The 72,089-nt window shown below is 40.2% G+C and overlaps 2 protein-coding genes across 2 annotated transcripts; both read left to right on the top strand.

The window, feature by feature from the left end:
* The first annotated feature begins 30,339 nt into the window (after positions 1 to 30,339).
* LOC141336205 (sialic acid-binding Ig-like lectin 14) lies at positions 30,340 to 31,689 on the top strand. Its single transcript, XM_073841755.1, has 5 exons — positions 30,340 to 30,394; positions 30,483 to 30,824; positions 30,923 to 31,171; positions 31,282 to 31,530; positions 31,610 to 31,689. The coding sequence occupies exons 1-5, from the start codon at positions 30,340 to 30,342 to the stop codon at positions 31,687 to 31,689; spliced, it is 975 nt and encodes a 324-aa protein (XP_073697856.1).
* A 3,900-nt stretch (positions 31,690 to 35,589) lies between these two features.
* Positions 35,590 to 47,284, top strand: LOC141336794 (B-cell receptor CD22-like). The gene is made up of 6 exons (XM_073842521.1): positions 35,590 to 35,644; positions 35,733 to 36,086; positions 36,176 to 36,424; positions 36,514 to 36,768; positions 46,886 to 47,134; positions 47,211 to 47,284. Exons 1-6 carry the CDS (start codon positions 35,590 to 35,592, stop codon positions 47,282 to 47,284), a joined length of 1,236 nt encoding a protein of 411 aa, XP_073698622.1.
* The last annotated feature ends 24,805 nt before the right edge of the window (positions 47,285 to 72,089 follow it).

Here is a 72,089-nt window from a genome sequence, read left to right as displayed (position 1 = left end):
ACATCTTGTGCTGTGGCTCAGGACTAGCAAACATCTTGTGCTGTGGTTCTGGGCTAGCAGACATCTTGTGCTGAGGCTCGGGGCTAGCAGACATCTTGTGCTGTGGCTCAGAGTTAGCAGACATCTTGTGCTGAGGCTTTAAGCTGGCAGACATCTTGTGCTGTAGCTCCTCTAAAACACCCATAGTGAACGGAGAGCCAAACAACTGCAGTGCTAAATAAATGTATTGCTGGAGGGTCCAGCCAGGCTGGTGTAGTGGCATCAGGGAACCAAATGGCTCGGAAAGTCCACCACGAAAAAATATTATTAAACAGGCCTCATCCATTGAAGTAGCCTTTGCCAGTGTAATAAAATCCAAAATGTACTCCTCAATGGGACGCTCACCTTGACGGAGACGGATAATCTGGGTGGCTGGGTTCATGGTGAACTGCTGGTGGATAAAGCCGCTGGATCCGGGTGTGGCGAAGTATTCTGTCACAAACGGGACGACCAAGAGTGAGGATCCAAATGCAAGGCTTTATTATGATGATCGTAGACAGGCAGACAGGGTCGAAAACACCAGCAAACATGAACAGCAAAGATAATCCAATAGCGTAATCCAATAAACAAGCGTGGGTCAAAATCCAGGTGGGCAGTCCAAAGGAAACAATGAAATGAAAACAAGAAACTAGAAAACTATGACTAAGACTGGGAAAACAAAAACAGAACTATGGCTAGGGAAAACAACAAGGAGACTGGGAAAACCTGGGAGCAAGGAATAACGCTTGGTAAAGTCCGCAAATGCAAATCAATACTTCGCGATGTGTGTGTGTGATGAGCTGGCTTTTATGTCTGATAAACAGGAAGCTACCATAGAGGCAGCAGAGGGAGCAGCAACAGTCAGTGGGGGTAAGGGCTCCCTCTGCTGGCCTGGCGTAACACCCTTCTACAATTATGTTTCTTACAGGTCCTGTAGAAAGTAGTGAATAGTTAATGTGTGAAATTAATAAACAAGGTTTCCACTCTGATGTTTTAATATTGTATATGTTCTATCATTTTGTTAAAAAGTCTGTGTGATTGATTTTTATTTTTCTTCCTTTTCAAATAAAACTTCAAATAATAAAGTGTGGACATTCATCATTCTATCTTGAATCAACAAAGAAACCAAAACTACACAACCATCTTTTATCTTGGCTGGCGTAGCTGTTATAACTCAGTTACAGCAGCCACACAATATATAACAGTAAAAAGTTGAGTGTCCAGAGCCCCACTAAAGCACTGACCACTGTAATGCTGACCTAAACATTGATATTCTCCTTCAATGTTTGTTAACATCAGGTGTCTTCAACAAATCTGTTTTGGGGGCCTGAAAAGACAAGCTTTTGAACGTGATGCCTATATGAAAAATTAATTTGTGAAAAAAGATTGCATCATGTGCATGTGTATTGTTTTTGCAGAGTATTTCTTGATTGCCAACTACTTGTCTGGCATGCATAACTATTCATTAGCATAGTGTTTTTTTTTGTTGTTGTTGTTGTTGTTGTTGTTATTTTTGGTTTCCAATGAAACCAATATTTTTGTTTAAATTTTACTTATTTTTTTTTTTTTCATTTTGAATGACTAAATTGTAAACATATCATTTGACTAATTCTAAATAATTCATATGTTTTGAATTTAATTTGTTGACACAATTTTATCATGTAAATATATAGCGTATCACTTTTTACTATTTATTTCTTTATCTATTTATTCTTTTTTTTTTTTTTTTGTTATTATTACTAATAGAATATCACCACCCGCCTCTACCCACCACTTCCCTTAGCTTAACTTGTCTGTCTGTGGTCATAGTGACGACATATAATCTTACACAATATACGATTCAAATTCATCAGAAAATGTTTCCATGAAGAGATGGTGGACACTATAAATACCCAGTTTTATTTTTATTCTATTTATGCCTAAACATCTCTTCAATCCTTATTTGTTCAAAAGGAAGTGGAACTGTAAAATGCCCTAGCAGGCTAAATGCCCGAAAATCTGTGATTCGCTGATCAATCAGTGTAGTGGCTTGTGTGGGCAGCACCCAAGAAAGAGGAAGAAATATTTCTGTCTCCTTGGGCATTTTAAAACAATGTTAGTCATGTGAAATCAGTTTATAACCTTCTGGATAGCAGATTCATCTGAACACGGTAAGAGATAATGTGTGGATATTATTATGTGAAAATATGGTTAATATTTCAAATTCAGACACTTTATTCCCTGGGGGCAATTCACAAAGTCACACTGACTAACATAAACAATATACAAAAGGAATATCACAATGTACATATTAAATATAATCTGCTTTAGGCAAAAAATAAATAAATAAATAAATAAATAAAAATAAAATAATAATAATATGTGATTACAGTCAAATGAATACTGTTACAACCCGCTGACTTGTTTAATAGGACACATTCTTATTGAAAACAAATTTATTTAAATGTTTTTAAAGATTATGTTTTTTTTTTTTCTCACAATGCGTGTGTTATATTGTTTTCGTAGCGATGTCAGTCAGAATGGCTCCTCCTCTTGCTTTGCTGATTCTGCTCATGAGTCACGGTGAGTTATTGCAAAATTAACAAACCGTACATAGTTGCTTAATAAATAAACACCTTCTTTGTTACTTTCTTTAGCTGGGGGTTTGCAAGTCATTGGACTCCATAATGAGTTCTTATTGACAAATTATTTTTATTTATTATTTATATATTTTTTTGCAATCATTAAAAGTATAGTATCATGTAAACCAGTGGTTTTCAACTCCAGTCCTGGGGGTCCACTGTTCTGCACATTTTTCTGAATCTGACCCACAGCAGAAAGGCTTATTGAAAATGAAAATTCATTCTCTGCCACTAGGTGGCGATTTTGGAACAGCAGAAATAAAGAGGTTTCCCCGTTAACAGCTGTAAACTAAGCAAAGCTCATGAATGGTACTTTGTCAGGCATTTTAGGAAAGATGTGATGAAACTTTTCTGATGACATTTGCTTCCCTATAGAGATACACTCTTATGAAAAACACTAAACGCCATGATTTGACTTTTGAAATTTTGAAATTAAATCAATACTTACATGAATCCAATTCTTGTCTGTCTACTAATTCAAAGGCTTTACCGCTAACCCGCCAGGCACAACCTTGACACATTTTGGTAGACCGACTGGAAAACATGATAGGAATTTTGCGAACCCTGTTTTATCTGGTCAATGTTTCTAACTCCAAAGTTTGGATAAAACTGCTATCTGAACTCTTTTGTCCCTTCAGCTAGAATACTTTTGTAGTGTAAAGGATATGACTTTGTGATTGGTACTGATGTGGTTATTTTGGTTTGCGTCTTCATGTGCATTGCTAAAAACAAAAAAGGGACAATAAAATATTACCAATCAATCAATCAATCAATCAATCAATCAATCAATCAATCAATCAGTAAGTGTTTTAGACAATATGGTGCATGAGGAGATGTTGTTAATGAAAAAAAAATCTATATTGGGTGAAATATATTTTTGTTTTTTTAGGAGTTTATGGCCACTGTGGTTGGAATGGTTACGGCCCTTCATACATGTGTTGGTCAACAGGGTCAATGTGCTGTTACACTTGTCCATACCCACACTATCACTATACATCGTCTGATGACCAGCCCAGCAGATGTAAGTACTATACAGTATGTATGTTTTATAGTTTGTGAACCTTTTTATTCAAAGGCTGTAGTGATATAAACTGCACTGGTAAAAATATGCGGGCTCTCCTTGTCATTAATTTCTATGACTCTTTCAGTTTAAATTATTTACTTACTCTGGGCTAGAAGATCTTGATCTCATGAAGTTTACCTTTGACGCTTACAAATTATTAAATATAATTTTTTAAATATTTATCCTGTAGATCCTCCATTGAAGCCAGTAATCTACATCAGTCCATTTGGTGAAATTGTGGAGGCAGATTCAGTGACTCTGAACTGCATCAGTGATTCATACCCACCTGCGGATATCAGCTGGTTTAAAGGAGGAATGTTTATAGGATCTGGAGAAATCTACAGCATCACAAAGATCAGCTCTGATCACAGTGGAGAATACACGTGCAAGTCCAGATATGAATATATAGAGAAGTACTCTGCTGCTGTGACTTTAAATATCCTGTGTGAGTTAATGATGGTTGAGTAAATGTGACATTAAATCCTCCAAACATTGTCTTTGATGTCAAATATATTGTGATGCTGAATGACACATTTTTTTTTTAATTTTTTTTTTATTGTTTGTTTGTTTGTTTGTTTGTTTTCTGTGTGTGTTAGATTCTCCGAAGAGTGTCTCAGTTTCTATCAGTCCATCTGGTGAAATAGTGGAGGGAGATTCAGTGACTCTGATCTGCAGCAGTGATTCAAACCCACCTGCAGAAATCAGCTGGTTTAAAGAAGGAACATATTTGAAACTTGGACAAATCTACAGCATCTCAAAGATCAGCTCTGATCACAGTGGAGATTACTGGTGCAAGTCCAGAAATAAACATGGAGAGAAATACTCTGATGCTGTGACTCTGAATATCATGTGTGAGTTAATGATCATGTGCATTGTTTAGATTTTTCTAATATTTAATGTGAATTTCAATGTTTGCTTATTTGTTTTTTTTTTTAGACCCACCCAGGAGCGTCTCAGTGTCCATCAGTCCATCTGCTGAAATAGTGGAGGGAGATTCAGTGACTCTGAGCTGCAGCAGTGATTCAAACCCACCTGCAGAAATCAGCTGGTTTAAAGGAGGAACGTTTATAGGATCTGGAAGAATCTACAGCATCTCAAAGATCAGCTCTGATCACAGTGGAGAATACAAGTGCAAGTCCAGAAATCAACATGGAGAGAAAGTATCTAATGTTGTGACTGTGAACGTCTTGTGTGAGTTAATGATCATCTGCACATTGTGTACAATTTTCTAATAAATATTTTGAATTTTGAATTTTTTTGTTTTATTTTTTGAAGACCCACCCAGGAGCATCTCAGTGTCCATCAGTCCATCTGGTGAAATAGTGGAGGGAGATTCAGTGACTCTGAGCTGCAGCTGTGATTCAAACCCACCTGCAGAAATCAGCTGGTTTAAAGGAAGAATGTTTGTAGGATCTGGAAGAATCTACAGAATCTCAAAGATCAGATCTGGTGACAAAAGAGAATACCAGTGCAAGTCCATCAATGAACATGGAGAGAAATACTCTGATGCTGTGGCTCTGAACATCTTGTGTGGGTTAACGATCATCTGCACATTGTTAATTATTTTATTATATTTATTATGAATTTTAATGTTTAATGTTTAATGTTTTAATGTTTGCTTGTTTTTTAGACCCACCGAGGAGCATCTCGGTGTCCATCAGTCCATCTGGTGAAATAGTGGAGGGAGATTCAGTGACTCTGATCTGCAGCAGTGATTCAAACCCACCTGCAGAATTCAACTGGTTTAAAGGAAGAAAATTTGTAGGATCTAAAGGAATCTACAGCATCTCAAAGATCAGCTCTGATCACAGTGGAGAATACAAGTGCAGAGCCATAAATAAACATGGAGAGAAAGACTCTGATGCAGTGATGCTGGATGTGATGTGTAAGAGAACACTGGTACAGGAACTGACAGTAGATCCAATGGGTTTCATCACTGTTAATAATACATTTGATTCTTTCTATTTTAGACCCTCCAAGAAACGTAGTGGTGTCCATTAATGGATCTGGTGAAATAGTGGAGGGAGATTCAGTGACTCTGATCTGCAGCAGTGATTCAAACCCAACTGCAGAAATCAGCTGGTTTAAAGGAGGAACATTTGTAGGATCTGGAAGAATCTACAGCATCTCAAAGATCAGCTCTGATCACAGTGGAGAATACAAGTGCAGAGCCATAAATAAACATGGAAAGAAAGACTCTGATGCAGTGATGCTGGATGTGATGTGTAAGAGAACACTGGTACAGGAACTGACAGTAGATCCAATGGGTTTCATCACTGTTAATAATACATTTGATTCTTTCTATTTTAGATCCTCCAAGAAACGTAGTGGTGTCCATAACTGGATCTGCTGAAATAGTGGAAGGTGATTCAGTGACTCTGATCTGCAGCAGTGATTCAAACCCACCTGCTCTGAACTTCAGCTGGTTTAAGGAGGATGAATCCTCAGCTGTTGGATCTGGACAGAGTTTCAGTGCACTACAGAGTGGACGCTTCTACTGTGAGGCTCACAATCAACATGGATCTCAGAGATCAGACGCTGTTACTGTCACAGGTGAAGCTTTTATTAACACATTCCTGTATCTTCACATTATTTTTTGGTTTTTAGAGAGTTAATTATGATGATTTTTCTCTTTCAGTTCATCATGGTGCTGACAGCAATGTGGTTGTGATCATAGCAGCATCTGGAGGAGTATTCATCGCCATCATCGTTGTCATCATCATTATACTATTTAAAAAGTAAATTAAATAGTAAAGAGAATATAAATATAATTTTCTTTCAAATTAATGTAAAAAGGACAGTTGATTATTAATTGCTTATGTTTCCGTTTTTGACAGTCTGAGAAAAATGAACAGAAGCTCTGCTAAACACGAGTATGAGGTAAGATGATACATAAAATATAATTAAAGAAAATTAGTTAAGTAATAAAAAAACAGCTTTTACCTACATGCAGAGATGTTTGAGTGTCTGTATCTTATCTTGTTTTCCTGTAGAACGATGTTCCCACTGTAGTAGGCTCTTATACAGCTCTTGATCCCAGGTCCAGATCTTTAGAGCCATACAACATACTCACAGTAAGTGAAATCTCCAAAACTGCAATACATTGGCAAAAGAGTTTGAGCGTTCAGAAGTCAAGTAATACATATGTTTTTCACATAGACTGTCCTTCCCAGACCCGCTGTTCTTCAGTCAGGTTCTTCTAAATAAGAGTCTGACAGTAAGTTCTCAGTATGATCATTAAAGAGAAATTTTCACTCAGTTACTAGATGAGCAGGGTGTTTTTTACCAACAGTTATTGAATTCATTTCTGTTTTAAATGTGTCTTATTTCTGTTGTAGCCACGTATTGAGATGCCATGGTAGGATGAAGCACAAGTTAAACTTGACTCTACTTCTGTGGTGTTGCTGGACACCCACATCACAACTCCTGCTGAAAATGAAGGATTATATGTTTGAATGCCATCATAGAGTTTCCTTTCTGCAGTGAAGTGTTATTTCCCATTGCTTTTGTATGAATTATGTACATGTGCAACCTTAGTGTGTGATGAATGAGCTGTCTATTTGATCTAAATTAGTATTTTTTTTTTTGCTTTGAGTTGTTGCAAGATTATTTTATCTGTGTATTAAAGGGTCGATGTGACTGTAATTTCCCTTTATAATGTAACTTTAAGAGCAGGTGAATAATAATAATAATAATAATTAAAAAAAAACTGTAAACAGTCTGCAAAGTTGTTTATCAAAAAGTGAAATTACAGTGTTTACAGTTTAGCAGCTTTACCTGTTGGCAGAATGTTTTTTTTTTTTTTTTTTTTTTTTTTCATATATGCATGATGTTTTTATGCCATTATTTTAAGACCAGACTGGAGTGCTGTTGTTTTATGTAAAGGTGCATGCTAGGATTGCTAGGTTGTCACAACAAAACCTGCCCAATTGCTGTTCAAAACTAGCCCAATCGCATTTTGAGGGAGGTCTTTCATTAAAAATCACATTCTGGGGTCTAAAATACACCGGTAAATTTGCATGCAGGGGCTACATATGATGTTATTGGGGTCTTTTCAACCTGCAACATCAAAAACAACCACAGATTGGGCAACACAGATGGTAGCGTTCACTAACTAGTAATCCTCTTTGTGCCAATCACAACAGGCTTGGCTAGCTGACCAATCAGAGCAGAGTAGGAGTATGGAAGGGAGGGGTTTACAGACATTACGCTCACAAAAGAATTGGTCCCACTTTACATTAGGTGGCCTTAACTACTATGTACTTACATTTAAATTAATCATTTGGTACAATGTACTTATTGTGTACATACATGTTTTTACATTGTACTTATCTTTAAAAAAAAAACCTAAGTGTAATTACATTTGTAATTAATTTCTGTAATTATGACTGTTGACCAATCCCTTAGACCCTAACCCACCATTAAACCTACTCATACCACCAAACCTGTCCCTAACCTTACCCTTATCCCACCTTAATACAGGCAAAAGTGTTTTGCAATGCAATGTGATCACATTAAGTACTTATTTTTTGATGTAAGTACATAATAGTTAAGGTCACCTAATATAAAGTGTGACCAAAGAATTGAATTAACTGTTTAGAAAGCATGGACAAATGAGTCTATGTATGAATGTATATTCTGAGAAAATTACAATGTTTACTGACCTTAGATGCATTAAAAACTGTTTTAGGAGACTCAACACAATATTAGGACATAAAAAAAAAACATATGACCTGCTCCTTAAAATGCTCAAATGCTCGAACCATATTCAACATTAATTTTTGAACCTGTGCTTTACAGTGCTTTTCAAACTGGCCAAGCCATGTGATTTCAGCAAGTGATGTTTTGTTATTTCACACAATGTCACTTTTTTATTCAAAATTATGATATTGATGCTAAAAGTAGATGATCACACAGGGAACTCCTAAGCTGAAAATATGTTTGTAAGCTTTATATTGTAATGACTAAACACATGCAGACAAACTTTGCACAGACGTATGGTGCCATTGCGTAGTTCAGCCTAAGAGTGGCACTCTAATGTTGACAGGCTTTAAGTACACAAGACACAGAAACAGAATGTTTTTTTTTTTTTTTTTTTTTTTTAGAATTGCCTAAATGTAGTATTTGTGGACTTAAAGGAATATTTGTGGGGTGTTGCAGAGCTGGGGAGGCTCAGGCACCCTCCTGCTTACAACATTAGCTGACACTTTAGCAGCATTAGCTGAGAAACCATTTTGATTATTTCGATCAGTAACATATGTTGAGACAGTGTCGGTGGGCTTTGATTCATTGTGAGGTTGGGATTCTGGATGTGGTCATCTCCTGTCCCACTCACTTTTACTGCCCACCACTCACTTTCAGGTCTAGTATTGTCAATAAACTAAAGGCAAATAGTAAATCTCTCAGGGACATTTAAAAATAACTTCTCTGTCTGTGGTTAAAATGACAACATCAAGTCTTACTCAATGTATGTTTCAAAATTATTGTAATGTTTCCAGAAGCAGAGGCCAGAATACAAATTGTTGGACCCTGCTAACAAACTTTTATTTTTATTTATTTATTTATTTTGTATTTTATACAAATAAAATATCATGCAACTTCAGTTAAAAGTAAAAAAAAAAAAAAAATGCAACTTAAAAAAAGTTAAAAGTAAAAAATAGCTTTTAGCTGTTGTGACACAGGAGCGTACATTGGTTACAAGCTGATACCCACCCACTCGCTTGACCGGTGCAAATGCTAGCAGAAGGGCCATCTTAAAGGGGTCATCGGATGCCCATTTTCCAGAAGTTCAAATGATTCTTTAGGGTCTTAATGAAAAGTCTATAATATACTTTGGTTAAAAATTCTCAATAGTAGTGTAAAAACACAGCCTTTTACCTTGTCAAAATCAGCTCTGCAAAAACTCAGCTCATTTTAAGACATGGCCCCTTTAAATGCCAACGAGCTCTGCTCGCCCCGCCCCTCTCTGGGATTAAGAGACATATGTGACCCTGGACCACAAAACCAGTCATAAGGTTAAATTTTACAAAACTGAGATGTATACATCATATGAAAGCTCAATAAATAAGCTTTCTATTGATGTATGGTTTGTTAGGATAGGACAATATTTGGTCGAGATACATCTATTTGAAAATCTGAAATCTGAGGATGCAAAAAAATCTAAATGCTGAGAAAATCACCTTTAAAGTTGTCCAAATTAAGTTCTTAACAATGCATATTACTAATCAAAAATTACATTTTGATATATTTACAGTAGGAATTTTACAAAAAATCTTCATGGAACATGATCTTTACTTAATTTCCTAATGATTTTTGGCATAAAATAAAAAACGATAATTTTGACCCATACAATGTATTTTTGGCTATTGCTACAAATATACCCCAGCGACTTAAGACTGGTTTTGTGGTCCAGGGTCACATATAATGTTTATGTTAGCCGCATTTAGCCGTGTTTAGCGGCGAAACTTGCCAACAAGCACATTATTAAGAAAGGCCATTCACAAAGATGCATAAAAAAATCTTTATATTCACTTCTGCTGTGGGTGAAGCTGCATCAGGAATGATTCGCAGGAACACAAAGGCATATGCAGACCGGGGGTCCGTTCTTCGTACCTCGCTAACTAAGTTAGCTGGATTTGATTGTTGACGATTTCGCGTGATCTTGGATCATTCGGTTCTTCGACGCTCATCCGGGACTTGCTGTCATAGCAACAGATCCGTAAGCGTAAACCTGCTCTGGAGCAGGCTGTAAACAGGATTAGATCGCGGCTACTCAGTTATGTCAGCTTTATTTATACGAAAGCAACAGCGATATTTGCCCAATTAATTTGTACTATTATATTACAAGTCAAAGATGACCGCACATATATGTGATGCAGGGTAATAAAAAAAAAATGCAGTCTGTCGTTTGAAAAGTGCATATGTCACTTAAACATAGTTTGTGTAGTTTGTTAAACACTGTTTTTCCATAAATAAATATTATCAGTGTAACTAAAGATAATGCAGTATTTGATTCTCTTATTGATTTCATACAGACACATATAGGTCATTTTCTAAAAAAGGGAAATGAACTATTAATCATTCTATTTCATTTGATTATTTCACATTTAATTTATATTTTAGAGTAGTAATAGTAAATTACTTTGTGGAATCAAGATGAGAGACCACGGCTATAAAAGCGAAGGTGGATTTACCTAGAAGCTTTTGTTTCTTTAGCTCAGTATACTCTATTTTTTGCTGGAGACTTCTCTTATAGAGCAAATGGATGTCACCCTGTTTCATTTGTAGAGACAACATTTAATGGTCAATACATGTCATAAAGGAAGTAAAATTAATTACAAGACTGTCCACCTCTGTATCAGGCCTCTCTGCCTGAAAGTCACACTGCAGTCAGAAATAGAAGTACACAAGCAGATACAAATTCAGGCCAAATTATGCATGCACTTACAGGTACTTCCTCCAAACCACAGTCATCTGACAGGGTTGCTTCACTGTCCTGTGCAATGGAAACAAAATGGTGTTACAAAGGGATGTGATACTGCCCCCACACAGACTTTTTTTTTTAAATTATTTATACCAATAGTCAGTATTGAACTTCAGAGTAAGCAAATTATATATATATATATATATATATATAATAATAATAATCCCAATTTACTGTGCATACTTCAATCACACTGTGCTGTCAGTATCTGAGGAGAAGGACTTTTATTCTGGAACAGGAAGCTCAGAAACCCTTATTCTGAAAGGGGAAGTTGTTCCTCAAAGGTTCTCATGTGCAGTAGAAACAAAGAACATGTAGAGTGAGCTGGGAGCATATGCTGAGAGGTGTCTGAAGCTGGAAAAAGACTGAAAAACAGGGGAATTGTAAAGTACTGACCATCTCCAGGGAAGCTACTGGTGGGAAACAGTTTTATGTTTGAATGCTAGTTCACAGTTTGTTGCTAAAGTTGTAAATGCTAGCTTGCTAACCCTAGCTAATTGTTTTGACTAGCTTGTGGATGTAGCAGCATGTAAATGGTAATTCAGGATTCCTTTAGCATTGTTGTTTATGACTTTTGTTAAAGGGTAACTATGTTTGTGTGTATAGATAACCAAAGTAATCCATGTTTTGTCTTTTGCATTGTAAAGGTTTTCAACCTGACTTTCAACTTACCTATATGACTGTCTGGCATCTGAATGGATTATTTACAAAGTAAACAAAGGAAAAAAGGAAATCAAGGAAGTTGTTGTCTGAGTTGATCCATCCTAACCTGCAGTTGGTCGAGCCTTTTTCAAGTTTGGGTAGACTTAAGCAAAAAACCCCAGAAAACTTGACAGTTGAAAACCAACGCTGTGCCAGCTGAAAAATCAATTGTTTGTCAGTGGATGACCAACATACAGCAAGTTTAGCATTTGGACAAGAAGATTAAAGGCTTAAGTAAGTCCAAGTAGGAAAGTTGCTGCTGTTGTGACCATTGAAGAGACACCTGTGGCTTTAGAAAATTATTCAGAAAGTGAATTAAGCTGACAGACCAAGATGTCAGTTGAAGCTCTTGGCAAATCACTGGATCAGCTGAAGAAAGAGCGAACAGTAGCCAAAAGCTGTTTCACAAAGCAGGCGAATTACCTCAGCAGGAGAGCAGGTACTTTAATTGAGTCAGAGCTCAGAGAAGAATTCTCCAGGCTCTCTGCTGATGCACGGAAAGTCATTGAAGCCAATGATGAATACAGAGCTGGGCTTGAGGCGGAGCTCGGAGCCGAAGGTGGTGGAGAGCTTGATGAAGAGCAAGATACAAACCTCAAAAAGGTCACAGATGACTGTGAACAGAGATATGATGAGGTTAAATCCATTGTTCAGACCAACCTCTGGACTAGATATGGGCGAGACATATTGGAAGCTGCTTTTGAGGAAGCAGAAAGAGCCTGTAGATATGCATATTCAATATCTGTGGAGAGCATTAACTGTGAAGTCTATGAAGTCCACCTCACTATGGTGGAAAAGTGCATTAAGGAGTCTTCTAAAGCACTATCAGCCTGGCAGGTATGGATCTCTTCATCAGAGGAAGGTGAGTTTCGAAAGCGAACCAAGGATTTAAGGGGAACTTTTATCGACCTTGAGATAAAGAAGGCTGAGTTTGCCAGAGCACGGAGGGTTGCTGGAGAAACACATGCTACGGATGTGAAACCATCAGTAACAGGACAAGTAGCATCAATTGTGAAGCTCAAGCCAACTCAACTGCCTACATTTAGTGGATGCAGAAGAGAATTTCATCGCTGGAGGACAGATTGGCAAAGTCTTCAAAAGCAGGGTGAGCCAACAGGTTCATCAGAAGTTAAAAAGATTCAGCTTCTTGATAGTGTGGCTGAGAAAATTGTTAAAGACCTTAGACTCTCATCTTACAAGACTGCAGATGACATCTTCAGAGTGCTGGAAAACAGGTATGGAAATAAGTACACAATTGCTCTTGAGATTGTTGAAGAATTGGAGCAAGTACCACCTGTTAAAGGAAACCAGCCGAGAAAAGTAGTAGACTTAATTCAGATAATAGAGAAAGCTCTCACTGACCTCACAGATCTTGGGAACACTGGTGCCATCAAAAACCCTCTAGTTGTAAAATCCATTGAGAGCAAGCTACCAGAATTTGTGAAGAGAGATTGGCTTACCTTCATGGTGGATCCCAATAATGTTGTTGACCAGGATAACCACTTTGACATGCTCCTCACCTTCCTGAAAAAACAGGAGATGATCTTCGAGAGATTAGACCACCTACAAATGATGGACAAGTCAGAGAAGACAGATAAAGCAGAAAGGAAATTTAACAAAAGATATGCATCAACAAAAGCCACCAAAAAGGAGGATGTGGATGAAGGGTGCATTGTCTGTGGGGATGAGAGACACAAGGACAAGATTTTCTTCTGCAGGAAATTTAAAGGCTTGAAGCTGTCAGAAAAAGAGGCTGTTGTGAAAAGGGCTGGTGTATGCAGGAAGTGCTTAGGATGCCACAAGGATGATGATGGCTGTAAAAGCACCTATTTGTGCAGAAATAACGACTGCAAAAAGGATGCTTTAGGTCACCATTTCTTTCTCTGTCCAAGAGGAGTTAGCAAGAGGCGTGACTCTGATAAACCACAGAGTGACGTGAGAAGTAAAAGGGGTCTAACTGAGGAACAGGAACAGCTCTTAAGTGAACTTTCCCCAGAGTTGGCAGAAAGGTGCAGGAAGGCTTTTACTAACAATTCATCCAAAGTCAAATGTTTTGCTGAGTCTCGGATTAGTCTCTTGAATGAGACTGGGTTGAGAGAACTTCCAGTCATAATGATGTTGCTGGAAGTGACAGCAAATGCAGGACAGAAGATAGGAGCCCTGTTGGACCTGGCATCGGACACCAATTACATCACTCATAAAGCCGCTCATAGATTGAACCTCAGGAGCGAGAATATTACACTCATTGTGCATGGAGTGGGTGGAATGTCCACCAAAGTAGCCACAAAGAGATATCTCCTCAGAGTCCGAGTCAAAACCTCCACTGGAACTGAAAGGGCACATGAGCTCATCTGTTACGGCCTAAAGGATATTGCAGAAGTCCATCAAGTAGTTAGACCTGAACAGTTGAAGAGGTTCTTCCCGGGAGTTGATATTGAGGAGCTGAGGAGACCTAAGGAGATTGAGCTGCTCATAAGTCACAGAGAAGGGAGACTTGCCCCGCAAAGAGTGAAAGTTGTAGGGGATCTTGTCTTGTGGGAAAGCCCCCTAGGAAAGATGGTAGGTGGAGCACACCCTGACCTATTTGAGCAAGTTAATGTGGCTGCACACAAATCAAAGACTCACTTTGCTCGTTCCATGAGGACTGCTGCCGTCAAGTATGAGGAAACAGTGACTGGGCTCCCCTTCAGGAAGAAAGCGGTTCACCTTCAGGACACCATGGCAGAGGCCAAACACACAGCTGCGACTCATAGAGACTTCCTGGAGTGGTGGAGATGGGACAGCATCGGTGCGGCCTGTGACCCAAAGTGTGGTGGATGTCGCTGCGGGAACTGTCAACCTGGAGGCAAGGAGTTGACCCTAGCAGAGGAAAGGGAGCTTGAAATCATAAAAGATGGCCTTATATATGTTATGGAGGATGAACATAGCAAGTCCCCACACTGGGATACAAGGTACCCCTGGGTAATGGATCCATCTTGCCTTCCCAACAACAGAAGTGGTGTTGAGGCCACTTTTTTAAGAACAGAGAAGCGGCTTATGAAGGAACCCGAGTGGCTCACTGCTTACACGGATCAAGTTCACGAGATGGTTGAGAGGAAAGCTGCAAAGAAACTAACAAAGAAAGTGATTGATGGCTGGAAAGGACCAGTTTGGTATGTTAGCCATTTAATAGCGCCGAACCCACACTCTGTCTCTACTCCAGTGCGTCTTGTCTGGAACAGTAGTCAACAGTTTAAGGGAGTGAGTATGAATGATCTCCTGTTAAAAGGACCAGATGTTTTGAACTCCATCAGAGTCGTCCTGCTAAGATTTAGAAGAGGAGTGCATGCTGCCTTAGGAGACATCAAAAAAATGTATAACTCTGTGTGGTTGAAGGAGCGTGAGATGCATTTGCACAGATTCCTCTGGAGGGACAGGCAGGACGAGGAAATAGAGGAGTATGTTATCACAAGAGTGAACATAGGTGACAAACCTGCTGGATGCATAGCTCAGCTGGCTATGAGAGAAACTGCAAGACTCCCCAAGTTCTCTAATCTAGAAGAGGCCCGAAGAGTACTGGAAGAGAACAGCTATGTGGATGATATACTGACATCACATAATGACGTATACAGGCTGGGTGAAATTACTAAAGAAGTTGAGGAAATACTGAAGGCAGGTGGGTTTTTCCTGAAGCCGTGGATCCAGTCTGGGCAAAGTGGGAGGAGGGATGGTGAAATATCAGCCCACATGGTGAATACTGCATCTGTGGAGGACAAATCATTTGTGCTGCCAAATCAGATGAGAGAAGAGGACAACAAAGCCTTAGGCATTGGGTATCTGGTAGAGGAAGACAAACTCTACATGATGACCTCAATTAACTTCTCAAGGAGGAGAGGGAAGATGAGGACAGGCCAAGACCTTTTAATGGAGGAGGTGAGAGCAAAGACACCTGACCCCTTAACAAGGCGGGAGCTACTGAGTCAGGTAGCTGGGCTCTATGATCCCATTGGACTGGTCAGCCCAATGAAACAAAAGGGTGCTATCCTTGTCAGGAAGACTTTTCAGGAATCAGGGGGTGGATATATGGTTCAGAGCACCTGGGACAAACCACTATCTGAGGGTCTCAGAGACGAGGCCATCAAGTTGTTTCAAGAGTATGCACAGTTAGGACGAATCAAGTTCCATAGGAGCCTTACACCACAAGGTTGGAGAGGTAATCCATGGGCCATCACTTTCTCTGATGGGAGTGACAAGTCCTACGGAGCTGTTTTGTACCTAAGGTGGGAAACAGACCAAGGTATAGAAGTCCGACTAGTGGAGTCTAAGGCCAAACTGACACCACTGGACCAAAAAGGGGATGCTATTAAAGCTGAGCTTTGTGGTGCAGTCTTTGCTGCAAGGCTCAGGAAGTATATGGAGAAGTATGGCCAGATGAAGATAAACCGTTGGTTCCATTTAATTGACAGCCAAACAGTACTGGGAGCCATTCAACGAGACAGCTATGGCTACCAAACATTTTTCGCCAATAGAATAGGGGAGATCCAAAAGGCTGGGCTTGTTAAGGATTGGTGGTGGATACCAGGTAGCATGAACATTGCAGATATCATCACAAGAGGAGCTGACTTGAAAGATCTTCAAGGGGCTTGGCAAACTGGACCAGGATTTCTGAAATGCCCATTGGCTGACTGGCCAGTAAAGTCTGCTGGAGAAGTTGTGGCTGATGCCAGAGATAACATCAATAAAATGCAGAGAAAGACATTTACAGCAGTCCTTACAAGAGCTCAGACGAAGTCTGAAACACCTCAAGCCGATAGCATTGCTGACCTGTCTCAACCCAGTCTCTGTTCAGAAACATCTCACACTGACCAAGGGTCAAGACAGGAAGAGTTATTAGATACAAGAATCCCTGTAGTTTCAGCTATCAAAAACCTGCTAGATGTGAAGCGGTTCAGTAGCCTATCCAAGTTGGTAGGAGTTGTTGCTCGGGTAAGGCAGGCTGCGGACATGTGGATGGACCTTAAGCATCATGCTGTAAAGCCAGCAAAGTGGGAGGCATCTCCTTCAAAGGAAAAGCCCAAAGCACTAGTGTATAGTGTTGGAGACCGGAAATATGCCTTCAGAATCCTCTGCCTGGCAGCTCAAGCAGAAGTAACATTCCCTGACACCACCCTCAACCGATTAGTGACATTTAGAGGAAAAGATGGACTTCTAGTCTGTGGAGGAAGGATCCAAGCCTTCAATGAAGACAAAATAGCGGTGCCCATTCTCCCTTATGATGCATGGATATCCACGTTACTTGCTCGAGAGGCTCATGCTGTGAACCACGAAGGGGTGGCAGGAACGCTTTTAAGGATGAGAAGCAAAGCTTGGGTTGTCAAAGGAAGAAGAGTAGTCAAAAGGGTAATGGATACCTGCGTCACCTGCAGAAAAATGAGGGCTAAACTATGCCAACAGATAATGAGTGACTTGCCACCAGAGCGCTCAGGACCAGCAGCTCCATTTGAGTTTACCACTATGGACCTGTTCGGACCTTATGAAGTCAGAGATGAGGTGAAGAAGAGAGTGAAACTTAAAGTCTGGGGAATAGTGTTCAGCTGCATGGCATCTAGGGCCATCCATGCTGATGTTGTCAGCAATATGTCATCCGAAGGCTTTCTACTTGCCTATCAAAGGTTTACATCTCTGAGAGGACACCCTAGCAAGGTGTGGTCTGATCCAGGCACAAATTTTGTTGGAGCCAAACCTGCCCTTGATGACCTCTATAAGTTCTTGGAGTCTCTAGAAGGATCAGAAGTGGAAAGAGAAGCTGCTACACATGGCACAAAGTGGTCTTGGAGGATCCACCCAGCGGATTCCCCTCACAGAAACGGAGCAGCAGAGGCAGCCGTTCGAACTGTAAAAAGAGCCCTGCAGAACTTAGGTGGAGATGGTGTTTTCACGTGGGGAGAATTTCAGACCTTTGTGTACATGGCAGCCAATCTGGCTAATGAGAGGCCTATAGATGCAAGGGCACAAAGCCAGGAAGACTGCATTGGTTATATCACGCCAAATTCGCTCCTGCTGGGACGTTCCTGCTTAAGAGGAGACCCCGGACATTTCCAGTTTGAGGGCTACCCCTATGAGAGACTAAGGATGATCCAGTCAGAGGTGAATAAATTTTGGAAGAAGTGGTGTCAGTTGGCAGGGCCAAACCTCTTTGTCAGGAGCAAGTGGCACACAAGGGAGAGAAATGTCGCTGTAGGAGACGTTGTTTGGCTTGCTGACCAAAATGCCCTAAGAGGTCAATTCAAGCTGGCCAGGGTAATCAGTGCAAAATCTGATGAGAGAGGGATTGTGAGAGACGTCCAGGTTAAAACCTTTCCCAGCTATCCAGTAATGATCAAGAAACCAGTCAAAGAAAGTGGGAGTCAAAATGTCAAGGATGGGAAAAGGGCCACCATAAAGATCCCTGCCACAATTCTCCATAGAGATGTCAGGCGCATTATCGTCTTGGTTCCAGTGGAGGAGCAACAGAAAAGAGATTCAACAGCTTCAGCATGTGTTGTATGACCTCCTTGGGTTCAGTACCAGGAGCTCAAGTGGGAGGTGTGCTGTCAGTATCTGAGGAGAAGGACTTTTATTCTGGAACAGGAAGCTCAGAAACCCTTATTCTGAAAGGGGAAGTTGTTCCTCAAAGGTTCTCATGTGCAGTAGAAACAAAGAACATGTAGAGTGAGCTGGGAGCATATGCTGAGAGGTGTCTGAAGCTGGAAAAAGACTGAAAAACAGGGGAATTGTAAAGTACTGACCATCTCCAGGGAAGCTACTGGTGGGAAACAGTTTTATGTTTGAATGCTAGTTCACAGTTTGTTGCTAAAGTTGTAAATGCTAGCTTGCTAACCCTAGCTAATTGTTTTGACTAGCTTGTGGATGTAGCAGCATGTAAATGGTAATTCAGGATTCCTTTAGCATTGTTGTTTATGACTTTTGTTAAAGGGTAACTATGTTTGTGTGTATAGATAACCAAAGTAATCCATGTTTTGTCTTTTGCATTGTAAAGGTTTTCAACCTGACTTTCAACTTACCTATATGACTGTCTGGCATCTGAATGGATTATTTACAAAGTAAACAAAGGAAAAAAGGAAATCAAGGAAGTTGTTGTCTGAGTTGATCCATCCTAACCTGCAGTTGGTCGAGCCTTTTTCAAGTTTGGGTAGACTTAAGCAAAAAACCCCAGAAAACTTGACACACACAGTGGGAACAGTTAAAAGTCATGGAGTGTTATGCAAAACTACACACTACAAAAATAAAAATAAACGTTAAAGTACAAAAAGCATTTTAATTAAGGCAACAACCAAATATTTTACATTGTACAAATAGAATTATAAGCTCATTAACCAGTTATGAAGGTGCTGCTGGTCTAAGGAAGAGCTGCCCCCAGGGATGCCCTCAACAATGGGTCTAGTGGCATTCAACCCTAGGGCCAGCTCCTCTGCCGGGGTGTGAGGGGGTGCAGGACCACCAGCTATCTTTTTTTGCTCCGCCCTTTTCTTGGTTGCTGTTATAAACAAACAAACAGATTTTTTCAGAGTCTCTTTTCAAGAGACTAAAAGCAATATAAGTGATAAATATTACCATTCTGTAGAATATTCTTATATTTCACTTTTACTTGTTCCTATATTCTAGTGGGTCCTGTTCTCTTCCCTGATTCCCTTTAAAATAATATAATTTTAGTATCTTGAAAAGAGACTCTGAAATAATCTGTTTGTTTGTTTATAACAGCAACCAAAAAAAAGGGAAGAGCAAATATAATATAATATAATATAATATAATATAATATAATATAATATAATATAATATAATATAATATAATATTATATAATTTGTTTCATTTGTTGTTTTTGTTTAATAATAGTTTAATTTGTCTCCTTCGACATGTTCGCAGACCAATCAAAGAGTTGCCGATCAATGTTTCTACTATCGATGCGTAGCCCCTTTTAAGCCACCCAGTGATCACAGATTACTTCATCCAGCTATACTAATCATCAACAACAGGTGCGTTCGGAGAACCGGAATAGCGAGCTCATAGTTAGCGCGATGATTTGATCTTGGATGTGTCATTTGATCTTGGATGTAGTAAGCGAGGTACGAAGAACGGACCCCGGGATCGTGCTTTCCTTTTAACAGTGAAAGTAACATTTTCCTCTGCATCTTCAGTAAATGACGATTGCTGTGTTCAGTATTACATCCAACAACAGAACACCTCAATCGCTCAATTAGAGTATTCCTCTGCACCTGAGTCACACAATGGCAGTGTATTCAGACTGTTTCAGCTCGGTGAGGAGAGTTGTTTCACTATAAGGAACTTTGCAAGTATATGTCAACTTAACCCTTAACCTAACCTAACAGTCTACTTTGAGAGTTAGTAGACATGTAGTTGCAAATTAATGAAAATTAGTTGACATGAAATTGTTTACATTATCAGTTTAACGCCTGCTGGAGATCAGTCTCAACAGAAGACGGTAAGAGTTACTGATTATGTGTAAATTAAGACTGATTAATACTGTTGTTGAGACCAATTAGAAATACCTTCAGTCTAACAAATAGATGGTGTTTCATGGATATTTTGGTGAAGGTGATTTTCTCATGATATGTGTTATATTAGTCATATAGTGATGTCAGTCAGAACGGCTCCTGCTCTTGCTCTGGTGATTCTGCTTGTGATTCATGGTGAGTCTCTTCCATTGGAGAATTAATATGATGTTGTTAATAATGAAACTTGTTCTTTGTAACTTCCTTTAATTATGGGTCTGCCAATCAGCATTACTCCCTGTTAAATGTTTCAGTTATGCTTTATTTTGATTATCCACTTTAGACATTCTACTCACCATGAGTAACTTCATTTCAAAGCAATTTCATGTTTCATTAATTTGCAACTACATGTCTACTAACTCTCAAAGTAGACTGTTAGGTTAGGTTTAGGGTTAAGTTGACATATACTTGCAAAGTTTCTTATAGTCAGTATGTTGTATTTTGTGGACCCATCAAAACAAAGTGTTGGAAGATATTAAGCAGACAGTCTACTAATACTCTAATGACTTATAATTGACATTTCATTGGAAAGTAACTTACCATGTCTAAAGTAGACTGTTATAATAAGGTGTTACCAATGTTCCATTGGCACTTTTTATATATATTAATCAAAAACACATTATCACGTAAACATTAGTCAGAGCCGTTTCTAAATTTTACATAAATGTCTCTACCACATGGAAATGTGGCAAGTTTATGTCAGCATAGGTTTGGGACAACATCAGAAAACATATGAGAGAATCTCACACATCTCACACACATCTGTGCACTAAAGGGGTCAACAATGACAATGCACTACACTTATACATACCCTACTGGACATCAGATCATGAAAGTGTTCTGGACCAAAAAACAAATTAAAAAAAAGGATGAAGAGTTTCCAGATTTGTTTGAGGATCCTGAATACAGTCAGAGGCTTCAGTATCTGAGATAAACAGCAGAACTGCACCATCAGACTGAGTCATGTGACACTGAAAATTGAGCAAGAGGACTATTTCAGATTCACTACTAAAGTAACAGAAGGAAGATAACCAACAGAAAGAACCACAGAATAAAATCAATAAAATAATATAATTCGTTTTTCCTAGATGTTTATATATATATCCTTCCTCTTTCCCTGTAGAACGATAATCCCAGTGTAAGCACACGTACGGCTCTAGACCTCAAGTCTAGATCTTCTGACCTGTACAACACACTCACAGTAAGTGAAATGTCAAATAAATAGTGCAAAAGAGTTTGTGCTTTCAAAAGTGAGGTAATATACAAAATAATCAATGTGTCTTTCATGTAGCCTGTCCATCCCAGACCTGCTGTCCATCAGTCGGAATATGAGAATCTGTCAGTAAGTAGATCCACAAGTCTTCTCACATAAGCTAGTCTAGAAGAGTAATTTCACCAACAGCAAACACATTTGAACAATCTGTGTGAATGTGTTTCCCTTGTCTTATTTCTGTATAACCACAGTGAGACGCCACAGTAAGATGAAACACAACTATACTCATCTTCTGTCTCATCGCTGGACACCCTCCTGATAAAAAATTAAAACACCTCTTTAGAGTTTACATTCTGCTGTCATGTCTAAGTGTCAATAATAAACATGTTTTTAATTGTGAGCTATAATAAAGAACCTTATAAATGAACTAATGTTACTGATATGTGCAAGAATGCTTAAATGCTTTTTACTTTTTAAATAAAAATAATCATGAGTAGTAAATGGTCCTGTGTTGAGAAAAAAAAAGAGAAGAAAAAAGTTTGCTTTCGCAGCCTCATTGTGTGTTATAATTGTGCTTTTACAAACATTTCTAACTAAAACTGCTGATTGTATTTAGGCTTCAGAATTCATTTTCCATCTTCAAATTTCACTTCTGAAGATTATCATGATGAACAAAACTTTTCACAGAGTTAATTTTCTGCAATAATTAGTACTGAATCCACTAAGCACTTAAAGGGGTCATCGGATGCCCATTTTCCAAAAGATTATATGATTCTTCAGGGTCTTAATGAAAAGTCTATAATATACTCTGGTTAGAAATTCTCAATAGTAGTGTAAAAAACAGCCTTTTACCTTGTCAAAATCAGCTTTGCAAAAACTCAGCTCATTTTAAGACATGGCCTCTTTAAATGCCAACGAGCTCTGCTCTGTAGGGTGGTTGTGTACACAAACTACCAACACACATTAATGTGCAAACAACATGTAAAAGTTAGTTTTGCTTCCAATGACCCCTTTAAGCACCTTCTACAGGAGAAAGTTCAAGGGTCAGCCAAACAAATTACATTTGATATGAACAGACAGTTTCCTCTGGGACTCATCTGTCTGTTTCTTAATGGGGTCACATGATCACACAGTCAACACTAGATAGATGCTGCTGTGAGTTTGGACACGCCTTGTTTTCTCACATTAGTCATCGCTACAGAGAAAACTATTAATGTCCATATTTAGAGTTTCGCAAGATAACCAGAAACAATAGAGAAACAACAGTCATTTCAAAAACGCTTAGATGATCTTATATGATGTGTTGTGTGCAACTTCAATATTATTTTGCTCTACTAACTCTTGAGGAGTTCTTACTGTTTGTTTAATTGCTAAATTGCCATTAATTTATTGTATTAGTTTATGAAATGCACAATCAATCATTTATTTTCTTGTTTTACCAGGAAGAGATGAAATACACATGTAAGTTTAAAAACATAAAAAGCATCTCTACAGACTACAAAGTTTCTCAGTTTTCATGAAGATAAAGTTTATACCTATTTTATGATGTTAGTCTAATGTCGCCTCTGTGCTGGTTGCCATCTTTAGACTGTGCTTCTGTTATATCTGTACTACGAGGTGTCATAGGTGACCCCTTTAAGTGACAATCTGGATATGAAAGTAAGTATCTCTCAGATCCACCAATAAGAACCAGTCCGCTGTGCAAATCTGTGCAAGGATCGAGGATGGGACAGAGGCCACCATCTTTCCCTGGAACAAGGAAATAATGGCTATTAAAGCCTGACTTGCTACGTGTTGGCAGGACCATTTACACAATGCCTTTCGCCAACAGACAATTTACTTCAGAGCAGATAACGTGATCGTTGTTGTCCTGAACCGAAGTTTGAACAGCATTTTTAGTTAATTCATACCTGACCATTCCCATAATCTAAATCTAAACTTCATGACACAGTTTTGATTATACACACATTCCATATCAATTCACTGACTAATCAATCAATCTGATTCAATGACAAATCAAAATACTGTCAGAATGATTTGTTATTTCAGTTTTTCCACTGCTCGTGTGGGCAGGAGTCAAGAAAGAGGAGGGAACATTTTCTGTTTGCACAATCATTTTAAATGAACAATATAAACCATGAGACATTATCAGTTTAATGCCTGCTGGAGATCAGTCTCAACAGAAGACGGTAAGAGTTACTGATTATGAGTAAATTAAGACTGATTAATACTGTTGTTGACACCACTGAGAAGTATCCTCAGTCTAACAAACAGATTTGGTGAAGGTGATTTTCTCATGATATGTGTTATATTGGTCATATAGTGATGTCAGTCAGAACGGCTCCTGCTCTTGCTCTGGTGATTCTGCTTGTGATTCATGGTGAGTCTCTTCCATTGGAGAATTAATATTATGTTGTTAATAATGAAACTTGTTCTTTGTGACGTCCTTTAATTAGGGGTCTGCAAATCAGCATTACTCCCTGTTAAATGTTTCAGTTATGCTTTATTTTGATTATCCACTTTAGACATTCTACTTACTATGAGTAACTTCATTTCAAAGCAATTTCATGTCAACTAATTTTCATTAAATTTGCAACTACATTTCTACTAACTCTCAAAGTAGACTGTTAGGTTAGGTTTAGGGTTAAGTTGACATATACTTGCAAAGTTTCTTATAGTCAGTATGTTGTATTTTGTGGACCCATCAAAACAAAGTGTTGGAAGATATTAAGCAGACAGTCTACTAATACTCTAATGACTTATAATTGACATTTCATTGGAAAGTAACTTACCATGTCTAAAGTAGACTGTTAAAATAAGGTGTTACCAATGTTCCATAAACTTCAAAAACACATTATCACATAAACATTAGTCAGAGCTGTTTCACACAGGGATGTTCTCAATAATGAAGTTTAAGGTCAAAAGTCAAGTGTTTGTGTATGTTGTTTACAGCTATTCATAAATGTCTTAGATTAGGATCATTTTAAAAATTCTGTCCTCCAAGTAGTTAAAATTCCACTGGAGTAAAAGTGGGACAACAAGCCACAATATATATGACAACAGGACTGATGCATACAAAGTAGATTAAATGTTGCTAAGTAAAATCTTTATCTGTTGATTAGATTTGGTTTTTAATACATATACTGGAACAGAGCAGATATATGTTGTGTTTTGGATGTTGGTGTGACCTGTGGTTTTATTCTGTATAGCTTAAGCCACAAGACTATCTTGGTCAGCAGCTGCAGATGGAGCTCGATTTGCACTGATTGTCTAAACCTGAATAAACACAAGCATGAAAACAGACTATAAACTTTAATAGTTAGATGTTTACTAACTATTGTCCTATAAAATATTACAATGTTACATAAGAATAACATAAAACAAACTTAAGAACATTTATTTGTAGGTGTTAGTATGGTGATGTCAGTCAGAATGGCTCCTCCTCTTCCTCTGATCTTTCTGATTATGATTCACGGTGAGTCACTGCAACACTTCAGAAACACTCGAGAAAGATTTGCATGACATTGGATACTCATTTGTTCAGTATGAATTCTGTGTTTCAGGGGTTTCTAGTGCTGATTGGGGTGTGAGTTACAGTCATTCACACATCTGTGCACTAAAGGACTCATCAGTGATAATGAGATGCACTTATACATACCCTACTGGACACAAGATCATGAAAGCGTTCTGGACAAAAAGTCATTTTAATGATTATGGTGAATATGACTATGGATATGATTATAATTATGTATATGAGTTTACAGATCTGTCTAAGGATCCTAAATACAGTCAGAGGCTTCAGTATCTGGGAGATAAACAGCAGAACTGCACCATCAGACTGAGTCATGTGACACAGAAGGATAAACATGAGTACTATTTCATATTCACTACTAATAAACGTCCCAAGAAATGGATTGGTAAACCAGGAGTGAGTCTTACTGTCACAGGTGACTTTCATGAGGTTTTCTCTTCTTCTGTGCATTATGTTGAATAATAATGAGTGTATGACAGCAGCACTAGATATAATGTGTGTGTTGTGTTCAGATCTTCAGGTGGAGTCTCCTGAGAGAGTGACAGAGGGAGATTCAGTCCGTCTGACATGTAAAAGCAGCTGCACTCTGACTGACAGAGCAACATTCATCTGGTACAGAAACTCACAGCCATTAACTGAGAGAAGAGACACAAACAATCAACTCCTGCTGCAGTCAGTCAGAAGAGAGGATGCAGGCAGATATAGCTGTGCTCTACATGGACACACTTACATCTCTCCTGATGTTTATCTCAATGTCACGTGTGAGTACTGTCAGTTTTTTATTTTTCAGTTTGTTGAGTGTTCAGTTTTGTTTATTTGTGTCTGTAACTGCAGTTAAATTGTGTCTAAGATCCTCCAAAGAACATCTCAGTGTCCATCAGTCCATCTGATGAAATAGTGGAGGGAGATTCAGTGACTCTGATCTGCAGCAGTGATTCATCTTCTCGTATCTCTTCTTGTATCTTCACATCTTTCAGGAGTTAATTATGATGATCTTCCTCTTTCAGTTCATCAAGGTGCTGATAGAAATGTGACTGGGATCAAAGCAGCATCTGGAGGAGTATTCATCATCATTATCATCGTCATCATTATACTTTATATAATGTAAATAAAATAAGAGAAAATAAACAATGGAATTAAAAAATATTGAATAAAGGATATGTAATTATCAATTATATAAGAAACAATCAAATTACTTGTTTTTCCTTTTTTGACTGACAGACGAAAGACAAAGATAATATCTGTTATACATGAGTATGAGGTGAGATGATAACAGAATAAAATCAATATTTTTTCTTACATTGAGAGATGATTATATCTACCCTCCCTCTTTCCCTGTAGAACGATGATCCCAGAGTAAGCGCATATACGGCTCTAGACCTCAAGTCCAGATCTTCTGACCTGTACAACACATTTACAGTAAGTGAAATATCACAAAAAAATGGATAAAAAAAATAACAAAAGCGTTTGTGCTTTCAAAAGTGAGGTAATCTATCAATGTGTCTTTCATGTAGTCTGTCAATCCCAGACCTGCTGTCCATCAGTCAGGATCTTCTGAATATGAGAATCTGTCAGTAAGTAGATCCACAAGTCTTCTCACATAAGCTAGACTAGAAGAGTAATTTCACCAACAGTGAACACGTTTTAACAATCTGTGTGAATGTGTTTTGCTCCTGTTATTTCTGTTGCAGCCACAGTAAGATGAAACACAACTATACTCATCTTTTGTCTCATCGCTGGACACCCACATCACAACTCTTGATGAATTGAAAATGCCTCCTTAAAGTTTCCATTCTGCTGTGAAACTATGTTTCTCAAAGATCCTGTAGAAAGTAATGTATTATATTATCTTGTGTGATGGACAGTCTAAGTGTCATTAATAAACTAGTTTTCATTGTGAGCTATATAACAACCCCAAAGACCTTTATAAATGAACTTGTGTGGCTGAAACGTGCAAGAATGTTTAAATCATTTTACTTAAAAAAATAAAAATAAAAAATCAATAGTAAATGTTCCGCTGTTTAAAACATTTCCGCAAATGTTTCAATCTAAGTTTTGAATTATGCTGATTTGACGCTAAAGGGCGATGATCACACAGCAAACACCTGCACTGAAAACACTGAAAAAACACACAGTACTGTATATAAATGTGTCTTCTAACGTTTTAATAGCTAGGCCTACTATAAAATTAAACCCTAATGAGAATTTGCACAATTATAAGTCTAAACACAATGTTTATTTTAAACAAAACAAATAAAAAGTGCATATATTAACCACAAAGGCTTTAAAATATAACCATACACGTTTTTAGAACATTGCATTTACATTATAATGTAGATTTTCCCTTTTCTTAAATTGCACTAGCGCAGTGCCGAAATACAGTATGTGTGATATTGCTTGTAATTTGTATGTGTATTGTTCTTTTTACACGTTGTTATATATTACACTTAATTGTCATTTTTTGAAGCATATTTTTGTCTACCAAACTTTTTGATACGCCATTGCCTAATAAAATAACCACAGCAGTCAAACCCCTGTGTATTAGAATATTCCACTTGTTTCTTAGTTGCATTTACACGCGTTTGACCAGCAGATGTCCTCAGCATTAATTCAAAAAGCTTCGTCTCTCACGCCACACACACAAACAAATGGAAGAAATGATCTTGGAGGGAAAATGTGTCTTGTTTATCATGCTATTTTATTTCAAAGCAAAAGTATTTAAATCAGATTCAAAGAAGAGTGTATGAGTTCTAAAACCTAGATATGAGTTGCATTTTAAAATTCCACTTCTACTCAGTAGTTTGCTTTCACAACCTTATGTTAATACATAAGCTTTTAATGTCTAACTAAAATATCAAGGTAAATGTTTATTTATAGTCTAGGTTTAGCTTTTTTTTCTTTTTCTGCTGATTGTAGTTATGGCTTCAAAATTGATAAAAGTTGTTTTCATTTATGAAGATTATCATGATGAACAAAACCTTTTACAGATTATTTTTTGCAAAAAAACAAAAGTCAGTGGGGGGAAAAAACCTGCAGCACTGCATTTCTTAGCAACAAAACATGAGAGTGTGAATTATGTGATATACTTTGCCTTTGATTCACTATGAGGTGAACATGTTCATCTTGATTGCACTCATTTCACTCCTACCTCATTGCAGCGACACCTGCCTACTCACCACTTTTAAACTGGCATTTGGTGCCTTTGTCTAAACACGCCCTCTACAGGAGAAAATTAAATGGATGAATGGATAGTTTCAGTTTCAGCTGTCTTGCTACAGATGTCAGAACAACAGGTCTATGCCATCAGGACTCATCTTTCTGTTTCTCATTGGGGTCACATGATCACACAGTCAACACTAGATAGATGCTGCTGTGAGTTTGGACACGCCTTGTTTTCTCACATCAGTCATCTCTAAAGAGAAAACTCTATTAATGTCCATATTTAGAGTTTCACAAGATAACCAGAGACAATAGAGAAACAACAGTCCTTTCTACAAAGCTTAGATGATCTTATATGATGTGTTGTGGATGAGGATGAAAATTCAATATTATTTTGCTCTACTAATTCTTGAGGAGTTCTTACTGTTTGTTTAATTGCTAAATTGCCATTAATTTATTGCATTAGTTTATGAAATGCACAATCAATCATTTATTTTCTTGTTAGATGAAAGAGATGAAATACACATGTAAGTTTAAAAACATAATGAGCATCTCTACAGACTACAAAGTTTTCAGTTTACATGATGATACAGTTTATACCTATTTTATGATGCTAGTCTAATGTCGCCTCTGTGCTGTTTGCCATCGTTAGTTTCTTCTTCTGTTATATCTGTACTATGAGGTGTCATATCCTCATGTTAAATATAAGGTGTTGGCCACATAAAAATCCAATTACTGGTTCCACTTTCATTATTTGTAGTGCTGACACTGGTCACGAGTGTTGGTGAAACGGGTAAGAACATGATTTCATAATTATTCTGTAGACTCATTATCATCAAACATCTGTGTGTGTGTCTGTGTCTGTGTGTGTGTGGTTCTCATTAATGTTCTCATTAATGAAGTTTAAGATCAAAAGTCCAGGTGCTTTTGTAAGTTGTTTACACACAGCTAATAAAAATGTCTTGGATAGTTAAAGTCAAGTAGTTACAATTTTGCTGGAGAAAATATGGGATAATTATCCCCAATATATACATATGATAACAGGAACTATAGATCTGTGCTATTTGATCTGAGTTTTTGAAGTAGTCCTGTAGCTCAAACAGTAGAGCATAGTGCTAGCAATGCCAAGGGTTCAGATTCCATGGAATGCTTAAGCTGATGAAAATGCAATGTGAGTTCATTTGGAAAGAACGTGATGTGTGGCCAAGTATCGCGACCCATACCCAATTTGTGCTCTACATTTAACCCATTAAAATGTGCGTGCAAACACACATTAGTGAACACACACCTGGAGCAAAGGGCAACCATGTTGTTATCGCTGCAGCGCCCACAGAGCAGTTGGGGGTTTGATGTCTTGCTCAAGGGACTCACCTCAGTCGTGGTATTGAGGGTGGAGAGAACGCTGGTTATTCACTGCCCATACCGTCAATCCCTGTTGGACCTGAGACTCGAACCCACAACCTTAGGGTTACAAGTCAAGGTTGCAAGCCACGACTGCCCCTGGATGAAAGCATCTGCCAAATGCATACATTAAAAAAATGTTGTTGATTAAGTAAATTAAGTTGTGGTTTAACTTCAAAAATATGTATCTGTCGAATAGATATGTTTTTTTAATACATATACTGTAAGCCTGTTGCAAGAACTGATATATGTTGTGTTTTAGATGTTGGTGAGAGCTGTGGTTTTATTCTGTAGCTTAAGCCACAATGCTATCTTGGTCAACAGCTGCAGATGAAGCTCGAATTGTATTGACCAAAAGAGGAAGTTAAAGGCTTGTGTGCTTTACTAGTTTACCCACACAGAAAGAAAAAAAAATCATAAAAAAATTATACATAAAAATAATAACCTCTGTAAACACAGCAGTAAAGCAGACAGTAAACTAACTGTAATAGTTATTTGTTTACTTACAATTGTCCTATTAAATACTACAATGTTACATAACAAATTGCAAAAACAAACTTGAAAATGTTACATTTATGTGTAGGTGTTGCTGTGGTGATGTCAGTCAGAATGGCTCCTCCTCTTCCTCTGATCTTCCTGATTATGATTCACAGTGAGTGACTGCAACACTTCAGAAACACTCGAGAGAGATTTGCATGACATTGGATACTCATTTGTTCAGTGTGAATTCTGTGTTTCAGGGGTTTCTAGTGCTGATTGGGCTGTGAGTTACAGTCATTCACACATCTGTGCATTAAAGAACTCATCAGTGACAATGAGCTGCACTTATACATACCCTACTGAACGTCAGATCATGAGAGTGTTCTGGATCAAAACCGTAGTGGGTGTAGAGTATCCAGATCTGTCTGAGGATCCTGAATACAGACAGAGGCTTCAGTATCTGGGAGATAAACAGCAGAACTGCACCATCAGACTGAGTCATGTGACACAGAAAGATGAACAGATGTACTATTTCAGATTCACTACTGATGTAACAGATGGAAAATGGATTGGTCAACCAGGAGTGACTCTTACTGTCACAGGTGACTTTCATGAGGTTTCACTCTTCTTATGTGCATTATGTTGAATAATAATGAGTGTATGACAGCAGCACTAGATATAATGTCTGTGTTGTGTTCAGATCTTCAGGTGGAGTCTCCTGAGAGAGTGACAGAGGGAGATTCAGTCCGTCTGACATGTAAAAGCAGCTGCACTCTGACTGACAGAGCAACATTCATCTGGTACAGAAACTCACAGCCATTAACTGAGAGAAGAGACACAAACAATCAACTCCTGCTGCAGTCAGTCAGAAGAGAGGATGCAGGCAGATATAGCTGTGCTCTACATGGACACACTTACATCTCTCCTGCTGTTCATCTCAATGTCACATGTGAGTACTGTCACTTTATTTTATTTTAATTTATATTATATATTTTTTTAGGTTGTTGAGTGTTCAGTTTTGTTTGTTTTGCTTGTAACTGCACTTCAATTTTGTCTAAGATCCTCCAAGGAACGTCTCAGTGTCCATAACTGGATCTGCTGAAATAGTGGAAGGTGATTCAGTGACTCTGATCTGCAGCAGTGATTCAAACCCACCTGCTCTGAACTTCAGCTGGTTTAAGGAGAATCAAAGCTCAGCTGTTGGATCTGGACAGAGTTTCAGTGCACTACAGAGTGGACGCTTCTACTGTGAGGCTCAAAATGAACATGGATCTCAGAGATCAGACGCTGTTACTGTCACTGTTAAAGGTAGAGCAGCTCATTTACTTATTCTTTAATGAATTAAATTATTGTGTTCAGGTTTTTTACTCTTTTGTCTCTGTTGTAGGACGTCTGTTGATCTTGTATGTATCCTTTGGAGTGGTTTGTGGAGCTGCAGCTATCATCACAATGTTGCTGATTTGGTAAGACCTGTATAGTATTTGATCAGAGACAATGCATTGTCTGTCTTCTTCACAAATATTGAGAATGAAGGGAACTTTGTTATCAGATTAAAAACTGATACATGATCAGATGTTTCAAATGTTATTGTACAGTTTTAGACAACTAAAAGTATGATCTCACTCAATGTCTGTATGCAGGAGAAGGATGAAAAAGAGAAATGACACACAGCAGTCTCAGGTGAGAAAATGAGTCAGTAGTGTATTGATCAGGTAAATCAAACATGAAAGCCTGAATACAGTCATATAGTGAGTTGTTTATAGACACTATTTATTTATTTATTTATTTATTTATTTAATCTCTATGATTTTATTTCATGTCAAAGATGAATCATTCCCGACCTCATCATAACAGACGTAAAGCTTTTGATGTTGAGATGGATGAGCCTGTGTATGCAAATGTAAGGGTAAGTTTTGCTGATGAAATAAGTCATTTTAACAAGTAATGTTATACCTATCAGGAAACTTAAGTAAATAATGTAAATAATGTATTAATGTCTTAATTCTTTCTGTCTTTCTTTCAGTTTAACAGTAAGAGGCCATAGTGCTTAGGAAATATGGCAAAGCATTTTATAGTGTTTATGTATTGCTTGTGTGTGGAGTCCTGGAAAGCAACATGAATTGATACAAAAGTATGTAATCCAATGCTAGTGTGTAAATGTGTTTTTTATTTAAATATAAATAGCAACACATTGAAACATTGTTAGAAGGACACACTTCTTACTGTATAACAGTTCTGATAACCTATAGGTTAAAACTGTTTACTGGTTAGTTGGTACTAATCTGGTTTGTCCCATTGATGATACCATACTTTCTGTGGTCTTTGCACCCCCTGCTGGTGTCCATGACCAACGCATTTTCTTTCTTTGTAAAATAATTCTTTGTAAAAAACAAATAATAATAATAATACTGCTGAGGAATTACAGGGGTTGACTGCTAGCAGAAAAAATTACAATATAATTTTGTCTTAATGATTTGCTCAATTTATTATAAGATTCAGTTTCTCATGTCACTAGTTCTATTATAAGGAGAACTCTTCTCTTGATTAACACATTATTTCTCATCTACTAAACACAACCTATATTCAAAACAAAACTAATAAAAATGCATATATGAACCATAAAAGTTGTATACTATAACCATGCACCTTTTTAAAACATTGTGTTTAAGTTATAATGTAGATTATCCTTTTATTTAATTGTATTGTACTAGCAGTGCCAAAATATTGTATTATTTGTGCTATTTCTTGTAATTAGTTTGTGCATTGTTGTTTTTACACGTTGTTATATATTAAACTTAATTATTTTTTTGACATAATTGTCAACATTTGTATTATTTATACATATATATCGCTTATTTAAGATATACAAATTAAATAAATTGTTTGCAAAAATTCTTGAAAAAGTAATTGCATAATAAAATAACCACAGCAGTCAAACTGTTGGGGGTCACACCCCTGTGTGTTAGAATATTCCATTTTTTTTATTCCAGTTGTTTAGTTGCTTTTGCACGTGTTTGACCAGCAGATGTCCTCAGCGTGCAGTGATCGAAACAGTGAGTGAATTTTACAAATCAGTTGGTTGACTCAAAAAGCTTCGTTTCTAACGTCACTGAAAAAAAAAAAAAAAAATGGAAGGAAATTATCTTGGAGGAAAAGGGAGTCTTATTAATCTAATAATTTAAATAAGAGGCAAAAGAGAATGAATGAGTTCTAAAACCTAGAAACAAGGTTTTTATTTTTATTTTTTACTTCTACTCATGTAGGGCTAGTTTGCTTTTACAGCCTCATTATGTTAATACATAAGCTCTTAATGTCTAACTAAAACTATCAAGGTAAATGTTCATGTATAATAATCTTCTGCTGATTGTAGTTAGGCTTCAGAATTGATAAAAATTGTGTTAATTTCTGAAGATTATCATGATGAACAAAACTTTTTACATATTATTTTTTGCAAAAACCAAAAGTCAGACTGAAAAAAGCCTGCAGCACTGCATTTCTTAGCAAAAAAACATAAGAGTGTGAATTATGTGTTGTACTTTGCCTTTGATTCACTATGAGGTGAATATGTCCCTTGATTGCATTCATTTCTCTCCTCACCTCACTGTGGCGACACCTGCCTACTCACGACTTTTAAACTGGCATTTGGTGTCTTTTTTACAAGCCTACTGAGTCCACTAAACACTAAGTGCTCTCTACAGGGGAACATGGAGTGGATTAATGGATGGTTTCGGTTTCAGTAATATAAGCAAATCCGCCTACAGATGTCAGAGCAACAGGTCTATGACGTCAGGACTCGTCTGTCTGTTTCTCATTGGGGTCACATGATCACACAGTCAACACTAGATAGATGCTGCTGTGAGTTTGGACACGCCTTGTTTTCTCACATCAGTCATCTCTACAGAGGAAACTGTATTAATGTCCATATTTAGAGTTCCACAAGATAACCAGAGACAATAGTGAAACAGCAGGCTTTTCTAAAAAGCTTAGATGATCTCATATGATGTGTTGCAGATGAGCATGCAACTTCAATATTCTTTTGCTCTATTAATCCTTGAGAAGTTCCTATTGTTGTTTGATTTCTAAATTGCTATTAATTTATTGCATTAGTTTATGAAATGCACAATCACAAAATAAGATGAAATACACATGCACAAGTTTAAAAACAGTAATAAGCATCTCTGCGGACTACAACATTTTCTGTTTTCATGATGATGCAGTTTATACCTATTTTATAAAATAAGTCTAATGCTGCCTTTGTGCTGGTTGCCATCTTTAGTCTTCTGTTATATCTGTACTGGTGTCATATCCTCATGTTAAACATAAGGTGTTGACCACAAAAAAAAAAAAAAAAAAAAAAAATTCCCATTACTGGTTCCACTTTCATTATTTGTAGAGCTGTCACTGGTCATGAGTGTTGATGAAAGAGGTAAGAACATGATTCCATAATTATTCTGTAGACTAATTATTATCAAATATCTCTCGGTGTGTGTGTGTGTGTGTGTGTGTGTGTGTGTGTGTGTGGTGTAGGGGAGATTGAGGTTAGTTGTTACACAAGGACGTTCTCAATGAGGTTTAAGGTCGAAAGTCCAGGTGTTTTTATAAGATGTTTACACACAGCTATTAAAAAATGTCTTGGATTATTATTATTGTTGTTGTTGTTGTTGTTGTTGTTGTAAATTCTGCCCTCCAAGTAGTTAAAATTCCAGTAACATTTTCACTGGAGTAAATGTAGGACAAGTATCCCCAATATATACATATGATAACAGGAACTATAGATCTGTGCTATTTAATCTGAGTTTTTCTGAGTAGCTCAAACGGTAAAGTATCGTGCTAGCAACACGTGCCAAGTGTTCAGTTTCCATGGAATGCATGAACTGATAAAAATGCAATTGTGAGTTACTTTGGAAAAGAAGGAAGAGACGTGACGTGTGGCCAAGTATGGTGACCCATACTCAGAATTTGTGCTCTGCATTTAACCCATCCAAGTACACATGAAAGTTAATGAAATGTTGTTGATTAAGTAAATTAAGTTATGGGTAACTTAAATATCTATCTGTTGATTAGATGTGTTTTATTTAATACATATACTGTAAGCCTGTTGCAAGAGCTGATATATGTTGTGTTTTGGATGTTGGTGTGAGCTGTGGTCATATTCTGTAGCTTAAACCATAAGACTATCTTGGTCAACAGCTGCAGATGGAGCTCGATTTGCACTGACCAGAAAGAGGAAGTTAAAGGCTTGTGTGCTTTACTAGTTTACCCACACAGAAATCGGCTGAATAAATGTATAAATAAATAAATAAATAAATAAATAAATAAATACAAACTTGAAAATGTTAATTTTTCTTTGTAGGTGTCAGTATGGTGATGTCAGTCAGAATGGCTCCTCCTCTTCCTCTGATCTTCCTGATTATGATTCACAGTGAGTCACTGCAACACTTCAGAAACACTCGAGAGAGATTTGCATGACATTGGATACTCATTTGTTCAGTATGAATTCTGTGTTTCAGGGGTTTCTAGTGCTGATTGGGCTGTGAGTTACAGTCATTCACACATCTGTGCACTAAAGGACTCATCAGTGATAATGAGCTGCACTTATACATACCCTACTGAACATCAGATCGTGAAAGCATTTTGGAGTATATTATTAATACATGGTGAAGAGCCTCCAGATCTGTTTGAGGATTCTAAATACAGTCAGAGGCTTCAGTATCTGGGAGATAAACAGCAGAATTGCACCATCAGACTGAGTCATGTGACACAGAAGGATGAACATGAGTACTTTTTTAGATTCACAACTAATGTAGCAGATGGAAAATGGATTGGTAAACCAGGAGTAAGTCTTACTGTCAAAGATGACACAGGTGAGGTTTCACTCTTCTTCTGTGCATTGTGTTGAATAATAATGAGTGTATGACAGCAGCACTAGATATAATGTGTGTGTTGTGTTCAGATCTTCAGGTGGAGTCTCCTGAGAGAGTGACAGAGGGAGATTCAGTCCGTCTGACATGTAAAAGCAGCTGCACTCTGACTGACAGAGCAACATTCATCTGGTACAGAAACTCACAGCCATTAACTGAGAGAAGAGACACAAACAATCAACTCCTGCTGCAGTCAGTCAGAAGAGAGGATGCAGGCAGATATAGCTGTGCTCTACATGGACACACTTACATCTCTCCTGCTGTTTATCTCAATGTCACGTGTGAGTACAGATTCATAATTGTTCTTTTTTTTTTTTTTTGAATGTGTTATAATGGAATGATTTAAATATCTAATATGTATCCTTTATAGATGCAACAAAAAATGTCTCAGTGTCCATCAGTCCATCTGGTGAAATAGTGGAGGGAGATTCAGTGACTCTGATCTGCAGCAGTGATTCAAACCCACCTGCAGAAATCAGCTGGTTTAAAGAAGGAACGTTTGTAGGATCTGGAAGAATCTACAGTATCTCAAAGATCAGCTCTGATCACAGTGGAGAATACAAGTGCAAGTCCATCAATGAACATGGAGAGAAATACTCTGATGCTGTGACTTTAAACATCATGTGTGAGTTTATCCTAAAAAAAAGATTCTAAATCTGTTTTTATAACTTCACTTCACATTAGCAATTTTAAAATCATGTCAGCATCTTAATTTACTTGGTGATTGTTATTAGACCCTCCCAGGAACATCTCAGTGACCATCATTCAGTCTGGTCAGATCTGGGGAGGTGATTCAGTGACTCTGATCTGCAGCAGTGATTCAAACCCACCTGCTCTGAACTTCAGCTGGTTTAAGGAGAATCAAAGCTCAGCTGTTGGATCTGGACAGAGTTTCAGTGCACTACAGAGTGGACACTTCTACTGTGAGGCTCACAATCAACGTGGATATCAGAGATCAGATGCTGTTACTGTCATTGTTAAAGGTAGATCAGCTGATTTACTCTTTCTAAAGTGAAGCAAATTAATCTGTTCAGGTGGTTAATCTTCTATCTCTGTTGTAGGACGTCTGTTGATATTGTATATATCCATTGCCGTGGTTTGTGGAGCTGCAGCTACCATCACAATGTTGTTGAATTGGTAAGATGTGTGTAGTATTTGATCAGAGACAATACATTGTCTTCTTCACAAATATTGAGAATGAAGGAAACATTGTTGTCGGGCTAAAGACTGACACATGATCAGAAGTTTCAAACGTTATTGTGCAGTTTAGACAAACTAAACAGATTTTCATCTAAAAGTATAATCTCACTCAATGTCTTCAAGCAGGAGCAGGATGAAAAAGAGAAATGACGCACAGGGATCTCAGGTGAGGAAATGAGTTTTGTTATCGGTAGTGTATTGATCAGGTAAATGAACTGGTAAATCTGAAATCGAAAGCATGAATACAGTCATATATTAAATTGTTTATAGACACTATTTATTTATTTAATCTTTATGCTTTTATTCCATGTCAAAGATGAATCATTCCCGACCTCATCATGACAGACGTAAAGCTTATGATTTTGAGATGAATGAACCTGTGTATGCAAATGTAAGGGTAAGTTTTGCTGATGAAATCAAAAGTCATTTTAACAAGTAATGTTATACCTATCAGGAAACTGAAGTGAATCATTTATTAATGTTTTTATTCACGTTTTCTTTCTTTCTTTCTTTCTTTAGCTTAACAGGAAGAGGCCATAATGTTTGGGCAACATGGCAAAACATTTTATGGCATTTTTATATCGCTTGTGTGTGGAGTCCTGAAAAGCAACATGAATTGATACAAAAGTATGTAATCCAATGCTAGTGTGTAAATGTATTTTTTCCTTTACAGTCCAGACCATGTAGTTTGTTTGCCTAATTTATATGTTTGAAACAGATTGTTGACAGATTAGTTGGTACTAATCTGGTTTGTCCCAGTGATAATACCATACTTTGTGTGGTTTTTGCACCCCCTGCTGCTGACCATGACCAACACATTTACTTTCTTTGTAAAATAATTCTTTGTAAAAATACTACTGAAAAATTACAGGGGTTGACTGCCAGCAGAAATATTACAATATTAAATTGCCTTAACGATTGGCCCTATTGATTATAAGATTCAGTGACCCCTTTCTTATGTCACTAGTCCTATATTAATCAATCAATGAAACGCTGTACAGGAGAATCTTTACTCTTGCTACATTACTCTTGATTAACACATTATTTCTCATCTAGTAAACACAATATATAATTAAAACAAAACTAATAAAAAAAAAAAATATATATATATATATATATATGAACCATAAACACTGTATACCGGGTTATAAGTAGTTCAAGCCTTTTATTGTTTTAATATTGATGAGTTTGGCATTCAGCTCATAAAAAAAACGAAATTCCTATCTCAAAAAATTAGCATATTTCATCCGACCAATAAAAGAAAAGTGTTTTTAATACAAAAAAGTCAACCTTCAAATAATTATGTTCAGTTATGCACTCAATACTTGGTCGGGAATCCTTTTGCAGAAATGACTGCTTCAATGCGGCGTGGCATGGAGGCAATCAGCCTGTGGCACTGCTGAGGTGTTATGGAGGCCCAGGATGCTTCAATAGCGGCCTTAAGCTCATCCAGAGTGTTGGGTCTTGCGTCTTTCAACTTTCTCTTCACAATATCCACAGATTCTCTATGGGGTTCAGGTCAGGAGAGTTGGCAGGCCAATTGAGCACAGTAATACCATGGTCAGTAAACCATTTACCAGTGGTTTTGGCACTGTGAGCAGGTGCCATGTCGTGCTGAAAAATGAAATCTTCATCTCCATAAAGCTTTTCAGCAGATGGAAGCATGAAGTGCTCCAAAATCTCCTGATAGCTAGCTGCATTGACCCTGCCCTTGATAAAACACAGTGGACCAACACCAGCAGCTGACATGGCACCCCAGACCATCACTGACTGTGGGTACTTGACACTGGACTTCAGGCATTTTGGCATTTCCCTTTCCCCAGTCTTCCTCCAGACTCTGGCACCTTGATTTCCGAATGACATGCAAAATTTGCTTTCATCCGAAAAAAGTACTTTGGACCACTGAGCAACAGTCCAGTGCTGCTTCTCTGTAGCCCAGGTCAGGCGCTTCTGCCGCTATTTCTGGTTCAAAAGTGGCTTGACCTGGGGAATGCGGCACCTGTAGCCCATTTCCTGCACACACCTGTACACGGTGGCTCTGGATGTTTCTACTCCAGACTCAGTCCACTGCTTCCGCAGGTCCCCCAAGGTCTGGAATCGGTCCTTCTCCACAATCTTCCTCAGGGTCTGGTCACCTCTTCTCGTTGTGCAGCGTTTTCTGCCACACTTTTTCCTTGACACAGACTTCCCACTGAGGTGCCTCGATACAGCACTCTGGGAACAGCCTATTCATTCAGAAATTTCTTTCTGTGTCCTACCCTCTTGCTTGAGGTTGTCAATGATGGCCTTCTGGACAGCAGTCAGGTCGGCAGTCTTACCCATGATTGCGTTCTTGAGTAATGAACCTGTTAGGGGTGTGTGCAGGACGAGACGAGACGATAGACGAGATTAACAATATATTTAATATAAATCTTCAAGAGGAACAAGGCAGGAACACTTTCACACACATATATTAACGTTAAACGAAGACCGACAGGGAACTGAACTCAAAGACAGACTCTTAAAGACAAACTAATTATCAAACACAGGTGACACAGATGACTAATAATCAAACACAGGTGACGGTGATACACAAACGAGGACTAAACCAAATGATGACAAAATGACAGGGGGAAGACAAATGGGAAAAACCAATAACAAAACAGACAGAACTGTGACATTACGCCCCGCTCCGGAAAGGCGCGTCCTCGCGCCGTGGAAAAAAACGAAAAAACGAGAGGGGCGGAAAACCAGGAAACCAGAGTCAATGAGGGAGGGGGCTCCGGCGGAGGACGCAACCCCCGAAGGAGGACCAGAACAAAAGTCCAGGTGACACAAAAGACAGTCCAAGGGGACGACGACAGTGGGAGGAGCCAGGGAGGAAACAGGAGGGACCTGAAGCAGGAGAGCAGGACCCAGATTGCAGCCAGGATGACAGCCCACGGTGGAGCCGACGGAGGGAGGAGCCATGGTGGAGGGAGGACCGCCGACTCCAGGGGTCCGACCGACAGAGGCAGAGCAGCTGGCAGAGGAATCCGAGGCGGAGATGGAGAGCCGACGGACCAGGGCGACACCGCGGAACCAGAGGGCCAAGGTGGAACAGGAGGCTCTGGCGGCCGAGGCGGAGGCGGAGATCCGGAGGTCCGCAGTGGAGCCGGAGCGACAGAGGACAAAGGCGACGCTGAAGGGAAGGAGGAGCCTGACAGAGCCGGAGGGACAGAGGGACGAGGCGAAGCCAGAGGAGTGGAGTCCCGATGCGGCGGATGGTCGACGACTGACCAAGGCGGAGCCGGAAGGACAATGGAGCCCGGTGGAGCTGGTGGGCCGTCGGGCGACGGTGGAGCTGAGGGCGTAGAGAGCCGTGGTGGAACCGCAGGGTCGGAGGGCCGAGGTGGAGATCTGGGCTCAGAGGCTGGAGGCGGAGCTGAGGGAACCTCCAGCCATGCCACTGATGTTAGCATAGATGGTGGGCTGAGGGTGAGCAAGGGGACTGACTGATGACCTGGGAGACTTCGGACGGCTGGGCGGAACCAGCGGGGACTCAGGACGGCTGTTGCAGTGGGCAGGGCTCTCCATTTCCCTCACTTGCTCCACGTCGCAATCCACCGTCGCAGATGTAGAATCCGGCTCACGCACCTGATCAGCCGGAGAGGACTCTGGCTCTGTCGCTCGCGGCTCTAGTCCCTCATCCGCGGTACGCTCGGGTTCACGCTCTGCATGTCGGGGCGATGATTGGCTGCTCTCTGGGTCATGAGCGGGGCTGGCATCCTTCTCGACAAAGCTGACAGTCCAGGGAGATCCACAGGACGCCAGCACCCACTCGATAAATCCAGTGAGGCTCTCTCGAGGACCCTCCCCGGACAGCTGCGTCTTGATGTTGTCATTAAGTCCGTTGCGGAAGAACGTGCATAGGCAGCTGTCCGGGTATTGCGTAGATGGAGCGAGGACCATGAAGTCTCTGGTGTGGTCCTCGAGAGAGCGTTTCCCCTGCTTCAGGAGGATGATGAAGACGTTGGGGTCATCCATGAGGGAAAAAATAAAAATAAAACAAAACAAAACAAAAAAAAAAAAACGGAAAAGAAACGCAGGGAAAGGTGCCGGGTAAACTGTTGTAGGTCGGTCTTTCTGTTAGGGGTGTGTGCAGGACGAGATGAGACAATAGACGAGATTAACAATTAACAATATATTTAATATAAATCTTCAAGAGGAACAAGGCAGGAACAGGCAGGAACACTTTCACACACATATATTAACGTTAAACGAAGACAGGGAACTGAACTCAAAGACAGACTCTTAAAGACAAACTAATTATCAAACACAGGTGACACAGATGACTAATAATCAAACACAGGTGACGGTGATACACAAACGAGGACTAAACCAAATGATGACAAAATGACAGGGGGAAGACAAATGGGAAAAACCAATAACAAAACAGACAGAACTGTGACAGAACCAGGCTGGGAGTTTTTAAAAGCCTCAGGAATATTTTGCAGGTGTGTAGAGTTAATTAGTTGATTCAGATGATTAGGTTAATAGCTCGCTTAGAGAACCTTTTCATGATATGCTAATTTTTTGAGATAGGAATTTTGGGTTTTCATGAGCTGTATGCCAAAATCATCGATATTAAAACAATAAAAGGCTTGAACTACTTCAGTTGTGTGTAATGAATCTAAAATATATGAAAGTCTAATGTTTATCAGTACATTACAGAAAATAATGAACTTTATCACAATATGCTAATTTTTTGAGAAGGACCTGACACACAGACGTATGCAAGACAGCTGTCGCATTCCTTGTGTCAAGCCATTCTTGAACAACAGACAGATTCAAAAAGCTTTGATTCTTTATCATGTCACTAAAAAAAAAAACAGATGTAAATTATCTTAGAGGGAAAGTGTCCTATTTATAAGATTGTTAGTAATGGTATGAGATTGTTTTAAGTAATTTTTTATATACACAAGAGTCGTTCAGCGATTTGTTCAAACGGTGCATAGGATAATTAAACTCGGTTTGTTCAAAACAATAAAGGATTCAGCAATTAATCAGCTAGATGCAATGAAGTGCTGTGGAAACTGTATTTTAAATATAAAAACTTTCCATCTTCTGAATTTTTACCTCATAATGCCGAGTTTCTTTGTGTCATTTGAATGCATTTGTTTACTTAATTCTTGGACTGAAAAGTTTACAGGGGGTTCACAGTTTTAAAGATACGATTTTAAGGTATTGGTTTCGTTATACTGTTCTGATTCAACTTGGTAATTAATAATTAATCGCAGCACAGTGTCTTTACTGGGTGGTCTTATGGAATATTTGCATTTATTCACATGTGAATGAATTAGCTATTTATGTGACTGAGTGTCCTGATTTTGGTTTGCGTTTTGGTGATTGCATAGTTATTTTTGGCTATTGATGTTTTAAACTGGTTAGGCTACTTGTGTAGCGTTAATGAAGTGTTAATATCGAGATCACACCCTTGTGTATTAGAAATATTCCACTTTTGTATTACAGTTTTGATGCCCTGAGGGGTAGGGCAGCTAAAAGGTGTGAAGACACATTTATTTATTTTTATTTATTTATTATTATTATTATTATTATTTATTTTATTTTTTTGCAGTCCCTTTTAGCACTATGGTATATATGCTTGCTTGAGACACAAGCAAACAGAGAGCATTTTTCTGTGCTCTTCTTTCATCCCCCAGGTGTTTGTACTGCTGAGGAATAACAGTGGTTGACAGCTAGCAGAAATATTACCATATAAAATCTTCTTAACAATTGGCTCAATTGATTCCTTTATCACATCACTAGTCTCATTATAATCAATCAATGAAACTCTGTGCAGGAGAATCAAAAACCATTATTTTCCACATACTGCACGTTATTGTTTCTCCTGTCTGCCCAGCCTTCGATTTTTACAAAACTCGTCGTTAATGTAAACTGAGGTGTTCTCTGATTGACCAGTTATCCAGTGCATTGTAACGGAAAGGTTATGCCCCGTATCACGTTTCTCGACCCAACGAGACAGAAACAATAAAACCCATTAAAAACAAGGCATTTGTTACATCCAGTGAAGACATAACTACTGATTATAATGACTCATGCTGTCTTTTTACGAGTTTACGTCTGTCACAATCACCAGCTGGAGTGCCCGGCAGCCCCACTAGAGGGCACTCCAGTGTTTACCCTTTATGTTATGTGTTGTCTCAACCCACCATGCTTCACCCTTGTCTGTGTCATGTTTTCATTGGTTCCCCTGATCCTTGGGTCCGTTCCCCATTGGTTGTTTCTGTCATGTGTTTGGTATAAAGCCCTCCCTTCCCCCTCTGTCTGTACTGATCGTTGTTTAGTGTTTAATCTTCCTTGTTTCTAGTTCCTGGTTCCCGTGTTTCTGTGTTTTTCGACCCCTGGACTGTTTTCTCGTTTTGACCTTTCGCTGCCTGCCCCGACCTTTGATTGTCTCTGGATTATTCTTTCGGATTTCCCTTGTTGTTCCTGTTTGCTGGTGTTCGACTCATGCCTGTCTTGACTACGTCTTTTAATAAAGCTTTGCACTTGGATCCACACGTCAGTCTCCAGACCCCCATTGTTACAACGTCACATGTCTGCATTTGCAATCGTAGAACGAGAAACAAGAAGCACTACTCTACACTGCTCAAAACTCATGTTTGAATAGTCAGCACTGAATTCTTCACATAATCTTCAATAATACGTTACTTACACACTATTGTGCTCTTTAAATACTGTGAAGTTGCTTTGACACAATCTGTATTGTTAAAGGCGCTATATAAATAAAGATGACTTGACATATGAAAACGTACTTACAGTCCGCAACATTGGAAATGCCCCACTTTATAGCCTTAACCCTTTGTGTACAGCTCTCCCAGGTTCAGGAAACAGTCCTCTGTGAAATGCGCATCACCCACTTTAATATTTGCGTTGTACTGTTCCAGAGCAGTTTGGAAAAAATAACTTAATCACTGATGTCTAGTTGTGTCCTCATTTGGAAGACAAGAAGTACTTTTGCTTTCACAATGAAACACTGCATCTCCGCAACATGGTGACTGGAACATTACTACAGCTGGTAAAAGTTATGGCTTCTTTCATTCCACTTACATATGGGCAGTGTTATGCTAATCTACTCACACCCTGACATGTTTTTTTTACATTTCACAAATGGCTTGTATGACTGCCTACCATAACCACAATGCCATGGACAATCATGTCCATCTTTTTTTTTTTTCTCTCTGCTGGAACACAATCCAATTGGGTGTGATGTCATTCCCAGCTCTGACATCAGACTTTCAAGGTGAATAGAAGGTACTTTATGCTGCATTCACACAAATTCAGATTATAGAAAGGTAATAAAGAGATGGTTCTTTAAAGAACCTTTGACTGAATGGTTCTTTGGGGAACCAAAAATGGTTCTTTTATGACATTGCTGTGAAGAACCTTTTGAAACCATTTTTTATTTCTAAGAGTGTACCTGGACATTAGGTCTGGAACACTGCTTGAAATCGGATATCCAAGCCCTGGACGTCAAAATGACATATCTTGCTGAGGTTGGGGTGGATCAATCTACTCTGACCTCAGCAGGACACATCAGTTGATGTCACTGCTTCCAATGAGCATAGTGTGGACTTACCTAATGTCAAACTTAAAAATATTAGACATTAAGTTTATAAAATGACATCTTAATTGTAGCTTTTTGCCTGGTTTTCAAAACAAAAGCCAGCATTTTTTTTGTTTGTTTGTTTTTTTACTTTCTTTTTTTGCATCTATTGACATAAATTTGTTAACATGATGTGTGATTGACTGGGACTCACTTAAAGGAAAGGAAAGGAAAGGAAAGGAAAGGAAAGGAAAGGAAAGGAAAGGAAAGGAAAGAACACACAAACGGAGTATATTGCTATTGCTGTGGCGCCCAGGGAGGAGTTGGGAGTTCGGTGCCTTGCTCAAGGGTTTCACCTCAGTCTCACCTACCGGACCTGAGATTCAAACCCGCGACCCTTGGGTTACAAGTCAGACTCTCTAACCGTTAGTGAAAGTGAAAGTGAAAGTGAAAGTTGTGACGTATTGTCAAGGATGGTCACCCATACTCGAAATTGGTCCTCTGCATTTAACCCATTCAAGTGCACACACACACACACAGCAGTGAGAAGTGAACAAACCAGTCCCGCATAGCCAGACCTTCAGGCAGACGGCTGAAGGTCTGGAATTCATGGCAGCTTTCATTGGCCAAGGCCCGCCCATAAGGGCCAAAAATTTCCATCTCCCTGAAATCAGATCAAATTCAACTAATCAGATGAAGACTTCGACATTCCTGAAGTGTTTCCAGTTAAGTGTACCATGTGGATCAAACATTTAGCCAACGTTCCGTGGGCGTGACGTCTGAGGCTGAGACTATACACACACACACACACACACACACACACACACACACACACGAGCAGTGGGCAGCAACTGGGGGTTCAGTACCTTGCTCAAAGGCACTTCAGTCATGGTATTGAAGGTGGAAAGAGCGCTGTTCATTCACAATCCCCACCTTCAATTCCTGCCGTGTGGGAATCAAACCGGCAACCTTTGGGTTACAAGCCCAACTCCCTCACCAATTAGGCCACGGCTGCCCCCACAACTGCTAAAATTGGATGTGGCACATGTTACCTTTTCCAAACTAGACTGGAACGCGGCATTAGCAGGTTTAAAAAAAAAAAAAAAAGCAATTACTCCACAACCACAAAAAGAGTATGTTCAAGTTTGAATGTGTGGAGTATGAATGTAATCTTTAGCAAAAAAAAAAAAAAAAAGAAAGAAAAAAAAAGAAGAAGAAAGATTGTGTCAGTATCAACATTGCGAATGTAGTACACTACATTCACAATGTTGATACTGACACAATCTTTTTTTTTTTTTTTTTGCTAAAGTTAACTTCACTGGAGCAACAACAGGCAAACAGCAAACAATGCAATCTGCATAGCTTTTTTTTCACAAGTTTATGTGCCCATATAATCGTAGCATTAGTGGACACAAGATTTGACTTGATGTCTGCAATGGAGGGCTTAAAGAGACTATTCTACTCACTTAGATGTAAGGGTGTTTACATTTTTAAGACATGATGACAACTAGCATAAAAACAGACTTCAGACATATGAATGTTTGTAAATTTTATGTAAATTGTATTTTTGGAAATACACATTTAATTTGTGTCCTCTTTAGATGCACCAAAGCTTGTCTCAGTGTTTATTAGCCCATCTGGTGAAATAGTGGAGGAAGATTCAGTGACTGCAGCAGTGATTCAAACCCACCTGCAGAAATCGGCTGGTTTAAAGGAGAAACGTTTGTTGGATCTGGAAGAATCTACAGCATCTCAAAGATCAGCTCTGATCACAGTGGAGAATACAAGTGCAAGTCCAGAAATAAACATGGAGAGAAATACTCTGATACTGTGACTTTAAACGTCATGTGTGCGTCTATACTGTATGATGGTTCATTAGCTGTGATATTTAAATCTTCTAAGCATCTGTGATGTCAAATTCAAGATCACTGTTAATGTTTTTTTCTTTTTTTAGATCCTCCCAGGAACATCTCAGTGTTCATAAATGGATCTGCTGAAATAGTGGAAGGTGATTCAGTGACTCTGATCTGCAGCAGTGATTCAAACCCACCTGCTCTGAACTTCAGCTGGTTTAAGGAGGCTGAATCCTCAGCTGTTGGATCTGGACAGAGTTTCAGTGCACTACAGAGTGGACGCTTCTACTGTGAGGCTCACAATCAACATGGATCTCAGAGATCAGATGCTGTTACCGTCATTGTTAAAGGTACAGCTCATTTACTCTTTCTAAAGCGAAGCAAATTAATCTGTTTGGGTATTTTACTTTTTTGTCTGTGTTTTAGGACATCTGGTGATATTGTACACATCGACTGGAGTGGAGTTTGTGAAGCTGCAGTTATCATCACGATGTTGCTGATTTGGTAAGACGTGTGTAGTATTTCACAGCAGGTACTTAATCTCATTTAAATCCTTCACTAAAAGAAACATCTAGTTGTCAGGGTCATTTTCTACTTTTAATACTGATTTTGTAGATTTTTTTTTCATCTTAGAAATTAAATGAGAATAATGCTCCACAAGTTTGACGGTAACACTTTACAATAAGGTTCATTAGTTAACATTAGTTAACCACATTAGTTAACATGAACTAATAATGAACTGCACTTATACAGCATTTATTAATCTGTGTTAATGTTAATTTCAACATTTACTAATACATTATTCAAATTTTGTTAACATTAGTTAATGTAGTGTGAACTAACATGAACAAACAATGAACAACTGTATTTCCGTTAACTAACGTTAATAAAGATTAGTAAATACAGTAACAAATGTATTGCTCATGGTTAGTTCACGTTAGTTAATACATTACCTAATGTTTAATTAATGAACCTTATTGTAAAGTGTTACCAGTTTGACCAATAAAACTTTATCCCACAGCAGAAATGCACCAGAGTCCAATATTGTTCTAAAACTACATATTAATTCTATACTCGTTTGTGTAACATATCGATTGTTTTTTAAGGAGAAGCAGAATAAAAAAGAGAAAAGAAACACTTGACCATCAGGTGAGAAAATTAAGCTCAGTAATCAATAGTCTCATCAATAAATGAACTAAGAGACTGAAAGTCTGACTGCAGTTGTGAATTTATACATTGAATTTATAAGCATAGTTATGTATTTTGTCTTTACTTTTGTCTTTGTTTTTTAAATGTCAAAGATGAATCTATCTGGACCTGACCATGACAGATGTACAGCATCTGATGTTAAGTCGAATGATCCTTTGTATGAGAATGTAACGGTAAGTTATTATAGTCTGTTGATGTCAACGCTAATGTAGTTATTGTTATAGGTGACCTAATAGTTATCGTACATTGTTCAATTTTTATTTTATTTTCTCTCTATTTTTTTTTAACACAAAGATTAATCATTTCCAACCGTGTGATGTTGAGATGACTGAACCTGTGTATGAGAATACAGCGGTAAGTGTTCCCTTCCGAGGGAACTCTCACCGCGTCCCCTAGGGGTCGCTATTGGGGAACGCTGCAGCGTGACTTGTGTCTGAAGAATGCATATAGAAAAACTACATGAAATGGCCGGCGACAGCGTATGACGTCACCGCGGCGCGCTCGTCGCTGCTGGTGCATCACTACCGGGCGACACAGTATAAAGAGCCACCGGTGTAAACACATATCCTCTTCGCTGTCATCAGCTTCTCTTTGTCTAGGAGTGCATATTCTCTCACCGGAGGCCTGCTTGTGACGTGTGTGGTAATCTGATACCTGCACTTTCACACTGCCCGAGCTGTGAGGGGATAACGCAAGCAAGATTAGCTCTTGAGAGAGTAGAATGCAATCGGTGCATTCATTGCTTGTTTGTAACGAGAGGCACGCTCTCATACCCACTTGCAACGACTCTCTGCTGCGTGGGTGTGGTAAATTACAGCTCGTTCAGCTCCCGAGGGACTAATGGGCTTATCGCGAAAACGCAGTCGCAAAAGAGGGAGGTGAGTTTCTCTGTTCCTCATTTTGCATGAGTGTGTTTGCCTCCCGCGGCATTAACAGACGCATTCGCGGCGTCGCCAGCGGCTCCTTGCTTGTTTATTCCCGAGGGAATTTTGGCGCCTGGGCGGAGTTTGTTTAGCTCCCGTGGGAGCCGAATAGGGGCTGCGCTTCACGATTGTGGAGTTAATTTACTGCCATAAATATGAATGTATGTATGTATATGTATATACATATGCATGTTATGTATGCGTATATGTGTATATATATATATATATATATATATATATATATATATATATATATATATATAAAAGGGGGAGATTTTCCTAGACTAGTTCGACCATGATTATGGCAGAACAGTCTTATTAACTACAGCTGTCTGAGGCTAGCTGTGTGTTAATTCTTCCTCCTTTTAGGGCTGGAGGCTTTCGGTCAGTTTTTTACCTCTGGTAGTCCTTCCTACACATACAAATATCTGCGGATGTCTGTGTGTTGGCTAACTGATTACTCCCCTTTGGGGGTATTTGAAAAAAGAAAAGCAGTCCTTTTTAAGCTCTTGCCTAGATGGTGCTGTCTCCCCTGCTAGGGTTTAAGTAGACAGCCCACTCTGCCGGTGTGGGCTGCTTTCAGGAGGACTAACCGGAGGTCTTTCACTGATCTGTTAGTTTCCCCAGGCTCATTGGCCTTTCTGGATTTATGTGACTTGGACTAAGTAGATCACTGCCTTTAAGTCCTTCACTCCATGAAGGCCCAGGGGCCTCATGTACAAAGACTTGCGTTGAATTCATACTAAAACATAGCGTACGGACAAAGCTGTAAATGTGCGTACGCAGTAAAAAATCAGATGTATGAAACACTGCGTACGCGGAATTCCACGCATATCTCTTTGTACATCTGATTTAACGTGAAATTGAGCGCACATGCACGAGCGCAAAACCCCTCCCTGCCTCCTCCCCCGTATTAATATGGTAACGACTCCACTTTGGCAAAACCAAACGAAAAAGCAAGCAAGAGAAACTTAACAGAATGTGATTTGAAGGTGCTCCTCACCGGTAGACCGGAGAAAAACTGTTATTTGCAAGTTTGTAAAAAAAAAAAAAAAATAGAGTGGGAGAGTTTAGCTGACGCGGTTAACGCAGTGGGGTTTGAACATCGCACTGTGAACGAATTAAAAAAGAAATGGTCCGATGTAAAGGTGCAGGTGGAGAACAGCGGCGACTTAGCCTACGTTTCAGCGCATCAGTCAGAGTCATAGAGCGCAAGCAGATGAACATCGTTGTCTTGTAACGGTAAAATATCTTGTTTGAATAAGTGCAACGTTGTCTTTATGAAATAAACAATAGTAGGCCTATGTCTATAAAGGTTCATATAATGCCTCACCACACGGTGTGATGTTGACATAATGTGATTTAGTTTGACACAAAGCAACCGAGTGATCCTTGTCAGCTAGGTAAAATATTTAATAAGAAATTTCTATTTTGATTTTATGGTTATCTGCTGAATTTGCTGATGCTTGTAAATTACATGTTGTAATTTATTAACATTTCATCATATTATATAGCCTATATAGCCATTGAGAGGGACATCCCAGTGGATCGCAGTGTTGTTTGAATTAGTTTACATAATATATATATATATATATATATATATATATATATATATATATATTATACACATAAGATATTTACATACCCTCTATATGTATATTATCTGTATAAAAGTTATTAATACTAATTAAATATAAAATAAGAATATTATTGTGTGTTATTTTTTTGGTGGTGGTGGAGGGGTTGGGGGGGAGGGGTGCCCTTTTTTCAGTTTCAGCACATGCCCCTCAAAAGGTCTGTGCACGGCTCTGGTGCCACCGGCATTTCAGCTGCCCAATCGCCCGCTCTACAAGTGCGAGAATGGGCATCATTGTATCTGCGCTCTTGGTCAGTTTGTGGGTTGTTGAGGGGGGTTAACAGCCACGTCTTTAATGGATAACCGCGGTCTCCTGATATGCAGTTAAATAATTACGCTCAATAAAATAAAATAAAGTAAAACTTAGCTGTTTCCGATTCACGTATCCAAATTGTTCTTCAGATGGCGCCTTTATAGCAATGTCCGTGCAGTCGATCGCTTGCGCTTACATTAGGATAACCGGTGATCGCTGCAAATTGCGCTTTGTTTGGCTGGTCAACTGCATGGTATGGAAATCTTATATACCTGCTAGACATGCGGATGATCCCGTCCCCTTTGGAAAGAACAATTTGCCAGGAAACCAAGCGTTATCAGCACCTGTAAGGGAACGGGTAATGCGTGGCTCCTCGCTGTCTCCAAATTTGGACCCAACTCAGCAAAGAGCTCCAAGAGGATAGCTCTTGGAAATCTGAAACAGCTTATAAGCCAGTTATCATCGTGGGCCAGAAAATCACTGTGATCCCTAAAAACGCGTTCCCTTCGGATTTGGCCATTGACAATGTCCTCCAATAAGGCCAACACTGCCATTGCCATAGACTAAGGGATGTATACATTTGCAAATGCTTTTATATGTTCTAAATCACATAATTGGTAGAAAAATATTGTCTCAATTAACCCATTTTATCAATTATAAATTAATAGCAATGTTTTCCACATGTGTTGGTGCGATACTGTTACGAGCGCGGTCTCTGTGGCTCCCTCCGTTCCCAGCCAGCGGGAACCCTCACCTGAATATTGACTCAATTTCCCACAATTCCGTACCTGGGACTGTGCACTTCCGGTTCCGGGTCACCCGGTTCACTTCCTTTCTGTTCCCTTTATCAGCGTGCCACGCTGGTACTCTCATTGCGAAGTTTTGATGGTTTTCCTCCCAATCCTGAGCGTTTTCTATCGGACTGATTACACGTTGCCAACTGGACTGTTTATGTGGTTTCTGATCCTCTGCTGCCTGCCTTCGTTTGACCCACGCTATCCATACGGACTATTGCTTTGTTCTGCCGCCGGCCTCGACCCCTTTGCATGGACTCTGACTACCCGATTGGATTTGTCTACACCACACCAGTTTGCCAGTATTGACCAACGCCTGTATAACCTGTCTGATATATTAAATCTGTTGCAAATGGATCCGATGTCTCAAGATTCCTCTGTTGACTCGTCACAGAAAACTTCGCCACCCACGGATCCAGCGACAGTTTCCCAGATCGCATCGGAGATGTCTACACAAGCTTCGATGTTGTTTCACCACCAGCAGCAGCTGGATCACCTGAGTACTCTGACCACACAACTGGTCCAGGCGATTCAGTCTCTACGGGCTGCTGCAACACCCGCTCCACCGCCAGCGCCGATCACACCACCTGCACCCGCCGCGGGAAATCAGGCCGCCATTGCCAGCCCCCGACTTGCATTCCCTGAGAAGTTTGATGGGACTGCTTCAAAGTGTAAGGGCTTTTTGCTTCAATGTACTCTGTTTGTGAATCAGCAGCCGAACTTGTATGCTACTGATGAGAGCAAAATTGCATTTGTTTGCTCTCTTCTCACGGGAAGAGCGCTGGAGTGGGCCACGGCTGTCTGGGATCTGGGCCAGGCTACTTACCCCACGTTTGCCACGTTTCTTCAAAGCTTCAAGGAGGTATTTCAACCCACTCCAGAGAGCGGTGATGCGGGGGAGAGAATTCTGGCATTGCGTCAAGGCCGACGCTCCGCAGCGGATTACGCTTTGGATTTTCGCACCCTGGCAGCTCAGAGCGGATGGAATGATGGTCCCCTCAAGCTTCATTATCGTAAGGGACTAAATTCTGATCTCCAAGTGGAATTGGCTTGCCGTGATGAAGGTTTGACATTCCCTCAGTACATTGATCTTTCCATTCGGGTGGATAATATTATGCGGACTCGCAAGCCAGTTCGGAATTTCCCTCCCATGGCTCTTCCTCAGACTACACAATCCTCAGCTTCAGCAGCTCCCGAACCCATGCAACTTGGAGGTACCAGAATCACCACCGAGGAGAGAGAACGTAGGATGCGTAACCATCTGTGTCTGTACTGTGGTATGACGGGACACATTCGAGCCACCTGTCCTACCAGACCACCACGTCCACCTACCTCGGTGAGTTCTAACAGACTTTGTGTGAACCGCTGTGTGATACCTGTTATGCTAAAATCTGGGGAAAGATTCATAAGGACTACCGCATTCATTGACTCTGGGGCAGCGGGAAACTTCATGGATGAGGACTTTGTGAGAACTAATCAGCTGTCTCTCTTGTCTTGTGCTTCTCCTGTGGCAGTGGCCGCCCTCGACGGGAGACCACTAGGTTCTGGACTCGTCAACCACACTACTGAGGATCTAACTCTCCAACTAGAACCCGGTCATCAGGAAAAAATTCGCTTCTTCATTATCACATCACCTCAGACACCACTCATCTTGGGTTTTCCATGGCTGGAGCGCCACGAACCAACCATCTCCTGGACTAAGGGGGTCATCACACAGTGGTCACCATACTGTCACCAGCACTGCCTTGCACCCACTATTCAGTCTTCATCCAGTTCCATCACGGCATCATCAAGCAACACTATCCCTGTGGAGTACCAGGATCTGCTTGAGGCCTTCAGCGCCATCAAAGCCACTGTTTTACCTCCCCATCGACCAGGAGACTGTGCCATTGATCTTGTCCCAGGAGCTGTTATTCCACGAGGCCGTATCTTCCCTCTCTCACAGCCTGAGTCCGAAGCTATGGTGCAGTACATTCAGGAGGAACTCGCTAAGGGATTTATCCAGCCTTCCACATCACCAGCCTCAGCAGGATTCTTCTTCGTCAAAAAGAAGGAGGGAGGTCTACGACCATGCATTGATTACCGTGCACTCAATGAGGTGACTGTGAAATACCGATACCCCTTACCACTTGTTCCTCCAGCCCTGGAACAGCTTCGATCCGCCAGATTCTACACCAAGCTGGATCTCCGCTCAGCGTACAACTTAATCCGTATTCGAGAGGGAGATGAGTGGAAAACGGCTTTCTCTACTACATCAGGTCACTATGAATACTGGGTCATGCCCTTCGGCCTGTCCAACTGTCCATCGTACTTTCAGGCCTTCATCAATGAGGTGTTCAGGGACATGCTCAACCGATGGGTGATTGTATACATTGATGACATCTTGATCTACTCCAACACCCTTTCTGAACACATTCAACATGTCAGGTCTGTTCTCCAACGTCTCATCCAGCACAAGTTGTACGCCAAGCAGGAGAAATGTCAGTTCCACCAGGGAAAAATTGGCTTTCTAGGATATGTTATCAGCTCTGAGGGAGTGGCAATGGATCAAGACAAAGTTACTGCTGTACAGGAGTGGCCCCGTCCCAAGACCCTCAAGGAACTTCAAAGATTCTTGGGATTTTCAAACTTTTATAGACGTTTCATTCGCAACTTCAGCAGTGTAGCTGCCCCATTAACCTCCATGATCAAGAAAGGAGAGAAACGTCTTACCTGGTCTTCCAACGCAGTACACGCCTTTCAAGACCTCCGTCAGCGCTTCACTACAGCTCCTGTCCTCCGCCATCCGGACCCACAATTACCATTCCTCGTTGAGGTGGACGCCTCCAGCACTGGGGTCGGTGCAGTCCTCTCTCAACGACAGGGTCAACCTCCAAAAACCTTCCCTTGTGCCTTTTTCTCCCACAAACTGAGTCCGGCAGAGAGAAACTATGACGTGGGCAACCGTGAACTACTGGCCATCAAGCTTGCTTTGGAGGAGTGGAGGCATTGGTTAGAGGGAGCTAGCCATCCGTTTACGATTCTTACAGACCATAAGAACTTGGAATATTTGCGGGTGGCTAAAGTACTCAACCATCGACAGGCACGATGGGCACTCTTCTTCACGAGGTTCCACTTTGACATTAAATATCGCCCCGGCTCCCAGAACACCAAAGCCGATGCTCTTTCCCGCATCCATGAACCTGACTCTGTTCCTCATCCTCCTGAGGCTATTCTGCCCCCTTCAGTGATCATGGCGCCCGTCATATGGGACTGTATGACAGAAATCACTGAGGCTCAGGTCCAAGATCCACCTCCCAATGATTGTCCAGATAACCTCACCTATGTTCCTGCCATACTTCGTCCTCGCATTCTCTCTTAGGTTCATACTTCCCCCAGCTCTGGTCATCCAGGAATTGAGGCTACCATTCAACTCCTTCATAACAGATTCTGGTGGTCCACTTTAAGAACTGATACCATTACATTCGTAAAGAACTGTGTTACTTGCAACACCTCAAAGGCCTCTCACCAGCTCCCCGCCGGCCTACTCCAACCTCTACCTATTCCCGAACGACCGTGGTCTCACATTGCTGTGGACTTCGTAACAGATCTTCCTCTGTCCCAGGGATATACCACCATCCTCTCAGTAGTGGATCGGTTCTCCAAAGGTTGCCGCTTCATTCCATTACCCAAACTACCCACCGCCCTGGAAACAGCCGAGGCTCTCTGTAATTCTGTCTTCAGGTTCTATGGGTTACCCGAGGATATCGTCTCAGACAGGGGACCACAATTCACCTCACGCCTATGGTCCAGCTTCTTCCGTCTTCTGAATGTAAACATCAGTCTCACCTCAGGATATCACCCGGAGGCCAACGGGCAAGTGGAACGCCTTAATCAAGAACTGACTCGCTTCCTACGCTCATACTGTCAACAACATCAGGAGGACTGGAGTCGTTTCCTTCTCTGGGCAGAGTACGCCCAAAACTCCCTTCACAAACCTTCTACCAACATGACTCCCTTCCAGTGCATATTAGGATTCCAACCACCCCTGTTCCCCTGGTCTGGAGAACCCTCAGATCTACCGGCAGTCAACTCATGGTTCCAGCGGAGTGAGGAGACCTGGAATCGGGCCCATGTCCATCTACAACGGACGGTCCGTCGTACCCAGGTCCAGGCAGACCGCCAACGACGTCCCAATCCTTCCTATGAACCAGGACAGTGGGTCTGGCTCTCAACCCGGAACTTACGCCTCCGGTTACCCTGCAAGAAACTAAGTCCCAGGTACGTGGGTCCTTTTCAAATTACTCGTCAAATCACTCCTGTATCATTCAGACTCGATCTGCCTTCAGAATATCGTATCTCACCCACTTTCCATGTCTCTCTGTTAAAGCCCGCTGGTCAGCCCGAGGGGACGGAGGTCCTAGACGAGACCGCACCACAGAATCCTGCTCCCCTGATCATCGATGGCGAGGAGGCATACAGAGTTAGCACCATCCTGGACTCCCGACGCCGGAACGGTCGCCTACAGTACCTGGTCGACTGGGAGGACTACGGACCGGAGGAACGGTCCTGGGTGCCAGTTGTGGACATCCTGGATCCGTCCCTCATCACGGAATTCCACTCTACCCACCCAGATCGACCAGGGCCCCGTGGAAGAGGTAGACCTCGGCGTCGGTTGCCTCCTCGTGCCAGGAGACACTCGCAGGGGAGGGGCTCTGTTACGAGCGCGGTCTCTGTGGCTCCCTCCGTTCCCAGCCAGCGGGAACCCTCACCTGAATATTGACTCAATTTCCCACAATTCCGTACCTGGGACTGTGCACTTCCGGTTCCGGGTCACCCGGTTCACTTCCTTTCTGTTCCCTTTATCAGCGTGCCACGCTGGTACTCTCATTGCGAAGTTTTGATGGTTTTCCTCCCAATCCTGAGCGTTTTCTATCGGACTGATTACACGTTGCCAACTGGACTGTTTATGTGGTTTCTGATCCTCTGCTGCCTGCCTTCGTTTGACCCACGCTATCCATACGGACTATTGCTTTGTTCTGCCGCCGGCCTCGACCCCTTTGCATGGACTCTGACTACCCGATTGGATTTGTCTACACCACACCAGTTTGCCAGTATTGACCAACGCCTGTATAACCTGTCTGATATATTAAATCTGTTGCAAATGGATCCGATGTCTCAAGATTCCTCTGTTGACTCGTCACAGATACTTTGTAGTGTGCAATTTAAAATAATTGCCTCTAGGAGTCGCCAAGGGAAATAAAATAAACACACGCACAAAAAATACACGTACGCCAGACATGGAGTTGGCGTGGATCAACGCACATTCTCACGTTAATTTCATTGTTAGTAAATCCAAACGTGAGCGTGAAATCTGGCGTACGCAAAGTTTTTGTGCATACGCAGCGTTGATACATGAGGCCCCAGGTCTGAGCCCTACAACATGAGCCATTACCGATGGTCTGGATTTTGACTCCTTAAACAGGTTTTGTTTAAGTTTGAGTTAAATGTAGGTCACTCATGGGTGAGTATGATCCATTTTTTCTTTTAATAAAGAAAAGGGAATTTAATACTGTCTCAGGCCTGCGTGTTGTGTTTTTGCTTCTCAGAGAAAAACATGACGAGTCCACGGCGGATGCTCCCCCTCTGATCCTACGGATTATGGGTACGGCAGTGTTCGTCCTATCCACGCCACAGGTCGTGCGGTAAACCACCCTCTCAGCATATGTTAGACATAGGACTTATGTCCTCTTCAAAGTAAGCTCCCTAAGTTTCTTTCTTAGGATTGCCCTTGGCATGTTTAACATTGTCCTTTGCAGGCCTTTTTCTGAGAATCCCTCTTCCAGACTCTCTCTGTGGACTTTAGATCTTGGAGTGATCTTATCAGCCAAAGGTTCTTTCCAGCACCTCCTGAGTTTTGTCTCCAAGGATCAATTTCTCAGTTCTCCAGTAACTGAAGTAGTACTCCCCTTTCCGCGGAAAGGGTTTATTCAGAGTACCGCTTCTCGCTGACAAGCCAGGTTTTCCTCCCGGTTCATCTGGTTAGGAGCCTGTCCCTCTTGTCCAGGCTGATTCTCACTCTTCAGGCTCACACACGAGCTGGGCTCTCCCCTTCCCAAGGGAAGGGTCCCTAATGAGCGCCCCCTCGGCTGGATGGGCGTTCCTCCCTGGCCTTCAGGGTTAGGAGTCTGTCCTCATAAGTTCCTGCTCCGGGGGATTTATGTCCCTTTGAGACAGGAATATAAGTCCACCTAGACTGGGGTCTGTCAATCCCCCTGTTAGCCCGAGGGCAGGGTCGATTTAACCGAGGTAGTACTCCCCTTTCTGCGGAAGGGGTTTATTTAGAGTACCATTGCTCGCTGACAGAGCCAGGTTCTCCTCCCGGTTCATCTGGGTTAGGGGCCTGTCCTTCTTGTCCAGGCTGATTCTCACTCTTCAGGCCTCACGCACGAGCTGGGCTCTCCCCTTTCCGAGGAAAGGGTCCCCAACGAGCGCCCCTCGTCAGGACGGGCGTTCCTCCCTGGCCTTCAGGGTTAGGAGTCTGTCCCCATGACTATCCAGGAGCCCCCTTCTCAGGAACTTGAAGTAACTTTAGTAGCTCCCCTTTCCGCGAAAAGGGTCCTCTCAGAGCTCTTCAACGACAGCAGCTCACCTTAATTCAAGGTTCGTCAGTAGCATCACTGTCGTATGGACAAATTCCCCTTTGGTTGGGTAGAATCTGTCATCAGGCTTCCTGAGTCAGGTATGATTGTTCCCCTTTGAGAAAGGGTTCCACTTAAGAGTGCTGCTCCTGGCAGGAGGAGTAAGCTCCCCTTCTGAAGAAGGGTGAAATCCGAGCGCTGCCTCCTGGCAGGCGGGTTTTCCTCTCTGTTAACCAGGGTTAGGAGCCTGTCTGCGCCTGACTTCCGGGTCGAGTGTCACCTCCCCTTCAGGCTTTATGACTAACTAGGAGTTCCCCCTTTTCAGGACCTTGAAATGACTTTGGCTGCTCCCCTTTCTGCAGAAAGGGTCCTACTAGAGCACCACCTTCTGGCGGGTGTTGGCATTTCTCCCTGTTTCTCAGGGTTTTGAAGCCTACCCTTAACGCACTAGAAGCAAAGGCTCCTACGATTGAAGCCTCTTCAGGCTGTTGGCAGCTCACCTTTCAAGGTTCCCTCAAAGCAGCGCCACTGCCGCATGGTGAATTTTTCTCCCTTGACTAAAGGAAGAAACCACTATCTTTTCTTAAGGTCCTGATTTGAGCAAATTCGCTCCCCTTCGCAAGGGTCCCGTTTTAGAGCACGGCTCCTAGTGGGATGAGTATGCTCCCCCTTCTAACGAAGGGTACTTCCTGAGCACCACCTTCTCCTAGTAAGCATCCATGTGGACTGGCATTAGTATGCTCCCCTTCACACTAAGGGTCCTTTCAGAGTATAGCCTTTTAAGGACGGATGTTCCTCCCTGCAAGTCAGGGTTAGGGGTCTGTCCGCCGTCTGCGTCCACTATCATGGTCTCTACTATGGTCAGTAGCTCCATGATTTCATCAGTTGACTAACAGTTTGAGGACTGTCTGTCCTGAATAGGGTGTAGCATTGCTACCCTCTCTAATACAGGGAGGGTCCTCCCCTATTTTAAATCTTGTCATCCTATGACAAATCTGGAGTTTTAACATTGGAACCCCAAAATGGGGGAAAACACAGTCTCCAATCCCATTTTACTAGGGTAAGTGTCCCACGCTAAACCCTGGGCACTTTCTGAAATCCACAATAGTGGTAAGTGCGCACGGAATCCTTGTGCACCTCCTAAAATCCACATAAGTGGTAAGTTCCCACCAAGCTTTTGGTTCTTTCTAAAAATCCTATACGGTATGGGTTACGTGGTCCTCGTTCCCATTTTTTGTGTTGGTTTAAAACCCCGGTCTCCCTGGGCCCAACTTCACTCGATATCACCTTAGATATCTCCTGACCATCTGTTATCCAGGGTGCGTTATCTGAGGATAACCCCTGCTAGAACGGTCTCTGTCTTGGGACAGGTCTGTTGGTCGCTATTTCTGAGTCAGTTCACTGAGGGAACTAGACTCAGTAGTACTGGCAGTTCCTGTTCTAGTTAAGTCTAAGTATTAACTTAGCCATTCCTCAGAAGGAATCTCCTATTCCAACCTGAGCTGTGCTCTGGGTCCTTTGACCCATTCAGGTAAGTGAGTAACAGTTCAGGCTTTGGCCGGGGAGGTTACGTCCTGACAGCTGTCATCTCGTCCTATAAGGATAATTCTTCACAGAATTTACACTTAGTGCTCGCTACTATGCACTCCCCTCAGCATGGAGACGTGGGTGAGACCCTAGGGGACGCGGTGAGAGTTCCCTCGGAAGGGAACGTCTCTAGGTTACGTATGTAACCATGGTTCCCTGAGAAGGGAACGAGACACCGCATCCCCTACACTTTTTTCCATGCTTCGGACGAGAAGCTTCAGACAATGAAGCGGATATGTGTTTACACCGGTGGCTCTTTATACTGTGTCGCCCGGTAGTGACGCACCAGCAGCGACGAGCGCGCCGCGGTGACGTCATACGCTGTCGCCGGCCATTTCATGTAGTTTTTCTATATGCATTCTTCAGACACGAGTCACGCTGCAGCGTTCCCCAATAGCGACCCCTAGGGGACGCGGTGTCTCGTTCCCTTCTCAGGGAACCATGGTTACATACGTAACCTAGAGACGTTTTCACTCATTGGCTTGAATATCAAATGTCTATTGACTATGGGGTAGACAATATAATTTACTGTTTAATATCAAGTAAATCAAGTCATTTTGTACTGACCAGAAATTTGAAGAGTGTTTATTAACGTTTTATTATGTATTATTCATGTATTTATTTTATTTCTTTCAGCGTGACAGGCCATAGTGTTTGGGACACATGCCAACAATTGCTGTACACAATGCCAAGTTGAATGTGTTACTGAAGTGATGTGAGAATTATTTTATTTAGTTACTAATAAAATTATGTCATTAATTTGTATAAAATCTACAACCATTGAAGTGTGTTTTAAAGTTGCTTTAGGCCTATTAAACATACAATACTATATGAATTAGTGTGAAAACAATCTTCATTTACAACAGACAAAAACTACATCCAAGAACTAATATAATCATGTAAGATGTCATTGTATGTAGAGTTTTACATATGTCAGTGCATTTCAATATAATGTAAAATGCCATTTTATTAAATTGTATTTGTACTGTATTTTGTTTCCAGTCTTTCCTTTGTATTTACACTTGTTTGACCAGCAGATGTCCTCAGTGTGCGGTGGTCCTCAGGGTTCAGACTAGAAGGGAGACAGATCTCGCTACTGGGCATGCGCACATCAATCTAACGTTATTTGTATCACACTGTACAACAATAATAACGTTTTTTTTTTTGTATTATTATTATAGTAAGGGCTACATTTAGTGTTGGGGTAGGTGTAGATGTAAAAAAAAAAAAAAAACACAATCTAATAGGTAGAAAATTTAATTTCATTGTTAGTTTCCGGTCGGAGCTGTATCCCTTCTGGCCACAACCTGTCCTCAGCTTCCTTACTCACATAGTCTTCTCACAATGAAACAATGAAGCAACCCAGTGCTCAGCGCCCTTTACAGGAGAATATTCCGCGATATTACTCCTGGTTCACACAAATCTATCATCATCTATTACATCTTTGGTGCTTCGTTTCTTTTAAAGCTCGTCATTCCGGGATTGGGTGCGTCAAATAAATGTGATTAATATGAATCGGTAGCTTTTTTCCAAGTATTAAATTCACATTTCAACAATATCAGCAAAATCTGCCTTCCTGCAGACATTAGAGCAGTTTGTGATGGGTCACATGCTCACACAGTCAACAACACTAGAGAGGTGCTTCTGTGAGCTTGAACACGTTTGGTTTTCACACCTTTTCTGCAGTCGGATTAAATTAAGTTTAGCAGATCTCACATGATTAAAACTGTTTGGCATCAGAAAACAACTTCTGCATTTCTGCATTCTATTACTCTTGTAATTACTTATACATTTTTATTGTTAATTTTATTTACCAAATTCCCATTGTGGTTTGAAAACATAATCATCTCTGTGCACATGTTGAACTTTTTTTTTTTTTTTTTTTTTTTTTTGGTTTAATGCTGTGTCAGTGAAGATGCCCTGTTGTCTAGTTTAAACGTTTCCGTTATATGCTCTGAAGTGTTATATCTTCATGTATAAAAGGTGTTAATCACGTGTCATTCACAGTGTGAAAAGGCAATACTGGTCACACCCTGATCATTTGTAGTTTTGTCACTGGTTATTAACATTGGTGAGACGGGTAAGAGCATTATTTCCTAATCATTATAATCATTTATTTTAGTAACTATAAGGTTTAAAGCCAGATATTCAGATATAAATAAATATGTACTGTTCTGCATTTTGATATAAGTGTTGTGGATTTACATATGACAGAAAAAGTTGTCAGGAGTTAGCATACACTTGTAATAGTTAATTGAGGTAGGGAGGTGCACTTCCAGTGGCAGCCTTAAAAGCCCTGGAAGTCAATGGAAAGAGATCAGGAGGGGTGTGACATGGGTTCTCTTGGGCTGGTTGAAGATCAGACATGTTGTCATGTTCTAGATCCTCTGCAGAACCCTAGTCGCAATGGCTTGAAACCTGAGACATTAGGTTGAAACAATAGATGGTTATAAGGATATGAGAACCAAGAGCATTGTAGACAGTCTGCTTTTAAGGCCAGACTGGTCAAGTAGATTGTTATATGACAGAAAAGCAGACAACTGACTGAATAATTGTTTTTAAGGTTTTTTGACAGAAACAGAGACTGTTTAGTAGTTTTTATCTGCTGTAGGACTGAGAGTTGTTTTCTGTGTGCTGTGGAGATACCGACGTCAGATGAAATGCGGTGGGAAAGTTGATGATGTGAATCAGAGAGGGTAGCAGTGTTGGACCAACCACGTTCCTGGATAGGTCCAATGATAATATTTTAGTGTACAACCACAGCTGCACTAAGGTGTCGATGTTGTGTGAAGGCATCTCAACAACATTATGAAAAATACCACTGAATTTGAAGGATTCAGGAAAACTGTGTGTTGCTAATAATGCACAGGAGACGAGAAGATGGTGTATTTTCCCCGAGTTTAATAAAACGCCTCACACGACGACACATGCATATACATGGGAATTCAGTGAGGAAAAAATTACACAAGCATTCATTCAACTCAGGTCACAGACAGAAAGGAAATAAAATAAAGAGGGACAGATGTTGGTAGGGCTAGTCATCTCTTCACTTTTCCAGAACGTACAGACAGAGGCACATGCACGGTTGCCACAAAACTACCGTAAATGCTCTAGTGGCCGTTACAACATCATATGTCATTAACCGTGAGAACACTTTATAGTAATCTGTCAGTTAGCAGTCTGGGCAGAAATCACACTGTAATGTTTATATTTGTTCATGTAATGCAGGGATTTTTATCAGTATGGTACATGAGTTACGTTCCAAGTAATCTAAAAGTAATCAGAAAATAGTCCGACTACATTAACTGATCGGCATATGTGTAATCCAGATTGTCACAAACTACATTTTGTAGTTAAATTTGTAATTAGTAACAGGCTACAATTTAAACTACAAATCTGCATTGAGGAGCGGGCTCTGGACGGCTGGACAACCCCAGCGGAGATTCAGGAGGGCTGGGCATCTCCAGCAGAGACTCTTAAGGAGCAAGCTCTGGGCGAGCGGTCACTGGAGGGTGCTCTGGCGGCACAGTCACTGGAGGGCGCTCTGGCGGCGCAGTCACTGGAGGGCTGGGCGGAACCAGCAGAGACTCTGGGAGGCTGGGCGGAACCAGCGGAGACTCAGGGAGGCTGGGGGGAACCAGCGGAGACTCTGACTTGACTGTAGCCATCTTGGGTGCAGATTCAGGCTTGGCGGCCATCTTGGCCGGGGACTCAGGCTTGGCGGCCATCTTGGCTGGGAACTCAGGAACGGCGGCCATCTTGGCCGGGGACTCAGGCTTGGCGGCCATCTTGGCCGGGAACTCAGGAACGGCGGCCATCTTGGCCGGGAACTCAGGAACGGCGGCCATCTTGGCCGGGTACTCAGGAATGGCGGCCATCTTGCGTGCAGACTCCGGCGTGGCAGCCATCTTGCGTGCAGACTCCGGCGTGGCAGCCATCTTGCGTGCAGAATCTGGCGTGGCAGCCATTTTGCGAGCTGACGCTGGCCTGGCGGCTGACGGGCTTGAGCGTGGAGAGGAAGCCGGCAGGCTTCAGCGCTGGGCGGAGGCCGGTAGACTAGAGCGCGGGGAGGAGGCCGGCCGCATTGGGCTGAGGACAGCAGCGGAGCTTTGGAGGATGACTGGAGATTGGAGACTGGGCTGGCAGTCCGATCCGTTGGCACGGTATGTGGGGATTCTCGGCTTAGGACAGGCTGACCCGACGTGACGTGTTTCAGAGGGGACTGAACGATGAGGCCTGACACTCTTTACTTCTTCGAGTTCAAAATCAGAGCAATTTAAATAAAGAATGAGATTGATCAGTTCGATCAAGGAGAAATTACAGGCAGGAGAATCGCAACAAATCGTCTCATCATTCAGTCCCATCAAAAACACGGCACAGAGAGAGGCATCGGGCCAGCCTACCTGATCGGAGAGCTCGACAAAATCCGCAACATACCGCTCCAAACTCCGACCGCCCTGCCGCAGTCTCACCAGGTCTGCCTCAGCCCGATTCATCTTCTGTTTTGGGTCGGTCAATCTGTCACAATCAGGCGGGTAGAGGAGTGAAGATGGACAAGGAGAACCGGAGTAACTGAATGAATGAAGTTTATTAAATAAAACACTGCAAAATGAACAAATGAACAAATGAACAAATAAACAAAACCAGGAGCAGGAAATGAGCACATGAAACAAAACAAACGGAAGTAACGTAATCATTGACCGACAAACGGGGTGTGCAAACACAGACTCTTAAATACACTGAAAACAAGGCGTGGTCACAAACAAGATAACGAGAAGACGAGGGGGAAATACAAATATGGGCAAGACTGAACTAACACAGACAAAACTAGAAGGGGGGAGAAAAGGACTAAACCATAATGACTAGAAACAGAGGGGGAAAAAACACTAGGAAAGACAGAACAGGACAAAACACAGACATAATCCTGACACTATGAAGACCATCTGGAAGTGGCAGGATATTAATGTGGAGAAGAGAGTGGCAGTACTGACATCAAGCGAAAAGAAGAGGTTAATGGCAGGGAGGGATGCAGACGACAAAGAGGGTAAGAGTTAGAGGATGGATACCCGAGCCGAGCCCGACGGTACCCGACGGAACCCGACGGGCCGGGCCGGGTTCGGACAGATATTTAGAAAGGATGCTCGGGTTCGGGTCGGGCTCGGTTACATCAGCGCGATAGTGCGCCTGTGTTATAACAGCGCTTTTTGCCCCGTGTGCACTGATGCGCTCATCTGTTGACATTTCCGAACGCCTTCCTACAGTTGCTTAATAAAAGCGGGCTTTCCACACAAAAAACTGCACGTGTCATTAGTATGAGGAAAAAAAAAAGATTTTAACTGTGTCGGGCTGGGATCGGGCTCGGACATAAATATCTTAATGCCTGTCGGGTTCGGGTCGGGCTCGGTTACTGCTCTGTCGGACGCGGGCCGGGCTCGGACAGAAAAATGCGGCCCGATCCGCACTCTAGTAAGAGTATAGGGGAAAGAGAGTGGAGGTTACAGCGAACCAGAGAAGAGTCTCAATGGTGAGCATGAAGAGAGAGCGGCAAAAGCATGTCTTGCTTTTCCATGAATTTGCCTAGTTTACTGTCAGATGGTAAATGGTGACAATATCCATTTTTGGCTGGATTAGCTGCAATAGTATGATTTTCAATGTGCACAAAATAAAACATAGATAAAATTGAGGCAGTAAGAATTACAGGAGAAATAAGAATGTATTTACAATTATTTATGTTTGCTATGTACTGTATTGCCCTATAAAATTACAACAAGAGATTAAAGCCGAGTTCAGACTGCACGATTTTCAAAGCAATCGCGTCACAGATGTTTTCACACTGCATGACTATCTGGGGTAGCATTCTGTCGCTGCTGTGTTCACACTGCACGATGGATCGGCGACAGTGGGTTTCACACTGCATGACTTTACAATAGGAAAAATCACCGACAACTTTGTCCCGGTCCGCAAACAGCCAAACACACGCGAGAAGTGACATGGAAACAACGCGAGGTCAGGCGTGCAAGTTCTCACGTGAGACTGGGATTATTATTTTTAAAAATGGTAGCCCGCAGCTTGTCATACAAATTGCATGTGCACTCATTTGCAGCAAAAAGAAAAGAAGCCGAAGCTATGCTTGGTGATATTGTGTGGTCTATACCTTCGTAACTCCTCCCCCAACTTCCCGTTGGCCTGGATGTTGCTCTCTCATTGGCTGTAGTTAATCGCCGATGTTATTTTCAGTCAGATCACCTTTCACACGGCATGATTTTGAATCGCCGACAGGTCCAGATATTTAGCATGCCAAATATCTCACGGGTGTCGGCGACACGTCGGCGATTCTCTCAGATCGTGTCTTTGATAGTTCACACTGTGTGATTGTCCCTCGCGTGAACGAGCACCGATTTGCCTGTGATTTCGGGCATTTGTCGGCGATTTCTCAAAACTTGTCGGCGAGTCAAAATCGGGGCTAAAATCATGCAGTCTGAACTCGGCTTAAGGCAAACTTAAAAGCAATAAAAAATGGGCCCCTGTATGTCTGTTGTAGGTGTCAGTGGGAATGGCTCCTACTCTTCCTCTGATCTTTCTGCTCATGATTCACAGTGAGTCACTGCAACACTTCAGAGACTCTCAAGAGATTTTGCATACAAGCTTTTTTTCCAGCATGCATCTGCTAATTTGTTCAGTATTCTGTGTTTCAGGGGTTTCTAGTGCTGATTGGAAAGTGAATTACAGTCATTCACACATCTGTGCACTAAAAAACTCAACAGTGATAATGAGCTGCAATTATACATACCCTACTGGACATCAGATCATGAAAGCGTTCTGGACCAAAGGCCCAGTAGAACTTCTAGATCCTCCAGATTTGTCTGATGACCCTGAAAACAGTCAGAGGCTTCAGTATCTGGAAGACAAACAGCAGCACCACACCATCAGACTGAGTCATGTGACACTGAAGGATTCACACAAGTATTATTTCAGATTCATCACTGATAAAGAAAATGGCAAATGGACTGGCAAATTAGGAGTGAGTCTCACTGTCACAGGTGACTTTCAAGAGTTTCCATTCCCCTGTGCATTACATTGAATAATAATGAGTGTATGACAGCAGCACTAGATATAATGTGTGTGTTGTGTTCAGATCTTCAGGTGGAGTCTCCTGAGAGAGTGACAGAGGGAGATTCAGTCCGTCTGACATGTAAAAGCAGCTGCACTCTGACTGACAGAGCAACATTCATCTGGTACAGAAACTCACAGCCATTAACTGAGAGAAGAGACACAAACAATCAACTCCTGCTGCAGTCAGTCAGAAGAGAGGATGCAGGCAGATATAGCTGTGCTCTACATGGACACACTTACATCTCTCCTGCTGTTTATCTCAATGTCATGTGTGAGTATGAAGTCATATATTAATAATAATAATAATAATAATAATAACAAAATAATGAATTTAGTGTCTATTTACACCAAGTAAAAGCCTCTGCCACACTCATACAGCTTGGCTATTTTGCTTTTTGCTTGACTGTCCCAAGTTTGAATACACCCAGGGCTGGCCCGTGGCATAGGCAAAATAGGCAGTTGCCTAGGGCGCAAAATGAATGGAGGCGCCTTTTCATCATGCGCTCCTACACCCATAACCAAATTAATTAGTACTGATCTATCATCGTAGTGATTAAAATAATGTTCAAATTAAATAAAATCGACATCAATAAAAAAACATAAGATCTGAAAACATGTCATGTACTAATTTAAACTAATTTCTTTCTGCGTCATGACGTTATTATAATTCATTATCATAACGCATTGATAATGCATGCATCACTCAGTTAAAATATGTGCTCTGAAAGTACCATTTTTAAAAAATGAGTAAAAAAAGAAAATTATCAGGGGCACAAGGCAGGAAGCGACACAAAGAAGAGGAACAGAAAAAAATAACAATATAGAGGTAAGAATCACAGTTAATCACTGTGTATTAGACTGTGATGTGTATGTAGTATTTTGAAATAACCTTTTTGGATCATCTTAACTGGCAACACTGAGACTGTGGAGCGTTTTTGCTTGAGTTAACAGCTTATTTAATTTTCCTTTTTTTAATAAAATATAAGCTTCTGTTTCTGTTGTTTTAATTTCAGTTACAGTTGCATTTCTCTGTTTGGGAGTATATCTTATGTCTGGTCTCTTCTAATATTTTAACAGATTTAATCAGAAAATTCCTGCATCCCCATCTCTACGATTCGTTCCCAGTAACCAAACTGAAACTGTTCTGTAATTCTGAATATAATAGTATTTTTATTTTATTTTTATTTTTTTGATTTGCACTTTAATTTCTAATTTATTTTTTGTGTGATTCTTCAGGTGATTGTAAGTCAAATTTATTTATCATCAAAAAATGATTTACCACTTTTTATGTTAATACTTATCAGTATCTAATGTTAAGTTATGTTATGATATATTCTAATAAAGTTTTGAAAAATCTGCATTTTCTGAAATATTTAAAGGGACAATCTCACCTAGGGCACCAACAGAGCCCGGGCCGGCCCTGAATACACCTTTTACTTATTCCATTCCTGTCCTTATTTCTATTGCATAAAGCTCAGATTCAGACTGTGTGATGACATGGTTTCTAATACAATCACTACTGAATTACAAACAAAATTGCTAAAATAACATCAATTTGTTTCTAGATCCACCACAGCACACATTTGTAGCAGTGAGTCCATGTTGTGAAATAGTGGAAGGTATTTTAGTGAATCTGATCTGCAGCAGTGATTCAAACCCACCTGCTCTGAACTACACCTGGTTTAAAGGAGGAACATCTGTAGGATCTGGAAAAATCTACAGCATCTCAAAGATCAGCTCTAATCACAGTGGAGAATACAAGTGCAAGTCTATCAATGAACTTGGAGAGAAATACTCTGATGCTGTGACTTTAAATGTCATGTGTAAGTTTATTATAAAACAATCTACCTATAAGTAGCAAATGTATTTATTTTTATTTTTATATTTAATTATTTTCTCTCAGTTGTAGAATGTTCGGTGGTATTGTACATATCTATTGGAGTGGTTTGTGGAGCTGCAGTTGTTGTCATGATGGTGCTGATTTGGTAAGATGTGTGTAGTATTTGTTTTTACATAAATTGATTTCTAACAAGCTGTAAAATGAAAAAAAAAAGTAGTCATCTGGATAATGTCTAGGTGTTTTTACAAATGTTGGTTTGTTTTTTTACAATACAATTATAATACATAAGACTGTAACATGGTCAGAAGTATTGAAATATCATCCCATAGATGCACTTGAATCCAAGATTTCTCTACAAACACATATTATTTCTATACTAAAATGATACATATTATTTTTTTAAGGCAAAGCAGCGTGAAAAAGAGAAAGAACACACCGGAGTCTCAGGTGAGAAAAAGAAGTTTGGTTATCAGTAGTTTATTGATCAGGTAAATTGACTAGTATTTAAAAGATTGAAGGTCTGAATATATTTGTTAATTGTATATTGAGTTATTTATTAGCGTTAGTTACTTCTGTAATTCTGTTTTCTTTCTTGCTTTCTTTTTTTAATGGAAAAGATGCATCAGTCCAGACCTCATCACAACAGATGTCAAGTTTCTGATGTAAAGTTGGATGAATCTGTATATGAAAATGTAACGGTAAGTTATTGTTACGGTTACTGTCTGGATTTTACATAGGTTTTATTATTATTATTATTCCTAATAATATTTTGGGGATTTTCCCCCTTCCATTTTTTTTTTTTTTTTTTTATTAAATCAATCATATTCACCTGGGTTGTCTTGCCTTACAAATGCACTTTATAAACACAAAGGAGAATTCCTAAAATGTAATTCTGCAAATCATGCAACATCACAAACAGCCACACAATCTGTGAGGAGCGCAATGTGTGTGTGTTTCACTTATTCTAAGGTCACACCAAACTACTGCAATTTGACTGTTAGCATCACTCTACTTCAATCCATGTTCATTACAGTCATAACCATAAATTAAAAATGTGTTATTAATCAAATTCTCTTCCTTTTTTCTTTCTTTCTTGACAAGAGGTCATAGTACTTCGAACGGATGCCAAGATATTTTACAGCCTCTGTGGGTGGATCCCTGAATAATTAACAGCAGTGTTATGATTTACATTTCTACATTCAGTGGATAGTTTTATCCAATGTGACTTTCCTTTAAAAAAAAAAAATAAATAAAAAATAAAAAAATACAGTACACAATACTTAATTTAAATAAAAGCTAGATTAATACAGAGGTGAAGTGCTGAAACAACAGGAAAATTATTTGTGAATTATTTCATGCAAAGTTTAAGGTAAATTGATGGACAATCATGAATTAATAACAAGTGTGTTTTTTATTTACATTTGGTATAATATAGTTTGTTTACTTCATTTATTTGTGATATGCTGTTTTAGCCTGTAGTCTCTTTGTTCATGTTTTTAGAACAGGAAATAAAGTGTGATAATGCAACAGTTTACAGTCTTCTGTCATTCAATACTTCAGAATGAGAGAATAATTAATAATAAACAGCAGTAGGTTTAGAGGTACACTGTACAAACAAAACAATAACGTCATAAAACAATGCGATTAGAGAGTAATATAGTCTCCTGAAGCCATATGACCACTTTTTTTTTTTTTTTCTTTTTCTTTTTAATGGACTGTCGCCTGATCCAGCAGTGTTGTTCTCAAAATCATGCGTGGGTGCATTTTTAAGTGGTTTTCGGCATGACGTAGGCTACACTGTCATGTGAACAGTCAATCTACCTTTTTCCTCACAAATCTATAGATCTTTTTTTGTCATAGAAACGAGTCCACAACCATCTTTAAAATTTTGTATTTGAACTTTTGGTAGCTCTCTATTGCTGTTTAAGAGTAATTAGCTGCTGAAGTGGATTGTAGAGGTAACAAAAGTTATCATGAGCAGTGTTCGAAGAGGATGTCATAATAAATGTAGACAGGGAAGATTTAAAATGAGCGGTTCAATCATAAATTCATACAACCTTACCTTCATGCTGTGGAGATAGATACAGATGGGAGACAGAAGACAGTGAGCACAGCACAAAGAGGAGGACTATAAAAGTCACTTTCAGGTAAGTTCCACTCAAAAAGACAGAAACAAATCATTTCAAATTGGTTGTACTATGCAAATAATCTTTATACACCAGTAGATTTTTGTTTTATTTTTAGTTTGCTTTTATGTTCATAGAGCAAACTGATTGTTGCTGATTGTTTACAGTTAAAGGTCAGTTACTCCCATTCATGCAAAGCACCGGAGCATGGGAAAAATGTGGATGAGACAGTAACTTCGTATATGTCAAAATATCAAGAAAAAAAAAGTATTTCTCAATTAATGACTGCCTTAAAACAAATACATTAACCAATGCATTTTCAGACATGGTGGCTATTTACACTAAGTGAAAATGGCGTATTTTCTTAACAATAGATGCTATTTACACTAAGTGCAAATAACAATGGGATCTATTTACACTGTTGAAATAGCATGATTTTCTGATATTTATAATATTTATTACAAAATTATCTGCACCTCAGTATTGTAGTACATTAAAACAGCATGCAGTAATTACGTACTGAGTTTAAATTATGGTTTTAACCCCTCCCTACACCTACCCTAACCCTAATTAATCATTCATTTTTTATAACTTTTCAACTATGCCCTTCATTTTTCTTAAAAATAAATATAATATCAGAGAAAAGGGAGAAAAAAAGGAGAAAAAAAGTTTGCCAGAAGAGGGCACCAAAAGAACCTCCGCACCACCGAAGCTGACAATCAGCCACTTTTTGTAGTGTTGACTATCCCAATTAAATATTGGTTGGTGGAGTTAGTTTCTCAATTGCTTTATTGAATGAAATCAACTTGAACAGGCCTCAGCTAGGACAGATATACGAGAGCAGCATGTCAATTTCATTACCCATGATAACAGGTCCTGGGTGAATGTTTTCAACTAGACGGTGAAAAACACAGATTAGAATTAGAAAGAGCTTTATTGCCAAGTGTGCTTGCACAAACAATACTATACCTCTCCAACCATGAAAAGGAATGACAACAAAGTATTAATCTAGTAGAAATACAGGAATGGTTTGCCCAGAAAAATGATGAAATGATGAAGGTTTACATAAAGATAATAAATGATATTCGCCTAAATTCTGATTCTGGCAAAATATCAGTGCTGGTACTACTAGATCTCAGTGCTGCGTTTGACACTGTCGATCATAACATTCTTTTAGATAGACTGGAAAACTGGGTCGGGCTTT

This window comes from Garra rufa, chromosome 6 (assembly GCF_049309525.1).
Source record: "Garra rufa chromosome 6, GarRuf1.0, whole genome shotgun sequence".
Classification (NCBI taxonomy): Eukaryota; Metazoa; Chordata; class Actinopteri; order Cypriniformes; family Cyprinidae; genus Garra; species Garra rufa.
This window is presented reverse-complemented; position numbering and strand designations above follow the sequence as displayed.

Excerpts from the sequence above, each read along its gene's own strand:
- LOC141336205 (XM_073841755.1), top strand. The coding sequence starts at position 30,340 with ATGTCAGTCAGAATGGCTCCTCCTCTTCCTCTGATCTTCCTGATTATG. Across the intron at positions 31,172-31,281 it reads TGTTCATCTCAATGTCACAT|ATCCTCCAAGGAACGTCTCA; the intron begins GTGAGTACTGTC and ends ATTTTGTCTAAG. Across the intron at positions 31,531-31,609 it reads TGTTACTGTCACTGTTAAAG|GACGTCTGTTGATCTTGTAT; the intron begins GTAGAGCAGCTC and ends TCTCTGTTGTAG.
- LOC141336794 (XM_073842521.1), top strand. The coding sequence starts at position 35,590 with ATGTCAGTCAGAATGGCTCCTCCTCTTCCTCTGATCTTCCTGATTATG. Across the intron at positions 35,645-35,732 it reads CTTCCTGATTATGATTCACA|GGGTTTCTAGTGCTGATTGG; the intron begins GTGAGTCACTGC and ends TCTGTGTTTCAG. Across the intron at positions 36,425-36,513 it reads TGTTTATCTCAATGTCACGT|ATGCAACAAAAAATGTCTCA; the intron begins GTGAGTACAGAT and ends TATCCTTTATAG.